This window comes from Nicotiana tabacum, chromosome 23 (assembly GCF_000715075.1).
Source record: "Nicotiana tabacum cultivar K326 chromosome 23, ASM71507v2, whole genome shotgun sequence".
Taxonomy (NCBI): Eukaryota; Viridiplantae; Streptophyta; class Magnoliopsida; order Solanales; family Solanaceae; genus Nicotiana; species Nicotiana tabacum.
Window position 1 is genome coordinate 59817383 of NC_134102.1, and position 72089 is coordinate 59889471.

The window sequence follows — 72089 nt, forward strand, 5'->3', positions numbered from 1 at the left end:
AATAATTGCATTTAATATATTATTTATGTCAAAATAGCATTTTTATATTTATATAACTCTGAGTTCTTCCGTAAACCCTAAGTCGTCGCCTCCTAATTTCTACTCAATTCTGACCTAAAAATTGAATCAATGCATGATCTACTTGCCTTATCGACACTCTCTCGCTACTGGTTGTCTGCTTATGGTGTTACTTAGGTACTTGCCTAACGTTGACAAGTACTATCTCCAAGAAACAGGTTGTGGTGACCCGAGTCTTTGGGATTTGGATGATATTCCATTCATATATATTCAACAGAGAATGATTTTGTCACGACCCAAACCGATGGGCCGCGACGGGAACCCGGTACTTTACTCAACCGAGTACCAACATAACGTATCTTTCTTATTACATCATCATAGATAAGCGGGCCAGAAGGGGCATCATGAGATAAACAGAGTAAACATGCGGGAATTACTCGACATAGAAAGACCCAACCTGATATAAAAACCAATACACGTGACATACGGGGCTATAAGGCCAACATGATCATTTATAAACTCAAAACATAGGCCGACAAGGCCATACAAATACCCGTACACATGACATCTATCTACAAGCCTCTAAGAATACATAATTATCATAAAGGTCGGGATAGAGCCCCGCCATACCAATCAATACATGTCCTAATGATACTGACCAAATAGCAACTCCAAAGCAAATGGAGCGCACCAACATCTTCCGCTGAGCTGATAGCCTACTTGGAGGGCTCTCAACCTGTCTATCGGGACCTGCGGGCATGAAACGCAGTGTCCCCAGGCAAAAGGGACATCAATACAAATAATGTACCGAGTATGTAAGGAATGAAGATCAGTAAATAATAGATATGAGAAACATGGAGTAAAAGACTCAACATGTAAGTCTGAATAACTCTGTGAATCAATAATATTTACAATGTCATGCATATGCATACAAATGTCATACCATGCATAGGTATATGCATACATAACATCATCAAGCCTCTGAGGGCATCCTATCATAACATCTCAGCCACTGTGGGCAAATCATCAACGTATACCAGCTGATCAGGTGGTGGTGCGTATATAACGTCGTAACCTTTTTCCATATCCCATATACATATTATATACATATATACGTGTATATAATGCCATCTGGTCATGGGTCAATGTAAATGAATGTAATGCATGAGAAGTGCATCAATAAAATCTCTTAGAACGTCATAAGACCATAATGCCTTTGATTAATATCATGAAATAAACTTTATCAACTTACGTATTTTCTGAGACCCATGAACAGACGATAAAATAATAAGACTTATGGGAAAACAAGAATATACACATCTCTAGCATTTTTACGAATAGAGTATGTTATGGATGTTGTGCATTTGCTCGTTTCGTTTGTGTCGTATAGATCATGCCAAAAAGAAAGAGGGGATAGCCTTAACATACCTGGAGTAGGGAAAACTCCATATGATATATTCTTGGGAAAGGTTGCATTGTACTCCCTTAGAATCACAAAACCTCACATTGCTTAAGACACAATCTCGTACGAATTGTTGGATAACGCACGTTACTATTACATAAGTTCTTATATGAACTTGCTAAAGCATCCTTCCTCACCTTTTAGAGATACAAAGTGAGTTTAGAAAGGTTTTTAAGCCTTTAGGTGTGGGCCCCACATGGCATGATAATTTGACCACTAAATTCTCTTAAAAAGTGCCACCTTGCTATGTAATATAAGAGTCATAATTTGGGTCTTGATCCTTGATCCAATTGCTGCCACATTGGCTTAATTAATCTTATCCAAACATTATAATTAATTAACCACTAATCTTTTGAGTAACTTAATAATCTCCCACTATCCAATAATTAACCAATTACCCACATAATTAAGAATTATCTCGAATTACTTAAAATACCACATACTTTTAACATACTTTATACACTCATATGGTACCTTGTATGGAACTAGTCCATAAATACCGGGTATTATAGCTTGGACCGTATTTTATCTCAAATTGCCAAACTTCGACGACACTCATCTTCTTCAATTTGCTTACCCTCTGACCTTCACAAATTTACTTATCACTTCTTTGAAATAACATAATACTTATAATCCCAAAATAATCACATTTCCGAACTTCTGTCGCTTAACTTATGATGAAATTTTAACGTACGGATGTAACATCTCATTTCCAAGCTTATATCAATTTACTTATGGCGTACTTCCACATACAAAAATATGGGGTGTAACATTATTCCCCCCTTTGGAACATTCGTCCTCGAATGTTGACTGATGCAATTATCATTTTCATAACTTATGTCTTCCGAATACTTTAGTACTTTCCTTGCCATCTAGGAAACTGCTTGACAAATAACTCCAAAGGCCAGGGCATTCCCCCCTTTAGTCCTCTTTCTCACACCACGACTTGTGGTCGGAATTCTTCCAATCTCGTAACTGTTGCTACCTTCTATCATGCAGCCTGTACCACTTTTTCCTTGTATGTGTGCCTATGCGACTCTTCCCTCCAGCTTTTTCCTCCAATTTTTAGCCAATCATTAGGCCTCACTTTGTAAACATATACAGAGCTTGGCAAGATGTCTCTCTGGGCATGTATAGGTATACTGAAGTTCTTCGCTCGATACTTTGTTGAACCTACGAATGTTGCTATATCTTATTTTATAGACACAGTTATCTATCCGTATGACTTTAATGCATCTAGATAGGGCATACTATACCATAACTCTTACTTCTATTTATCGTTACTGAGGTCTGCTACCAAACTCCAGGTTACTCTCGTTGCTTATCCTATATATCTATAAATCTAAGTCCTTTAACACTTCTTCATTATTGTTCATTTTAAGACTGATGGCCTAATCTTATCTCAGACTTTGTAACTTGTATCCATCCATTGTTGATTCACCTCAATGTTTATCTGCAATCTACCACTTGAAGACTTGAAACTTCTTACGTAATACATTGCCGCTAGGGGCCACGTCTCACCGGGGACCATCTGAAATGATTAGACTGATCCACCTAGGGCGATGCCATACTTCCATAACTGTATTTTATAGCGTCCCAATGTGACTCACCTTACATGGGTATTTTAATCCCGTACAATTCATGAAATCCCTTTATTTATCACAATTACACCCTTATTCTATTACCATGACAGCATTCCATCTCTTCTAAATGCTACTAGTCTTAGACTCCTTTGAGTTCATTTGGCTATACTAAGCTTTCTAAAACTTAGAGAAACCATCAGCTCTCGTGTTTACATGGGCTCAATCATGAGGACTTATCCATTCTCATCACCTTCTTACTTTCCCTTTATTATCCTTACTCATGTCCTCCTAAAACCTTGTCGCTTTTCCATACTTTAGCTTGCGACCTATACATATCTATTTATACTACTCGTAGCGCTCCTTCAACTTGCTTGCACCATAAATTTCCTTATGTTATTCTGGAACATCAAGCGAGATATTACATCGTCTCTAACTCTTCTTTACTCTTTTGGCTGGATCTTTCGGTACCTAGAAACCATAGGCTATAAGATATGCTACTCACGATGCCGCTATCATTCCTGGATACTGAATCCCCGTGCTTCTAGCCTTTTATCCGAAGTATGGACTATTCACAACCCTCAGTTTTTGAGTATCTTGTACGTTGTTCACCTTTACCTTACTTACCTTAAAGTCTATCATCACATCTTCTATCTCTTTCATGACCTCTCTTCCACATAGGTATAATTCACATCCACAACTTGAAGCTCTATTACAATACTTGCACCTCTGGTGCATACACAATCCAGTGGGGGCTTCATACTGACTTCTTATGGGGCTCATACTCTTATAACTGGATTTATCATAGAGCCGTTATAGAATATGGTTGTTGTGCTATCTCTCTTGTACTTCTGATATTAAGAGTGATTCTGCAATGTTCTCAATCATGATGTCTATAATTTTCTGGGTCAATTATCAGACTCGTGATTTACTTGGTTGACGTAACTCTTTAGTTTCCTCTTCCTTCTGATCAGCCTGTATGTAGGCTTAAGCTATCTTCCGATCTGTGGCTCCTGGTATTAGTGATTACTTTAGCCTTTCATGGGCGCTATGGAATATCCATGATACAATCCTTTAATAATTCAATCCTTTATCTATGACCCGAGCTCAATTCTTCCTTCTAACTTATACCGGAACCTTCTACGGCCATATGATTGTCAACATATATGCTGCATGGATAATACTCTGAAATATTAAGTGCGTTCAGAACATAACTAGCTCTAGATCATTGATCAAATAATTCCTTTCGTTCCATCTCAGCTTTCTTTAAACGTAGGCAATTACTTTTTCTGGTCTTTCTGCCCCCTTGTTCCATACATACTTAGCTTATCTTAGTTCCCACGCATGCCAAAATTTTTGTGCAACTCATATGGTCTCGAATATTACTTTTGATTTTTACTCCCCGTTCATTAGCCACAGTAGGTGCCACTTTCTTTTGGAGTGCATATAATTTTGTTGTGAGACTGTTGTTACATGACCATTTCCTTCTTACTTGTAATTATCCTTACTTACTTACCTTCATGCCCTTGTGCTCGTAGGGTTGCTTTTGAATTGATATTTTGATTGTCTTCCCAGTGGTACTCTTTTTTAATCTCCGTAACACTCATACGGTACCTTTAACTACCCCAACTCCTATATTAATATTTCTCACGGTTACAATATCATATCTGCGAGACTGAATTCCCCATGTTGGGGTTTACTATATTTATCTTGCGCGATATGTGGATTTGTCTGTATCTTCTTGTCTAACCATAACTAGGCTCTTCCTGAATCAACTATCAACTACTCGTCGGCCAATTTTATCATCAAACATTCCGCGTAATCTTTTTTGGGTTATTTCCTTTGTCTTAACTTACGTCTCGCACTAGCTCCTTATTTATCAATAACATCTTGGGAAGAAACCCTTACTTCCTCTCCTTGACGTCGTGCTTGCATAATGTTCTGGAATCATAGCATATCTGTAGGCTTTGAATAAGTGCAATCTCATTCCTTTTTAATTTTTTTTATTTCGCATTCTTCCTTTACCGTTCCATATTTACTAAAATCATTTAATTCTGACTTCATGCCACATCACTCCATATTCCCCACTTTAGGGGAGTACTAAGAGTTTGAGCTACGTCGATCTACCTATAGATGTTTTATCTCTTCATCTTTAGCATCTTTCCACATCATCGATGATCCTTACTCACCTTGCGATAATCCTTCTGTACCACGGATAATGAAATTCCTTACTCGCGAGGGTGACACTTAGTGTAACTGGCACATACAGTCCCGTAAGCTTAACTTTGCTCAGCTTGCTTGCTTTAGGGAAGCGTATTCCTGAATGACCTTCAAAGGGTATTCTTCTGTCGTCAATTCTATTATCGCCGGGACTCAATCTCTGAAATTCTCATGATGCCGATTATTACTCAGTCCCTAGTTCATGTTTAGTTTATCTTGTTCATCAGTCCATGCTGATTTCTTAAAGCTCTGGGGTCTAATTGTTTTTCCTTTTCGTAATCATATTGGAGTCACGGACATATTTCTCGAAAGGAGGATATGACTTTATGGCCTATACTCTTTTGTTGTCTCAAGGCCTGTCACCTCTCGTCTTTTCCTTCACTTGACTATAGACTCTGTAATACTGTTATCTTTTCGATCTACCATTGTCATCCATGTATCATATCTTACTCATAATGCTTCATTAACTCTCTTCTTATTTCCCGCTAACATTTATGTCTAACGCTTTATTCTGAAAACTTCAACAAGACATTCTTTTGCTTTTAGCTCCCCTTGCTACATCTACTGGCTCTTTGGGTTGCCTAACATTCTTTCTTTACTAGGGACGGGAGCCACACTAAGGTAATATTTATTCCTTCCAGGCTTCCAGTACCCATCTTTGTAGTACTTAAATCTAGCTGTTATATTTTAGAGTGCACCATCTGGGTATCTCACAAGGAGATATATTAGCATATTTGCACTATCCTTCGGAAATGTCAACTAACACAAATAATCCATTCACCATTTTGGGTTACTCTATCCCCAGCCGGATCCTGATATCCCGTCATTTTTTAAACTACTTTTGTTAACCCCATAGGGCTTAACTGGAATGGGTATGACCAATTGTACATGCCTCTGTTACTATTGAAGGTAACTTGAAATGCTTATATCTCTCTGCCTGAGTTGAAAATACCGATAATCTTCATTAACTAGTTACCTCGTACCCTTTTTCACCTTGCTTCTTTTACTTACTCGTCGAACTTATGTCTACTTTCTGATTCTCTTATTCCTTTTTACCGTAGGGGTGGATTGATATTCTTTCCTTAAGGCTCCTTATAAAGAGGCTTACATGTCTTAGTACACACATGATCTGCTGAAGGCCTCACATTTACTCATCATAAGTATGATGCAAAATCGAGTGCCTCTAGCTTAACTCTTCTACAGCCACATGCAATCTCTTACCAACTGTCTTTCTAATGTAGGCATCGTCGTATTATGAATAAGATAGAGTTTAGGAAATTGAGTTCTTATAACTGAGCTCTACCACACGATCTAGAGGGCATCCCATCATAACATCTCTGCTACTGTGAGCAAATCATTAACGTATACCAGTTGATCAGCTGGTATACGTTGATGATTTGCCCACAGTGGCTGAGATGTTATGATGATCAGTTGGTATACGTTAATGATTTGCCCACAGTGGCCGAGATGTAATGATGATCAGCTGGTATATGTTGATGATTTGCCCACAATGGTCGAGGTGTTATGATGGGATGCCCTTAGAGGCTTGATGATGTTATGTACGCATATACCTATGCATGGTATGACATTTGTATGCATATGCATGACATTGTAAATATTAGTGATTCACAGAGTTATTCAGACTTACATGTTGAGTTTTTTACTCCATGTTTCTCATGTCTATTATTTACTGATGTTCATTCCTTACATACTCGGTACATTATTTGTATTGACGTCCCTTTTGCCTGGGGACACTGCATTTCATGCCCGCAGGTCCCGATAGACAGGTTAAGAGCCCTCCAAGTAGGCTATCAGCTCAGCGAAAGATGTTGGTGCGCTCCATTTGCTCCGGAGTTGCTATTTGGTTAGTATCATTAGGATATGTATTGATTGGTATGGCGGGGCTCTGTCCCGACCTTTATGACAATTATGTATTCTTAGAGGCTTGTAGACAGATGTCATGTGTACGGGTATTTGTATGGCCTTGTCGGCCTATGTTTTGAGTTTATAAATGATCATGTTAGCCTTATAGGCCCGTATGTCACGTGTATGGGTTTTTATATCAGGTTGGGTCATTCTATGTCGGGCACTTCCCTCATGTTTACTCTGTTTATCTCATGACGCCCCTTCTGGCCCACTTACCTATAATGATGTAATAAGAAATATATGTTATGTTGGTACTCGGTTGAGTAAAGTACTGGGTGCCCGTCGCGGCCCATCGGTTTGGGTCGTGACAGATTTACACCTTTAGTTCGATTTTCAGACGTTTGGATCCAACTAGGATTTGAGATTTTCTGTACCACTCCATAAATTTGAATTAGTTGTGGATGCATTAAATGAGTATTAATGTGACCTTTTAACATGTGAAGTCCTATCGGGACGAGTATGGGTGGAAACAGTTGTTTTGGAATCAGGACCGACAGTGAGGTGCATAAAATTTGATAGAATCAACTAAGTTTATGGGAGGTCCATCTTATAGCCTTAGACAGTGCAAGGTCATGAAAATTCACAGCCTTAGATAGTGCAAGGCCATGAAAACTCACGGCCATAGACAGTGCAAGGTACTGTCCAGCGCATTAACCTCACCGCCCCTGACAGTTCAAGGCACTGTCCAAGGCATTAACCTTAGTGCCCCTGACAGTGCAAGGAACCTCTGATGGCGCCTTGCACAGTTATTTTGGTGCCCCTGACGATTTATGTAACGATTTTCATGTTGACGATTCAGAGCTCTAGGATTCTCATACCAGTTAATTGGTAAGCCCCAGTTCTTTCGGGGCATTATTATTACTTTACAGTCTTCCAGTATTTATAGATAGTTGGTGTTTTTTGTATTTCATTAGAGGCTTCATAGACTAGAGTAATAGTTAGATAGAGTCACGAGCTTTTCATGTTAAACATTGTTGGCTTTAGATGTTTTTCAGACTTATATTAGTGTTTTCACACTTTAATGTATATCATTCAGACTTTCAGTATATCAGAATGTGTTAGTTTATCTTCCGCATTCAATATGTTATTATATCACATGTTGATTCTGCTAGCAAGTTGGTTCGCTCGGTCACATGTTGTCAGGCACCAGGTGCCGTGTTACATCCAGACCCAGGTTCAGAGTGTGACAAAGCTTGGTATCAGAGCTAGGTTCTAGTGTCCTAGGGAGTCTACGAAGTCGTGTCCAGTGGAGTTTCCTTTATTTGTGTGTGCCGACCATGTATATAAAAGGTTAACTTCCAAGACATTCAGGATAGTCTCATTTCTTTCTACTCTAGATCGTGCCATGAAACTTAAAGGAATTCCTATCAAATTCCAGACATATCGAATGCCTAAGCGACAGGCGGGAAAAACCCAAGGTCCTAAAGAGGATGATTGAGGTATAATTATGGAGTACATGTTGGTAACAAATGAGACTTGAGAGGATGTTGAAGGTGGGATACAATGGATAGTATTACATATAAGAGCATAACCTTATCAGAAAGTATGAAAGTAGTTATCATATTTTATGGTTATCAGTTTACCTCAGTTACTAGTTATGCAGTCTTTCAGTTAGCAGGTTTATAGTTATTGAGTATGCCGGTATCAGTTATTCAGTTACTAGAACCCAATTTTCAGTGTATCCAAATTCGGGTGATGCCTATGGGTGCTAAATAAAAATGTATGTGACAATGATTATAACAAAATCTTTGCATGTTTTAGGTATGGATTAAGACCCAAGACTCACCAGATGGTGTGAGAAGTGATTTATCAGATGATGGTATACTCTGAAGGAAAATCTTGATGTATGTTAGCGTATCCATATGTGTTTTAACCCCTCAAAACAATTTCATTTTAATTCTTGAAAATTGAGCCATAGATTGGATGATGATAGTTCGGATGTTAGACCCCACGGTGTAACAGGTTAAGAATTTAACTGCAATGGGCATAGAATTAATCACTATAATTTTGTACAGAAAAGAGCCCAAGGGCAAAATAAATTAGAAACGTTTGTTATTACCAAAGATGTGTCTTTCGTACGACTCATGCATATAACTAAGAAGATATGATGTACGAAATGAGAATCAAGAGCAGCCGACTTGAATTTCAAGGAATGATTTTAAGTTGTTCCGATTTATTCAAATCAGAACGATAAAGTACCATGATAGTAAGTTAGTATGAAAGGCAGGTATGTGAGATAAAAGATATGACAGTTCCCCCTTAGGTTATGTGACTAAGTGTTTACCCCGGATGTTTATAGTCTGGTATGATTTTGAAGTGTATAGAAATATTATGATTAGATATTCCAATTTCGTTTAAGAGAAATGAAATTTCCCTAAGTGTGATCCATGTATGTAGTTTTAAGAAAAAAGAGTAGGCAACCATAGAATAGGGTCGGATGGTGAGGGAAGTAAGGAATAACCTTATGCTTCACTTTAGTTATTCAAAGCAGAATAAGAAAATATTATGCTAGCAGGTGGTTGGTAAAAGGATAGTAAGTAAGTTTTGAGTAAATACAATGAATTAGCAATTGCAGCAGAGCTAGTAGAGGTATGATTTGATTTACATAGCCAGGTTAACACCATTGAGTGGAAATAGTATGAAACACCGAACGCGTGTTACAACCCAAAGAGTTTAAGTTAAACCCGAAGTACAGTGGCAGTGGAAGAAAAAAAATCAGTTATGTAGTAAGAGAACAAACTACAGAAGAATAACCTTTAAGAGTTATCATAAAAAATGGTTTCTCCTATATTGACAGTGTGAGCAGAGGTAAATCATTTAAGATTGTGTATAATAATTGTGAATACATTAGCTTTCCATTTATGTAAGTAATTTAATTTTTTTCCTAGTAAGAAAGATTTCTCACAAGTAATTCGGAAGATGAGTCGTCATTGATGTAAAGTACAAAGAATTGTAGAAGATAAGGAATGTTATTTGGATCCCAACAAAGAAGAAGAATTCACAAGTACAAGACCTTAACATTTGGTCTAAGGGGGGAGTTATGAAAATCATTAGTAAGTCTAGTTGGAGATCTGAAACACGAAAAGATAGCATGGGATACGAAAAATGATATAATTACCACAAGGAATGTGCCTAGCATGTGTAAGACACACGAAGTTAGTAGAATGATCATGAGACTCTAATCTTCGGTGTACTGGTCAAAGACTTAGCTCACATGAATACTATAAGTGTTTTCAGGCATTACATTAAAAAGATAATCAAGTATGGGATGTATGGCTCATGATTGAGGCAGACAAGAGAACTCTGGTGAAAGACGTTCACCGCTTAGTCAAGCTAGGAGTTCGACTTTCGAACTCCGAAGATAATGGAGTTGTTGTCCATAACAGGACTTGCTTCTCCTTAGTAGCCGAAGTGAAAGAGAAACAGTTTGATGATCCCTATTTGTTGTAGCTGAAAGAGAGATTCACAAGCATAAGATGATGGCTTTTGAACAAAGGGGGAGATGATAATACTTTAAGGTACCAAGATGGATTGTGTGTCTAGACATAGATGGACATAGAGAAGAAGGATCATGTTAGAAGACCATAATTCCAGGTGTTATATCTATCCAGGTTTCCCAGAAATGTATCATGATCTCAAGGAGATTGATTGGTGGAACGACATAAAAAAGAATGTTGCAGAATTTGTGGGAAAGTATCTGAATTGTCTGCAAGTGAAAGTTGAGCAGCAAACAATCAAGTGATTATCTCAGAATACATATAGTGTTTAATGTAGATGGTAAATATGGAGTTTATAATAGGATTATCTCACCCATTTTGAAAGCATGATTTGATTGGATGAATGTAGATTGACTTACCAAGTTAGTGCACTTCTTGCCAGTAAAGACCACAGATTTAGCAGGAGAATATGCTAAGTTGTAAATTCAAGAGAACGTCCAATTGCACGGGACTCCGTTGTCCATCATTTCAGATTGTGGTGCTCAATTTTAAAACAAACTTTTAGAAGTCCTTTCAGAAAGGATTAGGCACAAGAGTAACAGATTTTCATCTTCAAATAGATGGCAAGGAAGAGCGCACTATTCAGAAAACTTGAGGATATATCCTTGATTTTAAAGGTATTTGGGATGATCACATGCCTCTTATTGAGTTTGCTAATAATAGCAACTACCATTGTAGTATCAAAAATGGCACCGCACGAAGCTCTGTATGGGCGAAGGAGTAGATCGCCAATTGGTATGTTCGAAGTTGGCGAAGAAGAGTTGTTGGGACCAGATTTGGTCTATCAGGCTATGGAGGAAGTCAAGTTGATTCAAGAGCATTTGAAGACTACTTAAAGTCGCCAAAAGTCCTATTCGGCTTATACCTGCTAAGATGATGATTGGGTGTTTCTGAAAGCTTGGCCTATGAAAGGAGTTATAAGATTTGGGAAGAAAGGAAAGCTGAGTCCCAGATACATCAGCCCGTATAGGATCCTACAATGATCGGGCAAGTAGCTTATGAGGTAATGTTGCCACCAGAATTGGCGGATGTACACCCAGTATTTCACGTGTCATAATATAACCTTCAAGTTCCAGCATTTTGGATCTTATGTTATAATCACCATGTCAGTTCAGTACTTAGATACTCATGTCAATCCAATACTCAGATATTTTGGCAGCTTAATGCTCAAATATTGATATCAGTTTAGTGCTCATACATTCGTGCCAGTTTGGTATTCATATATCCATGTTAGTTCAGCACTTACGTATCCATGACAAACTAGTATCCACATATATGTTTCATGTTATGCGTATTATGATGCAATATGAGACTTGCGTTATGCTCTGTTAGTTGGCAGGTGTTTTGGAGAAATATTAAAGGTAACTAACCTTCTCATTCAGACCTTATATTAAAATCTCCATGTCTTTCAGTATTCAGTCAGTTTAGTAGCCATTCAGTTTAGTACCTATTCAGTTCAGTATCTCAACAGTTTAGTAAACATGTATTCATTCAGTTTATTAAACATGTGTTCATGACAGTTCAACTTTCACATGTTTTCATTAGTCTGGTTTAAGGTCTAGAGTTAACCGTAGTTACAATCAAGACAATCATTCGAGGATGATGATCCCAAGGGGGAGATAATGTAACACCACGTAAATCTAAACTAGTTGAGGATGCATTAAATGAGTATTAATGTGACCTTTTAACATGTGAAGTTCTATCGGGATTGAGGTGCATAAAATTCGATAGAATCGACTAAGTTTATGGGAGAAAAACGTTTCTATGCTCTATATTAAGACGGTCAAGCTAAAATTGCTAATAAAATGACTAGTTGGCCTTGGAGTTGGCAACTAAACATTGAAGAACCCTATTAAAGAATGATAGAAAGCATAAAGGTACGTTAAGTGGTAAATATTAGGACTTAATTTCAGGTTAGTACGAGGTTAAGTTTCAATAGATCTCATTTCTTTTGGGACAATTAGGGTTAATGCAACTTCTTACATCTGTACGGGATGATTCAGAAAATAGAAAGTTTAATTTGGTTACTTCAGGTGGGTATAGAAATAGATATATGTTGTTTTCATATTTCCTAATGCATTTATTCAGGTGCCTAATGAGAAGAAGCTATTGAAAGGAATACGGGAGGCCGTTTGCTATGAATGTTTATTATCTCTGAGAATTCTTTAAACAAAAATATAGAAAAAAATTCCTTAATCTCATAACTGGTGTTGTCTTTTCTAATTTTTGTCTCAAAGTCATTGAACTGATGGCTCATTGGGTAACTATGACTCCCATTCTTGTTTCATGTATGTGTTTAGAGAGTTAGAAATTTTTCGAGTTATCAAATTGTTCATTCAATTTTGAGCAGGTTCAAAATTTTGAGCATAATGATGCTTGTGTATTGTATACTGATGTTTTGAGCAGGTTGAAAATTTTGAGATAGTCGTATTTACAAAGGAAACTCTACCGAAAATTTTAAGAATTTAGAGAGTTAAAATTTTTTCGAGCTATCAAATAGGTCATTCAATTACTTTGTCATTCAATTATCTTAAAAAAATTTATTTAATTATTTCTGATTATCTTTTGCAACTGCAGCGATTGCGGATGAAAGTAGTGACGAAGACCTTACTTGAGTGTTGTTGATCGTTGTTAGACTTTCTATTATCATGTTCAAGGATATTTTAGTTTAGAACATTTTGTATGCGAACTCATCTATTTTGACTTTTAAATTGTTGATCAAACAATGTATTCGTATTTTATTTTTGTTTATGGATAATGCTAGTTGGATATTTTAATTTAATTTTGTGGTTTATATAAGTTATGGTTTATATAAGTTGTTGTAATAGTAAATATAACTTTTCCAATAGACCTAGAAAATAATAACAGCAACCTCTAATAACCATTGCAATATGTTGCAACATCCGTTGCAATATGATTCTGATAATTGTACCAATATATCACAAACCCGTTGCAATATATCGTGAAAACCTTTGCAATAGAGTTCAAAGAATAGCTGGTGTAATCATACCACAGCGGTTTATAACCATTCCAATAGAACGGAAAACTATTCCCATAGATGGAACAATGGTAGCAGTTTCATAACCGTTATAATATCCCTATATGGGGATGGCTTGAAACCGTTAAAAAAACCCGTTCCAATTGACCGATTGTAATGCTGAATCTTGGAACGCGTCCCATTCCGTCCCATTAGCTCTACAGGGACGGTTAGTATATCTATTGCCACGGTTTTGGAAGGGTTGCCATAGGCGTAATAGAGATGCTCGATATAATATTGATTTGATTGTTGATTCTATCCTTCCAAAACAAACAGCATATTGCATTAATCCAAAAGTCCATAAAATTTTACAACCACAAGAGGAAGGGTTGGTTAAAAAAGAGTCTATAATGGAGGATTTGATTTTAGATTTTGTTCCAAATTTTTTAGTACCTCCAAATGATGAATACTTTCAAGCATATGTAGGAAAAGGAGATCTTAACACAAATTTAATCACTGAATATGATCTAATTAAATATGAGTGTGGGAACGTTGTTGTTGATGAATTATTAAGAAAATATATTTTGATCTCCACGCTTGATCCAAAGGTACTTGAATTTGATTCTTTTAAAGGTTCAGGTGGTACTAACTTGACTTTTTTGTGTGTATCCCATAAGCACCACATGAACATTGAGAGGTTCAAGATTCTTTCGGATCAAAAGAAACTAATTTATGATTATGGATTAGTATTTAAAAATCTATTTAGGAGGATTTATTGCAAAAATATTGGTAAAAAGATGATATTGAAAAAGTAAAATATAGTTCGGCCACGTTCAGCTTTCTTATAACACGATGAAGCTCTTTGACAAGTTAGAAAAATACAACTTAGAGCCTGGTGAATATCGTTCAACCAAATCATGGAAGTTGCCAATCTTTTGTCATTTGTGGATCCTTTAGACTCGAGGATGAGTCCTTCTCAACCAGAGGAGAATGATGTAAAAGAAAAATCTATGTTAAATTTTACTAATTTTGGCCAAGATCATGTTTTAGAGCTCAAGTCCAAACATATGGACTTATTTTCAAGAAGTTGTAAGAAGTCCAAGAAGGTCAAGATTGGTTTCAAGAAGCCAAGATTCTTTCCTTCTTAAAATATGATTTATTTTATTCCTTTCAAAATAAGGATTTTTCTTTTAGTAGGATTCTAGTTTCTCTTCCTTGTAGAATAGGGATTTTACTTTCCTTGTCTTTCGTTATTTTATTTCGTTATTAGAATAGGAATTTGTAACGACCTGGCCGGTCGTTTTGAGTGTTGTATCCCCGTTCCCCCATTTACTGCTTATTCTATTCTCAATTGTTGTTACGTGACACTTCGGGGTGGTTGGTTTGGCTCTGGGACGTTTCGAAATGAATTGTGACACTTAGTCCAAAGGTTGGAAGCTTAAGTTGAAAGAGTTGACCGGATATTGACTCATATGTATATGACTCCGGAGTGGAGTTTTGATTATTCTGATAGCTCAGTATGGTGATTTTAGACTTAGGAGTGTGTCCGGATAGTGATTAGGAGGTCCGTAGGTTATTTTGGTTTGAAATGGCGAAAGTTGAAAATTTAGAAGTTTGGAGAGTTTAGAGGTTTGACCGAGGGTTGCCTTTGTTGTTTCCGAGCTCGGAGTTTGGTTCCGGAAGTTTGAGTAGGTGCGTTATGTCATTTATGACTTGTGTGCAATATTTGAGGTCGATCGGAGCTTATTTGATAGGTTTTTTCATCGATTGTAGAAGTTGGAATTTCTTAGTTTTTATAGGCTTGAATTCTGGTGCGATTCAACTTTTTGATGTTGTTTGATGTGATTTGAGGCCTCGAGTAAGTTTGTATCGTGTTTTAGAACATGTTGGTATATTTGGTTGAGGCCCCGGGAGCCTCGGGAATGATTCGGATGGGAATCAGATTGAATTGTGGACTTAGAGGTGCTGAAGCCGGAATTTTGCTGGTGTAACCGCACCTGCGAGGGATTTATCGTAGGTGCGAGCTATCAGAAGCGAGCAGGGGATTGCGGGTGCGGGCCTGAAGAGGTTGGCCAGTGGTCGCAGGTGCGAAGGAGTTTCTGCATCAACGAGCCCGGAGATGGGGAGGGTGAGCTAGAGTTGGAAGTCCGGAGAAGCGATTCTTGTTGTGCAAGAGTGAGTCCGCAGATGCGGGATTTGGACCGCAGAAGCACTGGGGCGGAGTTTATGTGACTTCCGAAAAAACGAAAATCCTGGGCAGTGTTTAAATTCAAGGGTTCCGAGATTTTAATCATTTTTGGACTTTACAAGCACAGATTGAGGCGATTTTTGAGAGGGGTTTCGAGTGATTTCTTTAGGTAAGTTACATTTTATCATTGTTATTCAATAATATTGATGACCCATTGAATTTCCCACCTAGATTGTGTGTTTTTAAGGTAGAATTTTGGGAGTGACAATTTGGTGTCGGAATTTGGTAAATTTTATATGGTTGGACTCATGGTTGAGTGAATGTTCAAATTTTGTAACTTTTGTTGGATTTCGAGGTGTGGGCCCGGGGTTGACTTCTTTACTTTTGATCAAGAATTTAGCATTTTCAAATAGAATTGATTCCAATAGCTTGAGTGGATTGTATCGAATGGCTTTTGGCTAGATTCAACGCGTTTGGAGGCCGATTCGCGAGGCAAGGGCTTGCTAGTGGAGTGATTCAATTTGCTTAGGGTAAGTATCATATTTAAACTCGGAAGAGACACTAGTTGCCTGGATTGTTGTGATAGATACGTGCTATTGTGTGCGCACATACGTGGGGCTGAGCGCATGTGCGGGCACTAGGATCATATATTTATGTTCGGGTTGTGCTCGAGTACTTATAAACCTAGAATTGACTGTTAAGCTTTAATGTATGATATCATACATATTCTAACTTTTTATGTGATCTATTTGTGCTGTGTTGAGGCTCCATAGAGTTTTAATCCCTGAACAAATTTGAAAAATGCTTTTCAGTGATGAAATTACCGATTTCAGCTACGATATCACACTTTGCACATGCCTACACTTTAGTATGTAATTTATGCCAGTCCAGGAGCATGAGAATCTTATTTTATTAATAATATACATGTATACTTGTTTAATTGCTTCGGTAAGATATGTTTGGACTGGAGGCCTGTGACTATGCCGGGCAAACTATGTTATTGGCATGTGAGTTATCTGTGCAACACCCGGGTTGTCCGTGCAGATCCTTATATTGATATTATTGGCACGTGAGTTGTCCGTGAAGCACATGAGTTGTCCGTGTCGATCTATATATTGATATTATTGACACGCACGTGAGTTGTCCGTGTCGCACGTGAATTGTCCGTGCAGGTTCTATTGTTAGCACGTGAATTGTTCATGCAGTACGTGAGTTGTCCATGCAGTTTGTGAAATTTGTATTTTCTTGATCATTTATCTGATTTACTTGTTTCCTTCCTCTACATGCCATAATATTGTCTGAGCAGGGTATTTGAGAAACTGTGCACATGCACACACGGATATTCTTCTCACAAATCTTGATGAGTTAGTTTTAACTATTGTTCTGTGCTGGTATAAAAAGGCAGGATTACACCGGAATAACTAGTATCCTCAATAATTTAAGATTATCTTACCTTCCCTTGTTTATTTACGTTACTTATTGAGTTGGTTGTACTCATACTACACTCTGCACCTCATGTACAGATCCAAGTATTTCCGGGCACGATGGTTGCTGATCTTGGAGTTTTTACCTATTCGGAGATTATCGAGGTAGCTGCTTTGGCGTCCGCAGACCTTGACTCTCCTCCCCTATCTTTTAGTTTTACTTATTCTATTCCACCTTCTTAGACAGTGTATGCAGATGAAAAGCATGAGTGAAGAAATGTCTTATGTTACAATTTTTGGTGGTAAAGAAGATGTTCTTATTCTTCTATTCCCCAAAACCACTTCAGCTTTCAAGATTGGGTTGGTATTCCGATAGGCGAGAGGTGTAAGCACCGCGAGGTGTGAAGTCATATCATACTAAATACAATGAAAAAGTTTAGAAAATGAGAGATTTAAAAAAAAACAAGTAAAAGCAGAATGAAAGACAGTCCGATATGGACAAGGACGAGCTTTTTCACGAATAAAGCTTCGCGCCAATTGCTTGTGTATCGACCGGAAAGAAGCAACTGCAAATGCTATCAGTGGTTCTTCCCTCCTATGCCATATGACTATGTTATTGTATAGATGCTCATGTACTCAGTGACACTCGGATTAGGGAAAGTTGCATTCGAGTCGCAGTTGTTCCTATCAGTTATTTAAGAGAGTTATTGCTGTTAAACTTGCTTCATCTTATTTTTAAATCAAAATGCCCGATTTTATTTTGAATGTCGGCTTGCCTAGTTCTGTGATAGGTGTCACGACCCAAACGGATGAGCCGCGACGGGCACCCGGTACCTTACTCAACCGAGTACCAACATAACGTATCTTTCGTATCATGCTATCATAGGTAAATGAGGCGGAAGGGCTTCCGTAGGATAGCTAGAACAAAACATGTAACACCAACTTATACATAAGACATACGGGCCTATAAGATCAAAATGATCACTCGTACACTAAACATAGGCCGAAAAGGCCATATAATCTTTTACGTACATGACATATGTCTACAAGCCTCTAAGAGTAGATAAATACCATAAAGGTCACGATAGGGCTTCGCCATACTAAACAATACACGCCCAAATCATACTGACCAAATAAGCTACTCCGGAGCAAACGGAGCGCATGAACATCTTCCGCTGAGCTGATATCCTACTTGGAGGACTCTCGACCTGTCTATCAGGACATGCGAGCATGAAACGCAGCGTCCCCAGGAAAAAGGGACGTCAGTACAAATAATGTACCGAGTATGTAAGGAATGAAAATTAGTAAACAATAGACATGAGAGAAACATGGAGTAAAAGACTCAACATGTATATCTGAATAGCTCTGTGAATTATTTAATATTATAATGTCATGCATATGCGTATAAATGTCATACCATGCATGGGTATATGCGTTCATAACATCATCAAGCCTCTGAGGGCATATTATCTCGGCCAATGTAGGCAAATTATCAACATATACCAGCTGATCAGGTAGTGGTGCGTATATAACGCCGTAACCTTTTTTCATATCCCATATACATATAATATACATATATACGCGTGTATAACGTCATCTGGTCATGGGTCAATGTAAATGAATGCAATGCATGAGAAGCACGTCAATAAAACTTTCGGAGTGTCATAAGTGTAACACCCCGGAAAAATTTGCAAATGAATTTGTAAGGCCCCATTAAAATTTTCTAATGATTTAATATTTTAAAGTGCAACAACGATATTCGGGAATAACGTATTCTAGAATTAAAGGAGAACCATAGGATAGAACCACATCATTTCAAAATGAAAATATATGTTTAAGGTGTGTTGGAACTGTAGCAACCCTACTTGTCGTTTTGAATATTTACGCTCCTTTCAATTATTTGAAGTCTTGAGTAGCTTCATATGATGTATTATGACCAAGTTTGAGTTTTCTTTTGTATTCGACCTCGAATCGGAGTTTTGATGATTCCGTTAGGTTCGGATGGTGATTTTGGACTCGGGCAAATGCCCAGAATTTAATTTGGATATTTCTAGGATGTTTTGACGTCGCTTCTTCGAGTATACGTGGAATCACATTAAGAAAACGAGCTCCAAATTCAGTTTTTATTGAAGCATTAGATCCGTATTGAAATTACGGAGCCATAGCAAAAAGAATCGTCGAATTCGAACATCGTATGAGAGCGTTATGCCCATTCCCATGACAGGAAATATCATTTCCCATCGCCAGCGCCCAGGGTAGCGTGGGGCGCTGTCCCTGGCGCTGGGATTTCTTTCAGCTACTGGAACCAGCCCCACAGGCAGCCCCCGGTGCCACTTGTGGCGCCGGAAGCGCTATATACTCATTTCGGGGTTCATTTTATTCCATTTCTCTTGGCCGAACTTTGGGGTTTTCCTCCATTCTCTCAAGACCTCCAACTCCCCCCATCTTCAAGGTGAGTAATCCCTACTAATTTTATGTTTCATTCTATCAATTCCACACTAAAACTAACTCAATCCTCCATAAAATACATAGATCTTAGAGAAAGTTCTTCAAGAACTCAAAAGAGGGTTTTGCAAGATTTCTTCCAAAAGGTAATCCTACACCCTTAGACTTACATGTATGGATATATTATGTGAATCTGAGTATGAATTAAGTATTGGAACTTATGGTATGGTGATTGGAAGCCATAAGTTTTCAATTTAAATACATATCCATTGTAGAGATTGAAAGGTGATTATCTGATGGAATTTTGTTGGTTGGGTGTGAATGGATGGATGGTCATGTATGTGATGTTGGAAGGTATGAATTGTTTAAGAATGATGGTGGGATAAATTATTGGAAAATTGTAGTAGTTAGATGAACTAATTCTATGGGTAATATATGTAAAGATTCATGCCTACTAGCTATTTGATAAAATGCCTAAATGGCCTAAATTATGGAATTTGTTACTCATATTGGTCCAATTGAATTATGTTGATGTAGATGGAAGTTGTAAGAGTAGTAGGTGGTTTTAGTAGCACTAAAGAGCTCCATCAATGTATGTTGGCTAAACTACTTTCTTAAGATTGAATTCAATGATGTATTCATAAGTTTCAAGTATGGTTGTCTCAAGTTCCTTATTCTATGTTCCGAGTTGTTCCCAATAAATTCGATTACCCCGAATACGCAAAGTGTCAAGAATTAATTATTCAAAACGTGTTCAGAATGTTCCTAACACATTATGTTATCCGTTGAAAATGTGTTCAAGAATGATACGTGTATTAAAATGCTATGTCTTTGAGTTGTGTTTCAAATGAAAGTTATGATTCCAAATTGTGTGAGAAAACTCAATATGCTTAAGACTCTCAATTGCTCATATGTGTACCTAAAGCCTTGATTGGAAATGTCTTACTGTTGATAACCTATAAAGATGTGAAAGAAGTATGAAATGCGATGATTGATATAAGTGAAAGTTATACTTGTGGCCAATGGAGCCAATGAAATGAAATGATGTGAGAAAGGTTATGAAATAAGCCTTGATTCAACTATTCCGAATTAACTTCGAAAATAGAATTGCCTAAAAGCCTATAAACTCAAGTCATGCTCATATGTGGCTGTTTTAATAGACGTTATGATTTGTGAGTATTTTCAATGTGTTTTGTATTCTTACATATTCGTGAGTGGAAATTGTGTATTGCCCTTTGTGGGGGGAAATGTGTCAGGAATAAATGGTGTGTTATTTGCTGATGATTTAAACTTGCGCATCAATTGCCAATCATTTTACTCCACTCCTCGGAAAGAAATCTATGGTGCTTAAATTGGTCATTTCTAATGAACTTAAAGTTGTGATTTTCGGAATGTTATATGTATGTTTATATTTATGATGATGATACATAGAGGGAAGAAATAAAAGTGTGAAATAACAAATATGGCCACCGTGCCTTGAATAAAGAATCTTGTGAATGGCCAAAAGAGCCAAGGGAATATTGTTGTTATTATTGGTTGAAAATACTAGTGGAGATTTATACAATGTGGAAGATGATAAGGTAAATACATTTGCACCTATGTTTTTTTTATGAATTATTCCCCTTATTTGGGATGAGATTGATGTGATAAAATTATTCCTCTTAATTGGGATAAGATTGACTGATATAAAAGGGTTGATGTCTCGAATAAGACAACCTAGCCGATCGGGTCGTTATCGGACACCATGTCGCACACATGGTGGTGATTGTTCTGAAAATTGTAATTGAAATTGAGATTTTGGTTGATGTCTTCAAATAAGACAGCCCAGCCGATCGGGTCGTGATCGGACTCCGTGCTAAAATTACGGTGTTATTGGTATTGATAATAATTGTAGTTGATTCTCTAATGAGATAGCCTAGCCGATCGGGTCGTGATCGGACTCCGTGATAAAATTATGGTGGTATTGGTGTTGATAGTAATTGTAGTTGATTCTCTAATGAGATAGCCTAGTCGATCGGGTCGTGATCGGACTCCGTGCTAAAAGTACGATGGCATCGGTATTATGAACATCGGTATTGTGAACATTGGTGCTAATGATCTCCCAATTCGTATTTTGAAAATTATTATGTTTTAACTGGACATTTGGATATTGTTGATTGTGACTTGTTGTTTCTATGTGTTGCCTTTTCTTATATGGGTATTCAATTTTGAAAGAGGACTTTTAGCTATGCATACTAGTGCTATTCGACGGTACTAACATCCCTTTTGCCGGGGGCGTTGCATCTTTAATGAAGGCAGGTGATTCTACAGCATGCAGCATTGATCAGTGATAGCGGTACACTCTCTTCAGTTGGCTTGGTGAGCCCCACTCCATTTTGGGGCCATGTATCTTTTGTTTCTCATGTACTTTGTGGTTGAGGTATAGCCGGGGCCTTTTTACTGGCTTTTCCATATTTCTCTTCTATTGTACTTAGAGGCTCCGTAGACAGGTTGTGGGTGGTGTTTAATGTGGGAAATTGAACTAGAAATGTTGGTATTTGGCAAACACGTTTTTATTATATCTATAAACTTGTAATACTTTGGAAATTATGAATGAAGTTGCTAATGGATATGAAACGGGAGTTGTTAATAAAATATTTTAAATGTTTGATAAATAGAGTACATCTCCTCCTTATTGATGGATGCGTTTGGGTAGAAGGAAATCTAACAGGCTTGCTCGGCCGGGTTCACTCGGTTGAGCGCAGGTCGCGCTCCTCGATTTCGGGGCGTGTCAATAAGATCATTATGCCTTTGATTAATATCATGAAATAAACTTTATCAACTTACGTATTTTCTAAGACCCATGAACAGATGATAGAATAATATGACACATGGGGAATCAAGAACATAAGCATCTCTAGTATTTCTATAAATATAGTCATTTATGGAAATTATGAATTTGCTCGTTTTGTTTGTGTCGTATAGATCATGCCAAAAGAAATAAGGGATAGCCTTAACATACTGTCATGCCCCAAAACCGCGGAGCGCGACCGGCGCTCAACCGAGTGAACCTGACTGAGCAAGCCTGTTATATTTCATTCTACCTAGATTCATCCATGAATAAAGAGGAGATGTACTCCGTTAATCAAATACTGAAGAGATTTCATTGACCGCTTCCATTTCATTTCTATTAAGAACATCATTCAATATTTCCAAAATAGTACGAGTTTATAGATTTTATGAAAAATATGTTGCCAAATACCAACAGTTCTAATCCAATTCCCAGATTCAAATACCACCCATAACCTGTCTACGGAGCCTCTAAGTACAACTGAAGAGTAATAGGGGAATGCCGGTAACAAGGCTCCGGCTATACCTCAACCACAAAGTACATGAAAAACAAAAGATACATGACCCCGAAATGAAGTGGGACTCACCGAATCGGCTGAAAGGAGTGTACTGCTATCACTGATCAATGCCACCTGCTGTAGAACCACCTGCATCCATTAAAGATGCAGCGCCCCCGGCAAAAGGGACGTTAGTACTGTCGAATAGCACTAGTATGTATAGCTAGATATCCTCTTGCAAAATAGAATGCCCATATGATCTATACGTGGAACACATAATATAATGTAATTGAAACAACCTGTACAAACAAGGACAACGAAAGGGGCACATATTGTCTGCATTAATAATGTGTCTCATTAGACCGTCCTTGGTGTTCACATATCATATTATACACTTATGCATTTCATACACCGTGCACAGTGTGTATTCCTACCATACATCCATACCTCTTATACACAATGCACCTATGTGTTTCATAGATCGTCCACAGGATTTCGTATCACAATGGATTTCATAATACAATGTACCTATGCGTTTCATAGACCGTCCACAGGATTTCATATCACAATGGATTTCATAACACAATGTACCTATGCGTTTCATAGACCGTCCACAGGATTTCATAACACAATATACCTATGCGTTTCATAGATCGTCCATAGGGTTTCATAACACAATATACCTATGCATTTCATAGACCGTCCATAGGGTTTCATAACACAATATACCTATGCGTTTCATAGACCGTCCATAGGGTTTCATAACACAATGTACCTATGCGTTTCATAGACCGTCCACAGGATTTCATAACACAATGTACCTATGCGTTTCATAGACCGTACATAGGGTTTCATAACACAATATACCTATGCGTTTCATAGACCGTCCACAGGGTTTCATAACACAATGTACCTATGCGTTTCATAGACCGTACATAGGGTTTCATAACACAATATACCTATGCGTTTCATAGACCGTCCATAGAGTTTCATCACACAATGTACCTATGCGTTTCATAGACCGTCCATAGGGTTTCATAACACAATATACCTATGCATTTCATAGACCGTCCATAGGGTTTCATAACACATTGGAAACAAAAGTACAAATACGTACATCTCATAACCTTTCACATCATATATCACCTAATCCGTACTTTCAACCACTTACAACATTATTATTTCATTGGCTCTCTTTGCCATACGTATGATTCTTTATTCATGGCGCAATGGTCGTATTTTATATTCTACACTTTGATTTCTTCCCTTTCATAGATCATCATCATAATTATCAACAAGTAGAATATTTCGGAAATCACAACTTTAAGTTCATTAGTAATGAAGGCTTTAAACATAATCGATTTCTTTCCAATAAATGGAGTAAAATGATTAGAAATCGAAGCACACATTAAAATCATACACAATTTCCACTCACGAGTATGTAAGAATGCAAAGCACATTTAAAAATACTTACAAAGCATAGCATTAGCTAAAACAGCCACATATGGGCATCACTTGAGTTCATAAACTGTTAGCCGATTATATTGTCGAAGTCAATTTTGGAATAGTTGAGTCAAAGCTCATTTCATAATCTTTCTCACATTATTTCATTACATCGGCACCATTGGCCACAAGTATACCTTTCACTATTGGCACGTTGGCCACACTTTATATCCTTAATTCATTGATTTTACTTCCAACCATCTTTATAGGTTATCAACAATAAGACATTCCCAATCAAGACTTCAGGTACACATATGAGCAATTAAGAGTCTTAAGAATATTGAGATTTTCTCACACAATTTGGCATACTAGCTTTCTTTTGAAATACAATTCAAGCCACAATATTTTAATATGCAACCCGTACTTTGAAACTCACGAAAACATTATGGAATTCAATTTCAAGAGAGAAAGTTTAGCCAACATACCTCAATTGAGCTTTTCTTAAATTACTACAATGTTCCGGAAATTCTAGCAATCCCAATCTATTTGAGACATAAAAAAATTGAACCATAATTAGGAAGATATTCATAGTCTCAGCTCATTTGAGCATTTTATCAAACACTAGGTGTGCAAATTTAACCACAAGGTTCTTCTACAATATTTCCTTCACTCCACAACCCAATCCTTACTTAGTTAAGTTCAACAATCTTCCCACAATTCTTATTGGTATATGCATGTATAAATAATACTCTCATACCGATGAATCATACTCCTTATCAACCATCTTCTACCCAAATTCGAAATTGAAAATTAGGGTATGGAACCTTACCTCTTAGATGAAGAACTTGTGGGTTTTCCTTGTTAATTTTCCAAGATTTGAGCAAGACTTGATGAATAATTAGCCTAAGATTTTCTCTCTTTCTAAAAAACTCTCCCTTCTCTCTAAAAAACTCTCCCTTCTCTCTAAAACATCAGAATATTTGCTCAAAAATGACCCTTTGCGTGTATTTAACGAACTAGGGTCGGGTTTTAAAAGTCCAAAAATGAAGCACCGAAATAGGTTCTGCGGTCGCATATGCGACCGCATGATGGTTATGCGGACCGCATATCGGTCGCATAATTGGTGTCCAAAATGACCAAAAATCTGCCTGAATCTGCGGTCACTATGCGGTCCCCATAACAGTTATGCGGTCGCATAGTACACCGCATAACTGTTATGCAGTCGCATAGTATACCACATAATTGCTTCCAACTGACCCAATTAACTGCCTCACTCTGCGGCCATTATGCGATCCGCAGAGTGATTTTGCGGTCTCATAATGGACCGCATAAATGCACTTTTCCGCCAAAACTTTTCCTTTACTTTTCCGTGCATTGTTCAACCCAAATATTTCTATAATCCTCAAACACGTAAGCCTAGTCCGGTACCATAAAATATTATTTTCTTTGCAAATTTTACCGGGCTTTACACTCAAGTTCTTCAAAATTTTCCGAGGTATTACACATACCTGAGCCGGTTCTCTGGACAATCCCTCTAACACACAACAATCATGACAAAACATGTGTTGGCAAGACCGGAGTAGAGAAAAATCCATATGATATTCTTGAGAAAGATTACACCGTACTCTCTTAAAATTTGCAAAATCTAACGTTGCTAAAATGCTTAAGAAATCTCGTTTGTTTTTGAGATAATCATGTTGCTAAGATGCTAATATGCCAATCTTGAATACCCGTAGCTTACCATTTTTGATTTAAGCACATTTCTTGAATTTAGAGGGGTATTAGGCTTTAATGGGTGTGGGGCCCATATTTAAATGTACCACCTTCCAATCTTCTTTAAGAGTCATTAAAGGGTAAGGGGTGCTGGCCCGTTGTGGGGGGGGGGGCTGAGTTTATCCAAAGTCTTCAATTAATCACCCACTAATCCTTAATTAACTTGTTAATTCCCCCATTAATTAATTTTTTACATAATTAAGAATTATCTCAAATTACTTAAAATACTACTCACTTTTAACATACCTTATACACCTTACTATCATGACCATGTGGTACCTTGTATGGAACTAGTCCATAAATACCGTGTATTTTAGCTCGGGTCGTATTTTTATCCCAAAATGTCAAACTTCGACGAAATTCATCTTCTTCGATTTGCTTACCCTCTCAACTTCACGAATTTATTTATCACTTGTTTGAAATAGAGTAATACTTATTATCCCAAAATAATCTTATTCCCGAACTTACGTCAACTAACTTTCGACGAAACTTTAACATACGAACATTCGGGCTGTAACATCGCATTTCCGAGCTTTCATCAATTTATTTATGGCGTACTTTCACGTACAAAAATTTGGGGCGTAACATCATTCCTCCCTTTGGAACATTCGTCCTCGAATGTTGACTGATGTGCTCATCATTCTCATAACCTATAGCTCTTGCGAATACTTTAGTACTCCTCTTGCAATCTAGGCAATTGTTCTGTGAATGAATTCCAAAGGCCAGGGCATTCCCCCCTTTAGGCCTCTTTCTCATACCACGACTCGTGGTCAGAATTCTTCCAGTCTTGTAACCGTCGCTATCTTTTATCATGTAGCTTGTACAACTCTGACTTTGTAAGTGCACCTATGCGACTCTTCTCTCCTTTTTCCTCCAGCTTTTAACCAATCTCTAGGCCTCACTTTGTAAACATTATACAAAGCTTAATAAGATGTCCCTCTGGGCATCTATACTGAAGTTCTTCGCTCGGTACTTTGTCGAACTTACGAATATTATTATATCTTATTTTATAGACCTGGTTATTCATCCGTATGACTTTACTACATCTAGGTAGGTCATAATGTACCATAACGCTTACCTTGGTTTTATTATTATCGAGGTCTGCTACCCAATTCCAAGTTACTCTCTCGCTTCTTATCATAGATGTATAAATCCAAGTCCTTCAATGCTTCCTTATTATTGTTCATCTAAAGGATGAAATCCTTATCTCCTCTCATACGTTGGAGATTTATCCATCTATTGTCGATTCACATTAACGTTCATCCATAATCTACCACTGATAACTTGACCTCTTATGTAACACTTCCGCTAGGGCCCACGTCTTATCGGGGTCATCTAGAGTATTTAGACTGATCCACCTAGGGACAATACTATACTTCCATAACCGTATTTCATAGCATTCCAATGTGATTTACTTACGTGGGTATTTTAATCCTGTACAATTCTTGAACTCCCTTTATTACTATTTTTTTTCCTCACATCGTTACTCAATCGAAGGCCCAAACGTCATCCTTTATTTGTCACAATTACACCCTCTTTCTCTTACCAGGGCAGCATTCCCTCTCTTCTAGATGCTACTAGTCTGAGACTCCTTTGAGCTCATTCGGCTATACTGAGCTTTCTACAATTTAGAGAAACCATCAGCTCTCTTGTTTTCATGAGCTTAATCCTGAGGATTTATCCATTCTCATCACTTTCTCACTCGCCCTTTCTTATCCTTACTCATGTCTTCCTAAAACCTCGTCGTTTTGCTATACTTTAGCTTGCGACCTATAAGTATCTATTTATACTATTCATAACCTTCCTTCAGCTTGCTTGCACTATAGATTCCCTTATGTTATTTTGGAACATCAAGCGAGAGATCACGTCGTCTCTAACTTGTCTTTACTCTCTTGGCTAGATCTCTCGGTACCTAGAAACCATAGGCTAGAAGATATGCCACTAATGACACTGCTATCCTCCCTGGATACTGAATCCCAATGCTTTTAGCCCTTTATATGAAGTATGGATTATTCACAATCTTCTGCACCTGATTATCTCGTATGTTGTTCACCTTTACCTTACTTGCCTTAAAATCTTGCATCATATATTCAATCTCTTTCATGACCTCCCTTCCGCATAGGTATAATTCACGTCCATAACTTGAAGCTCTATTATAATACTTGCACCTCTGGTGTATACACAATCCGATGGAAGCTTCATACTGACTTCTTATGAGGTTGGTACTTTTCTAACTGGCTTTATCGTAGGGCCGTTATAGAATATGGCTACTGTACTATCTCTCTTGTACCTCTAATATTAAGAGTGATTCTGCAATGTTCTCAATCATGATGTCTATAACTTTCTGAATCCAATAGTCATATTCGTGATTTACTTTGTTGATGTAACTCTTTAGTTTTCTCCTCCTTCTGATCAGCCTTTATGTAAGCTTAAGCTATCTTCCGATCTGTGACTCATGGTATTTGTTATTACTTTAGCCTTTCATGGATGCTATGGAATATCTATGATACAATCTTCTCACAACTCAATCCTTTGTCTATGACCTGGGCTCAATTCTTTCTATTAACTTATACCGGAATCTTCTACGGCTGTATGATTGTCAACATATATGCTGGATGGATTGTACTCTGAAATCTTAAGTGGAGCTAACTTTAGATCATTGATCGAATAACTCCTTTCGTTCCTTCTCAACTTTCTTTAAATGTAAGCAATTACTTTTCCTGGTCTTTCTGCCCCCTTGTTGCATACATACTTAGCTTATCTTAGTTACCACGCATGCCGGAGTTTTTCATGCAACTCATATGATCTCGACTATTACTTTTGATTTTACTTCCCATTCATTAGCCACGATAGGTGCTACTTTCTTATGGAGTGCATACAATGTTGTTGTGAGGCTGTTGTTATAAGGCCATTACCTCTTTAGGTCACCGAGCTTAGGTAGAAGCCTTCTTCCTTACTTCCTCAACTAGTCTTTCATTGTATTACTTAGGGAGGACCCTCTGACTCTTGTAAAGCTATGAGCTTATTACATCGTATACTCGATGGAATTTTTTGGTACTCTTTCTTTGCCTATAATTATACGTAGTTATTTACTTCCATGCCCTTGTGCTTGTAGGATTGCTTCTGAACTGATATTTTGACTGTTTTCTCAGTGGCATTCTCTTTTATTTTCGTAATACTCACACGGTAACTTTAACTACCCCAACTCCTATCTGAATATTTCTCAAGGGTCACGATGTCATAACTGCGAGACTGAATTCCCCATATTGGGGTTTACTATGTTTATCTTGCACGATCTGTTAATTTGTCTACTCCGGTTGGTGAGTCTATTTTGGTCACGCTGGTTTATAGGGATTGTGTTGTCACGATGCGTGGTCGGGGCACCGTGGCCGATCTTATTGAATTGAGAATGGTCGATTTTGATGTGATAATGGGGATGTATTGTCTTTATTCATGTTTTGCCAAGCTTGTTTGCCGAACCAGAATTGTTAGGTTCAAATTTCCAAATGAGCCAGTTATTGAGTGGAAGGGTGATGATGTAGTGCCGGAGGGTAGGTTTATTTCTTACCTTAAGGCCACAAAGTTGATCAACAAGGGATGTATTTACCATTTGGTCCGGGTTACGGACACCGATGCCGAGGCACCTACACTTGAGTCCGTGCCTATTGTGAATGAATTTTCGGGAGTCTTTCCGAATGAACTCCCTAGGATCCCACCAGACAGGGAGATTGATTTTGGAATTGATGTGATGCCAGACACACATTCTATATCTATTCCACCCTACAGAATGGCACCGGCAGAATTGAAGGAGCTAAAGGAACAATTAAGAGATTTGTTAGAAAAGGGTTTCATCCGGCCGAGTGTGTCGCCTTGGGGCGCACCGGTCCTTTTTGTAAGAAAGAAAGATACTGAGAATTTGTATTGACTATTGACAGCTTAATAAGGTAACAATAAAAAATAAGTACCCACTGCCAAGGATAGATGACTTGTTTGAACAATTGCAAGGTGCTAGGTACTTCTCCAAAATTGATTTACGATCCGGTTATCACCAATCGAAGATCAGGGATCGGGATATTTCGAAAACAGCTTTTAGGACCCGGTATGGGCATTTTGAATTTCTGGTGATGTCTTTTGGGCTAACAAATGCCCCAGCAGCCTACATGGATCTTATGAATCGAGTTTTTAAGCCATTCCTCGACTCTTTTGTGATAGTGTTTATTGACGATATTCTTGTATATTCACAAAGTCGAGAAGACCATGCCGATCATCTCAGGGTAGTTCTGCAAACCCTAAAGCAGCACCAGTTATATGCAAAGTTTTCAAAGTCTGAATTTTGGCTTGAATCGGTTATATTCTTGGGTCATGTAGTCTCTATTGAGGGAATTAAGGTTGATCCTCAGAAAATTTCAGCTGTGAAAAATTGGCCGAGGCCTACAACTCCAACAGAGATACGTAGTTTCTTAGGCTTAGCTGGGTATTACAGAAAGTTTGTGGAGGGGTTTTCTACTCTTGCCGCTCCATTTACTAAATTGACGCAGAAGGCAATTAAGTTCCAATGGTTAGATGCTTGTGAAAAGAGTTTCCAAGAATTGAAAGCAAGATTGACTACGGCACCGGTGTTGACTCTACCAGAGGGTATAGATGGATTTGTGGTATATTGTGATGCTTCAAGAATCGGGCTTGGGTGTGTATTAGTGCAACATTGAAAGGTGATAGCTTATGCTTCTAGGCAACTAAAGAATCATGAAAAGAACTATCCAACACATGATTTAGAACTTGCGGCAATGGTATTTGCATTGAAAATTTGGTGTAATTATTTATATGGGGTCCATGTGGATATATTCATGGACCATAAGAGCCTTTAATATATTTTCAAACAGTAGGAATTGAATCTGAGGCAGAGGAGATGGCTTGAATTACTCAAGGATTATGACATTGATATTTTATACCATCCAGGGAAGGCTAATGTTGTGGCGGATGCTCTTAGCCAAAAATCTATGGGTAGCTTAGCACACTTGGAGGCATATCAAAGGTCATTGGCCAAAGAAGTTCACTGATTGGCTAGTTTAGGAGTTCGTTTTGCGGACTCTAGTGAAGGAGGGGTAATTGTGCAAAATAGGGCTGAATCATCACTTGTAGTGAAAGTCAAAGAAAAATAATACAACGACCCATTGTTGGTACAATTGAAAGAGGGGATTTATAAACATAAGACCATAGCCTTTTCTCTTGGCATGGATGGTGGTACACTAAGGTACCAAGGGTGACTATGTGTTCCAAATGTGGATGGTCTCCGTGAAAGAATTTTGACTAAAGCTCACACTTCTAGATATTCCGTGCACCCAGGTTCTACAAAAATGTATCATAATCTTAAGAAAGTGTATTGGTGGAATAATATGAAGAGGAATGTGGCGGACTTTGTGGAAAGATGTCCGAATTGTCAGCAAGTGAAGGCTGAACACCAAAGGCCCAGTGGTTTGGCACAGAACATAGAAATTCCAATGTGGAAGTGGGAAATGATTAATATGGATTTTGTGGTTGGATTGCCATGCACCCCACGTAAGTTTGACTCGATTTGGGTGATTGTGGATCGACTCACGAAATCAGCACACTTTTTGCCGGTTAAGACTACCGATACTGTGGAGTAGTATGCTCAGTTGTATATCAAAGAAATAGTCAGGTTGCATGGCACCTCAGTTTCCATCATTTCTGATCGGGGAACACAATTAACTGCTAACTTTTAGAAGAAATTTCAGCAAGGTTTCGGTACTCAAGTGTATCTTAGTACAGCCTTTCACCAGCGGACTGACGGGCAGGTAGAGTGGACTATTCAGATGCTTGAGCATATGTTGCGTGCTTATGTTCTAGACTTCAAAGGTAGCTGGGATGATCATTTAACACTCATAGAATTTGCATACAACAATAGCTATTATGCTAGCATTCAAATGGCACCGTTCGAGGCTTTATATGGTAGGAGATGTAGATCTCCCATTAGGTGGTTCGAAATTGGGGAAGCAGATTTGATAGGGCCAGACCTTGTGCATCAGGCTATGGAAAAATTTAAAATCATTAAGGAGCAGTTGAAGACTGCTCAGAGTCGTTAGAAATCCTATTCGGATGTTCGTTGTAGGGATTTGGAGTTCAAATAAGATGATTGGGTGTTCTTGAAAGTTTCCCCCATGAAGGGTGTAATGCGATTTGGTAAGAAAGGTAAATTGGGTCCGAGGTATGTCGGACCGTACAAAATCATTCAGAGGATCGGTGAGGTGGCGTACCAGCTTGAGCTACCACCTGAGATGTCATTAGTACACCCGGTGTTTCATGTATCTATGCTGAAGAAAGTAGTTGGAGATCCGACACTCATTCTCGGGAAGCCGAGGAATGATCCTAAGCGGGAGAGAATGTAACACCCCGGAAAATTTTGATGTACTTAAGTGTAAAGCCCAGTAAAATATGCAAAGAAAATAATGTTTCATGGTGCCAGACTAGGCTTACGTGTTTGAGGATTGTAGAAATTCTTCGCGGCTCGGACCTTTTGGGTTGAACAATGCACCGGAAAGTAAAAGAAAATATTTGGCGGAAAAGTGTATTTCTGTGGTCCATTATGCAACCGCAGAATCACTCTGCGGACCGCATAATGGCCGCAGAGTGAGGCAGTTAATTGGGTCAATTAGAAGAAATTATGTGGTGGACTATGCGACCGCATAAATGTTATGCGGTGCATTATGCGATCGCATAACAGTTATACGGACCGCATAGTGACCGCATACACAGACAATTTTTTTATCATTTTGTCAGCAATTATGCGGTCCGCATAACCACTATGCGGTCGCATATGCGACCGCAGAATCATTCCGGAGCTCCATTTTTGGATTTTTTAAAACCCAACCCTATTTCATTAAATACACCCTTTGGGCCATTTTTGAGACATAATCTGATATTTTAGAGTGAGAGAGAGTGCCCTAGAGTGAGAAGGTGTTCTTCAATAATTTTTTTCTTCAATTCTTGTTCAAGTTTTGGAAGATTAAGAAGGGAAGCTCACTAGGTCTTCATCCTAGAGGTAAGATTCTACACCCTAAACCCTAATCTCGAAATCACCTGAAAATGGGTAACTAGCAAGATAATTTTCGGGCATGAGAGTTGTTTATTTTACATGCATGTGTTATCAAAGGGTGTAGGAAGATTGTTGAGCTAAAAATGGTAAATATTGAGTTGTGGGATGATGGAATCCTTCATAAAAAGGACATTGAAACCTTATGCACACCTAGAGTTTGATAAAATGCTCAAGTGAGCTAGAACCATGATCATCTTCCTAATTTTTGTGCAGTTTGTTATATTTCTAAAATAGATTGAGGTTGCTAAGAATTCCGAAACATTTAGAGTGTAAGGAAGCTCAAATGAGGTATGCTGGCTAAACTCTTCTCTTATAATTGAATCCCACGATATTATGAAACTGGCTATTCCGAGTAAGAATGGGTTGAAAGATATATGTTCAACAAGCATCCCAAATGCTTTATTCATGTTATGTTACCAATTGAGGATGTGTTAAAATATGGGCTGTGCATTAATAATGTTTCGACTTTAAGTCAAGTTCAAATGAAGGCTATTATGCCAAATTTTGTAAAATATCTCTATGTGCCTTAGACTCTAAATTGCTCACATGTGAACTACACACCTTGATTTGAGTTGTATTTGTTGTTGATGATGATAATGATATTTGAAATTGATAAGGTGAGTATGAAATACTGAATATGGCCAACGTGCCAAGAATGATCTTATAATTATGGCCATTAGTGCCAATAAAATGAAAAGATGTGAAAGTAATGCGAAATGCGATAATTGATATAAAAAGGTTGATGTCTCAAATAAGACAACCTAGCCGGTCGGGTCGTGATCGGACATCATGCCGCACACATGGTGGTGATTGTGCTTGAAATTATAATTGAAATTGTGATTGTGGTCGATGTCCCTAATGGATAGCCTAGCCGATCGGGTCGTGATCGGACTCGTGTTAAAGACGGTGTATTGATATTGAGAGAAATTGTGGTTGATATCTCTAATGAGATGGCCTAGCCGATCGGGTCGTGATCGGACTCCGTGCTAAGAGTATGGTGGTACTGGTTTTGTGAATAATGGTATTGTGGACAATGGTATATCTATACTAAAAATCTCTCAATGTGAGATATGGAAATTAATTTGAACACTGTCTTGATCCTAAATTGAGGTTTGATGTTGATTAAGGCTTTTATTTATATTATGATAATCTTGTTTGTATTATTTGTCATTCTATTGAGAGGGTGTTTAGTTATACATACTAGTGCTATTTGACAGTACTAACGTCCCTTTTGTCGGGTGCGCTGCATCTTTAAATGGATGCAGGTGGTTCCACAGAAGGAGATATTGATCACTGATAGCAGTACACCTTCTTCCTAGCTGACTTGGTGAGCCCCACTTCATCCCGGGATCATGTATCTTTTGTACTTTGTGTATTCGGTTTGAGGTATAGCCGGGGCCTTGTTGCAGACATTATCACTGTACTCTTCTTTATCTATAGAGGCTCCGTAGACATAGTGTGGGTTGTGTATTGGTGCTGGGGAAAGACAAACTACGTTATGTTGTGGTTGTATTATTTGTCCATTTGAGACTTTAAAAATGATGAAACTATTGGAAATGAATTGGTATTGTAGACATGAACACATTTTCGTCTAATTAATGAAAATATGTATTATCTCTATTCGTGGATGAGTTTGGGTAGAATGAAATCTAACAGGCTTGCTCGGTCGGGTTCACTCGGTTGAGTGCCGATCGCGCTCCTCAGTTTTGGGGCGTGACATGTATGGAGGAAGAAGAGGATACAATGGCTAGGTTTTTAAATGGTTTAAATAAGGAAATAGCTGATGTAGTAGAATTACAACAATATGTAACAATAGATGAGTTAGTTGATTTGTCTGTAAAGGTAGAAAATCAAAAAAAAAAGCAAACTAGCTCGTGGAAAGGTCGGTCAAACACCATCTCCAAGAAGCCAAGGTCGAATCAAGAGATGAAGAGTTCTTCTAGACCTCAAGAAGACAAGGATAAAGGATGTTAATTGGCTATATGATAGCATCAAGGACACATAGAGTTTTGGAAGCTCCAAGAAAGCCATTTACGAGATCTCAAGCTAAAGAGTTGCATACTAAGGTTGCTGGACTTCAATGAAGCTTTTAATTGTAGAGGAAGAGCTCAAGCCCAAAGGAGATGAATTGTCCAAGTTTTACAGTTATTTGGTGGTCCATATTGAAGTCCAAGAGGAGGAAGATTGGGTCACTAAATCAGCCCTTGAAGTCCACCAAAAGGGCTCAAAATGAGCTTAAAATAGGCCCAAATGGGGGTGTTTCAAAAGGAGCCCAATTAGAGTCCAAAACAATGGCCCAAACTAGTAGTTTTAAGGTCCAAATTTGCCCAAAAGGAATTTGGCCGTCCCCACCTAATATTAATGACTTTTCTTATTTCTTAGCAACCACCCTACCTAATTTTGATGACTTTGTTACCCCTTAGCAGCCCCCTACCTAATTGTAATGACTTTTTATGCCTTAGTACTGCTATAAATAAGGAGTTCTTCTCATTCATTGAGACACTTCATTATTGATTAAGTATATCATACTTTGAGATTTCTTTTGAACCTTTGTTACTTGTGCTTTGAGATTTATCTTTCAACCTTTACTACTAGTTCATAGTTCAAGGTAGTAAGATTACTTCTCTATTGTAATATCTTTGATTTCTTTGTGGTATTCTTAGAAGGCGATTAATACTAGTTATTAATTGTTGTCTCAAGTTACTCGTAAAGCGGTCAAGATCCGAATCTATTGTTTTGATTTGCTTTTAAGTAAAGGCGTTTGATTTCTTCAATAAACCAAGACGTTGTTGCTTTAGTCTTGTCAAGGCTACAAAACTTGCGTTCTTGGAAGTTCTTGGAATTCTTTCCTTGAAATTTCCCATATCCTTTATTTTCTGCCCTTCAGTTCTAGTTGTATAATTCCTTATTGTTATTGCTTCCGCATTTACTTTTCAAATTCTTACTCTAGTTTGGATTCCCGACCTAGTCGTTATCAATGATGGTGCGCTCCATTTGCTCCGGAGTAGCTTATTTGGTCAGTATGATTTGGGCGTGTATTGTTTAGTATGGCGGGCCCTATCCCGACCTTTATGGTATTTATCTACCCTTAGAGGCTTGTAGACATATGTCATGTACGTAAAAGATTATATGGCCTTGTCGGCCTATGTTTAGTGTACGAGTGATCATTTTGATCTTATAGGCCTGTATGTCTTATTTATAAGTTGGTGTTACATATTTTGTTCTAGCTATCCTACGGAAGCCCTTCCGCCTCATTTACCTATGATAGCATGATACGAAAGATACGTTATGTTGATACTCGATTGAGTAAGGTACCGGGTGCCCATCGCGGCTCATTAGTATGGGTCGTGACAAAAGTGGTATCAGAGCAGTTCTGTCCTATAGAGTCTACAAGCCGTGTCTAGTAGAGTCTTGTTTATGGGTGTGTCATGAACCATACTTATAAGAAGGAGGCTACAGGGCATTTAGGACTGTCCCTCTTTCTTGTTACTCTAGATCGTGTGGTAGAGCTCAGTTGTAAGAACTCAACTTCCTAAACTTTATCTTATTCATAATACGACGATGCCTACATCCAGGAATACGGTTGGTAAGAGATATAGCCGTGGAAGAGTTGAGTCAGAGGAACTCAATTTTGCATCATGCTTATGACGGATAAATATGAGGTATTCAGCAGATCATGTGTATAATAAGATGTGTAAGCTTGTTGATAAGGATCCCTAAGGCAAGAATGCCTATTCACTCTTACGGTAAAAAAGAATAAGAGAATTTGAAGGTAGACACAAGTTTCAGCGAGTAAAAGAAGCAAGGTGAAGAAGGGTACGAGGTACCCATTTAATGAAGATTAACAGTAATTACAATTCAAGCAAAGAAATATAAGCATTTTGAGTTACCTTGAATTGTAACAGAGGTATGTACAATTGGCCACACCCATATCATTTATGCCCTATGGAAGCTAACAGAAGCAGTATAAGAGAAGGACGAATATCAGGATCCAGCTGGGGTTAGAGTTACCCAAAATAGTGGATGGATTGTCAGTGTTAGTTGATATTTCCGAAGGATAGTGCAAACGTGGTAATGGATCTCCTTGTGAGACACCCAAATAGTGCACTCTAAAATAGTACAACTAGATATGAGTACTACAAAGATAGACACTGGAAGCCTGGAAGGGATAAATATTACCTTAGTGTGGCTCCCGTCCCTAGTAGAGAAAGAATGTTAGGCAACCCGAAGAGCCAGTGGATGGAGCAAAGGGGAGGTAAAAGCAAAAGAATGTCTTGTTGAATTTTCAGAATAAGGTGAGAGACACAAATGTTAGCAGGGAAAAAGGAAGACAGTTAATGAAGCATTATGAGTAAGATGCGATACATGGATGACAACCAAAAAAATAAAAATAAAATAAAAAAAATAATAATGACAGTATTACAGAGTCTATAGCCAAGTGAAAGAAAAGACGAGAGGTGACAGGCCTTGAGACAACAAAAGAGTATAGACCATAAAGTCATATCCTCATTTCGAGAAATAAGTTCTTGACTCTAACGTGATTACCAGAAGGAAAAGTTAGACCCCAGAGTAATAGAAATCAGTATGGATTGGTGAGCAAGATAAATTAAACCTGAATTGGGGACTGAGTAATAGTTAGCATCATGAGAATTTCAGATTTGCGTTCCGGCAATAATAGAATGGACGACAGAAGAATAACCTTTAAAGGTCATTTAGGAGAACGCTTCCCTAAAGCAAGCAATGTGAGCAAAGTTAAGCTTAAGGGACTGTATGTGCCAGTTACACTAAGTGTCACCATCGCGAGTAAGGAAATTTCATTATCAAGGCGAGTAAGGATCATCGATGATGTGAAAAGACGAAAAAGATAAAGAGGTAAAACATCTATAGGTAGATCGTCGTAGCTCTAAATCTTAGTACTCCCCTAAAGGGGGGAATATGGAGTGATGTGGCATTAAGTCAGAATTAAGTGGTTTTAGTAGATATGGAATGGTAAAGGAAGAATGCAATAAAAATAAGAAAAGGATGAGATTGCACTTATTCAAAGCCTACAGATAGGCTACGATCCCAGAACATTATGCAAACACGACGTCAAGGAGAGGAAGTGAGGGGTTCCTGCTCGGGATGTTATGGATAAATAAGGAGCTAGTGCGAGAGGTAAGTTAAGACAAAGAAAATGACCCAAGAAAGAATATGCGGAATATAGATATGAGAATGGGCCAACGAGTAGTTAGTAGTTGATTCAGGAAGGGCCTAGTTATGGCTAGACAAGAAGATACAGACAAATCAACAGATCATGCAAGATAAACATAGTAAGTACTTATTTTTGATTGTTACCTTATTAAGATGTTGATAGTCAATACAAATTCTCAGTGACCCATCTTTCTTTCTTACAAAAAGGACCGGTGCGCCCCAAGGCGACACACTCGGCTGGATGAAACCCTTTTCTAACAAATCTCTTAATTGTTCCTTTAGCTCCTTCAATTCTGCCGGTGCCATTCTGTAGGGTGGAATGGATATAGTATGTGTGTCTGGCATCACATCAATCCCAAAATCAATCTCCCTGTCTGGTGGGATCCTAGGGAGTTCATCCAAAAAGACTCCCGGAAATTCATTCACAACAGGCACGGACTCAACTGTAGGTGCCTCGGCATCGGTGTCCATAACCCAGACCAAATGGTAAATACATCCCTTGTTGATCAACTTTGTAGCCTTAAGGTAAGAAATAAACCTACCCTTCGGCACTACATCATCACCCTTCCACTCAATAACTGGCTCATTTGGAAATTCGAACCTAACAGTTCTGGTTCGGCAAACAAGCTTCGCAAAACATGAATAAAGCCAGTCCATCCCCATTATCACATCAAAATCGACCATTCTCAATTCAATAAGATCAGCCACGGTGCCCCGACCATGCATCGTGACAACACAATCCCTATAAACTAGCGTGGCCAAAATAGACTCACCAACCAGAGTAGATACAGAGAATGGCTCATAAAGTTGTTTTGGTTATATCCCAAATTCCATAGCAACATAAGGTGTGACATATGACAAAGTGGAACCGGGATCAATAAGAGCATATGCATCATGAGATTGGACGGTTAATATACCTATGACAACATCTGGAGAAGCCTCTGAATTCTGGCAACCCCTCATAGCATAGAAACAGCCAGATCCTCCCGAACTCTGTGCTCCACCCCTAGCTGCACCACGCCGTGCGGGTGTTGGAGTGCCTCGAGCTGAAGGAGGAGCTACGGATGTAGTAGCTGTAGAATTGGCTAGCTGTGCCATGCCCCTAGCCGCACCCTTGCGGGACGAATGACAATCCCTCTGAATGTGACCCCTCAATCCGCAACCGTAGCATATGGGTAGGTCCATGTAGCATATTTCTAGGTGCATCTTTCCACACCTAGGGCATGGGGGCTTCCTCAGCTACTGGAATCTACCACCATGACGACCCTGCTGATTGGATCCCCTGTTGCCCTGACTGGGCCTGAAACGGCTCCACTGCTGCTGTTGACTAGGCCCTGATGGCGGTGCACTAGCCGAAGACTGAGCAAAGGACTGTGATGGCCCTGACGACCCTCCTCTGAAGACTGACCTGCTGCCAACAAAAGAACCACCAAAGTTGCCCGTAGAGCGGGCCTTATTACTACCCTCTCGCTCCATTTTGTTCCTTATTTTGCGGGTCTCTATGGCTTGAGCGAATGCCACCATCTTTCCATAGTTCATATCAGAATTCAAGGTAGCTGTGGCAGCCTCATTAATTACCAAAGGACTAAGGCCCTGTACAAATCGGCAAACTCTAGCCTCCATAGTGGGCAACATGTAAATAGCATATTTAGACAGGTACGTGAATCTCATATAGTAATCCCACACACTTAGGCTACCTTGCCTCAGGTTCTCAAACACAGCAGCACGGGCTGCCTTAGTCTCGGCAGGCAAGAAATGATCAATGAAGGCATCGGCAAACTCACCCCACCTCGCCGGAGAGCTCCCTTCTCCACGGGACTCCTCCCATAGTTCAAACCAAGAATATGCCACCTCTTTCAGGTGATAGGAGGCCAATTCCACCGCCTCTATCTCAGTAGCACGCATGACTCGGAGAGTCTTGTGCATCTTGATAACGACAAGGTCGGGAATCCAAACTAAAGTAAGAATTTGAAAAGTAAATGCGAAAGTAATAACAATAAGGAATTGAACAACTAGAACTAAAGGGCAGAAAATAAAGGATATGGGAAAATTCAAGGAAAGAATTCCAAGAACTTCCGAGAATGCAAGTTCTATAGTCTTGACAAGATCAAAGCAACAACCTCTTGATTTATTGAAGAAATCAAATGCCTTTACTTAAAAGCAAATCAAAACAATAGATTCGGATCTTGACCGCTTTACGAGTAACTTGAGACAACAATTAATAACTAGCATTAATCGCCTTCTAAGAATACCACAAAGAAATCAAAGATATCACAATAGAGAAGTAATCTTACTACCTTGAACTATGAACTAGTAGTAAAGGTTGAAAGATAAATCTCAAAGCACAAGTAACAAAGGTTTAAAAGAACTCTCACAGTATGATATACTTAATCAATAATGAAGTGTCTCAATGAATGAGAAGAACTCCTTATTTATAGCAGTACTAAGGCATAAAAAGTCATTACAATTAGGTAGGGGGCTGCTAAGGGGTAACAAAGTCATCAAAATTAGGTAGGGTGGTTGCTAAGAAATAAGAAAAGTCACAAAATTAGGTAGGGGCGGCCAAATCCCTTTGGGGCAGATTTGGGCCTTAAAACTACTAGTTTGGGTCATTGGTTTGGACTCCAATTGGGCTCCATTTCAAACACCCCCATTTGGACCTCTTTTAAGCTCATTTTGGGCTCTTCTGGGTGCCCTTTTGCTAGATTTCAAGGGCCGAGTTCGGGACTCAGTCTTCCTCCTCTTGGACTTCAATTTGGGCCACCAAATAATTGTAAAACTTGTATAATTTATCTCCTTTGGTCTTGAGCTCGTCCTCCACAATTAAAAGCTTCTTTATTTGCACTTGAAGTCTAATGGCCTTATTTTGCAACTCTTTAGCTTGACATATTGTTAAAGGCTATCTTTGAGATTCCAAAGCTTCATCCTTGTCCTTGAATAGAGTTGAGCTTCCTAGGATGCTATCATTCCCCTCTTCTTGAAGAAAATTCGTCCTCGAATTTCGACCTTGCAAGAAAAAGAAAACACGCCCTTGTAAATGGCATCCACTAATCTGGAAAACTTGTAGGAATAAAATAAGATAGTGACCATGTGTCCATTTAACCCAATTAATCCTAATAGGTGTAAATAAAGCATATGGATATCATCATCCCAATAAAATTTATACCTACCTAGATCAATACAATAAAAACCTCTTGTAGATGCGCCATGCAATGGAACTTGCAATTCGATCTTGTCGGTAAGGTAGTCCATAGGTATACATGACAAAGAAATTATAAAAGATTGACCACACGTCCATTTAATATAAGTATCTCTACCACATGTATCAAAGAAGATACTTTCATGATATAGCCAACTATCTACAATTACAAATCTCATGGATTCCTCTACATGAAAGAGTATTTGATCACAAGTGTTACAACAATCATGCATATCATCTTTACTAGTAACAAATACTTTTACAAACTCACAATGAATATGACTTGAAGAATGACTCCCCATCACACAACAAAAATCACATTCTAGCAATTTATCACATGAAAACTCATTAGCCACTTGAATAAGAGAAGAAGAAATATTTAACTCATTCACAAGCCTCTTCTCATAAATTTCATGCCTCTTTCCACCAAGTTGGAATACATAATCATCTATGTCATACACAATTTCAAAAGGAAGCAAATTACTCTTGCACTTTAACTTAGATATTACAGTTAATGACTTGATGTGCATCAAAATATCATCATCCACAAAATTTATAAAGTCACCAACATAAGAAATAAGAGTATAATTCATTACCTCCAAAAATACCTTAGGTGTTCTAGAAAGACCAAGAATGCAAATAAACCAATTATACATACCATACTTGGACTTATTTACCAATGGAACATCATCACCTTGTATTCTTTTATGCAATGGCTCCAACTTAGCAATGCTTTTAGGAAACTCCATGTCATAACACTGTAAATAAGAATGAAAATAGTCAAAAGGTTCAATAACAAAGAATTTAACCAAGCTTTTATCTTCCACCATCCATCAAGAATAGATATCGCCAAATTCATGTTGAAATACAATTGGATATTTTGCCACCATCTCATGCGCCTCACCACCCCTTTCAAAAGGTATTTCAACACGTGATTGCACAAAATCACAAGAACTAAAACAAGAAAGAGTTAATGGTTTAGGAAGTAAAGAAACTTTTTTCTTGCTTACACTCTCTTTGGCTTTTATCACAAGACTAACGTTTTCCTCACCCTTAGCCTCTTTTCTCTCACTAAAGAGTTTTTCTTTGCTTTCACTCAATCCCTCTTGCCTTTCTCTCTCTACCTCATAGACTTTGTTCATCTCATTACCTTCTCTCTTTTCTTTTCTTTCAATATCACTCTTTACCTCACTTGACATCCCACTCTTTTCACTCAAAACAACCTCTCCTTTTTCCTCTCTTGGAATGTCAACATGCACTCCCTTACTCCTCTCATTCTTTTCTCTCTCATATTTTTTCATATTCTCTTTAACAATCTTTTCATCTTCACAAATTTGTGAGGGAGTCAAAGGCCCAAGAATGAGTTTCTTCCCATTAATCTCAAAAGAGTATCTATTTTTTTCAATACTATATGAAGCACTTCTATAGACATACCATGGCCATCCCAACAAGATATGAAAACTATTCATCGGAATGACATCACACCAAATCACATCCTCATACCTTCCAATAGAGAATGGCAAGAACACTCTTTTATCTACTTTTACCCCTTTCAACATGTAGGGTTCAATATGTTCAACACAAGGCAAGTTCAATTTCTCAACCATATAAGTGCTAATTAAGTTATAGCCAAATGCTTTGTCAATTCTAAGGGCATAAATTGCAGACATCACTTTAGCTCTTGTTTGAAAAATAACTTTACCATTGTCTTCCTTCCATTCGGTATACTGTAAGTTCGACTTTTCAAGTTGTTGAGTCATAGCTTTCCTCCTTCCACTGTAACTACCTGTTTGAGACATCTTGACATAGATTAAGGGAAATATGTATCTCTCAAATTTGGCTTTTTCCCTATAATGCTCTCACTTTTCTTGCCTTTTTTTCCTCTCGAAATAACCTTTGAACAAAATACTTTGTAGATTTATAGTTAAACCCAACTCGTATGAAGTTCTTAGTAGTAAAATTCAGATGTTTTGGGGAACAAATGAAAGAAGAACCAAATCCTAGAACTATTAGGCTCGGTTGAAACAAGATACGAACAAAAAGGAAATAATTATATATTTAGATTAGAAAGAGTAAGAAAAATTGAATTTTTGTATTATCTTGGAAATCTGGGATCCCCTCTTCTTGTTTCCTTTGATAGTTTTTGAAAACAAATTAGATAGAAAAGAAAGTTCGTGGAGAGCAAACAATTATTTTTTTAAACTGTTTTTTCGTTTTTTTTATACTCTTAATAGTCAAGAAATCCCTAGAATTATCAAGAACGAAACCTTGATAAAACCGCTCTGATACCACTTGATAACGACAAGGTCGGGAATCCAAACTAGAGTAAGAATTTGAAAAGTAAATGCAGAAGCAATAACAATAAGGAATTGAACAACTAGAACTAAAGGGCAGAAAATAAAGGATATGGGAAAATTCAAGGAAAGAATTCCAAAAACTTCCGAGAACGCAAGTTCTATAGCCTTGACAAGATCAAAGCAATAACGTCTTGATTTATTGAAGAAATCAAACGCCTTTACTTAAAAGCAAATCAAAACAATAGATTCGGATCTTGACCACTTTACGAGTAACTTGAGACAACAATTAATAACTTATATTAATCGTCTTCTAAGAATACCACAAAGAAATCAAAGATATCACAATAGAGAAGTAATCTTACTACCTTGAACTATGAACTAGTAGTAAAGGTTGAAAGATAAATCTCAAAGCACAAGTAACAAAGGTTCAAAAGAACTCTCAAAGTATGATATACTTAATCAATAATGAAGTGTCTCAATGAATGAGAAGAACTCCTTATTTATAGCAGTACTAAGGCATAAAAAGTCATTACAATTAGGTAGGAGGCTGCTAAGGGGTAACAAAGTCATCAAAATTAGGTAGGGTGGTTGCTAAGAAATAAGAAAAGTCACAAAATTAGGTAGGGGCGGCCAAATCCCTTTGGAGCAGATTTGGGCCTTAAAACTACTAGTTTGGGTCATTGGTTTGGACTCCAATTGGGCTCCATTTCAAACACCCCCATTTGGACCTCTTTTAAGCTCATTTTGGGCTCTTCTGGGTGCCCTTTTGCTAGATTTCAAGGGCCGAGTTCGGGACTCAGTCTTCCTCCTCTTGGACTTCAATTTGGGCCACCAAATAATTGTAAAACTTGTATAATTTATCTCCTTTGGTCTTGAGCTTGTCCTCCACAATTAAAAGCTTCTTTATTTGCACTTGAAATCTAATGGCCTTATTTTGCAACTCTTTAGCTTGACATATTGTTAAAGGCTATCTTTGAGATTCCAAAGCTTCATCCTTGTCCTTGAATAGAGTTGAGCTTCCTGGGATGCTATCACATCTCATCGATGAAATCCTGGGGATCTTCCGTTGGGTTAGTACCCGTAAACCCTGGAGGATCCAACTAGAGAAACCTGTTCACCCTGGAACCAGTAGAATCCCCTGGCTGACTGGAAGAAGTGGGTGTAACATTTGACCTCTGGGTCTGGGAAGCCACTATTTGAGCCAACATTTGTATGGCTCCCCTAAGATCAACATCAGAAACACCAGAATCGGAAGCTGGAACTGGAGGTGGAACTGGTATATCAGTTGGAGGGACCATTGCACCCTCAGTGGGTGTAGGGACAGGTGCGGTCTGATCAGTTGTACTAGAGTCAGGCAGTGTAGTAGCTGGAGGAATATTCTCACTCCTCGGGTGCTCACCCGCATCATCAATTATAGGATCAACTGTCACTCCTGGGGTGACATTGGCTCATTGGCCAGTTCTTGCCTTCTTCTCAGGTGCCATATACTGAAAATTAGAGCAACTCAGGAGTTAAAGAAGGAAAAATCTTACAACCAGTTTTATCGCACGACTAAGGACATGAAAGAACGGTATTATTCCTAAATGCCCATGTAGCATCCTAATTATAGATGTGGTCGACAACACACCGATAATAAGGAATCTACTAGACACGGCTCCGAGACATCCTAGGACACTTTAAAACCTTAGGCTATGATACCAAGTATGTCACTCCCCAAAACTGAGGAGCGCGATCGGCGCTCAACCGAGTGAACCCGACCGAGCAAGCCTGTTAGATTTCATTCTACCCAAACTCATCCACGAATAGAGATAATACATATTTTCATTAATTAGACGAAAATGTGTTCATGTCTACAATACCAATTCATTTCCAATAGTTTCATCATTTTTAAAGTCTCAAATTGACAAGTAATACAACCACAACATAACATAGTTTGTCTTTCCCCATCACCAATACACAACCCACATATGTCTACGGAGCCTCTATAGATAAAGAAGAGTACAATGATAATGCCGGCAACAAGGCCCCGGCTATAACTCAAACCGAATACACAAAGTACAAAATATACATGACCCCGGGATGAAGTGGGGCTCATCAAGTCAGCTGGGAAGAAGGCGTACTGCTATCACTGATCAATATCTCCTGCTGTGGAACCACCTGCATCCATTTAAAGATGCAGCACCCCCGGCAAAAGGGATGTTAGTACCGTCGAATAGCACTAGTATGTATAACTAAACACCCTCTCAATAGAATGACAAATAATACAAACAAGATTATCATAATATCAATGAAAGCCTTAATCAACATCAAACCTCAATTTAGGATCAAGAAAGTGTTCAAATTAATTTCCATATCTCATATTGAGAGATTTTTAGTATCGATATACCATTGTCCACAATACCATTTTTCACAATACCATTATTCACAAAACCAGTACCACCGTACTCTTAGCACGGAGTTCGATCACGACCCGATCGGTTAGGCCATCTCATTATAGACATCAACCACAATTTCACTCAATATCAATACCACCATTTTTAACACGGAGTCCGATCACGACCCGATCACAATTTCTCCCAATATCTATAGGGTTTTCTTGATTTACAATGGGAGCAAGGGGTACATTTCTCCTAGCTTGGGGCCTAACATTATTTTCCCTACTAAGTTCAGCTATTGTATCATTTTGCTCAGCAATGGTGTCCCTCATCTCTTGGAGTTGCAAATTCCACCTTTCGAATTGTTGATGTATAGCTTGCAAGGTAATATCATTTCTTGCCTTGATTTCGGCTTCTTGAAGAACCCTTAATTCATTATCACTACTTGTATGTGACATCTTAAATAATTAAGCTGTATGAGACAAATTGAATTTTTTCTCAATTGTTCTCACACACACTTTGCCTTTTTTTCTCTCTCGAAATAACCTTTGAACAAAATACTTTGTAGATTAATAGTTAAACAAAACTCGTATAAAATTCTTAGTAGTAAAATATAGATTTTTGGGAAACAAATGAAAGAAGAACCAAATCCTAGAACTATTAGGCTCGGTTGAAACAAGACACGAACAAAAAGGAAATGACTATATATTTAGATTAGAAAGAGTAAGAAAAATTAAATTTTTATCTTATCTTTAAAATCTGGGATCCCCTCTTCTTGTTTCCTTTGATAGTTTTTGGAAACAAATTAGATACAAAAGAAAGTTCCTGGAGAGCAAGCAATTTTTTTTAAATTGATTTTCTTTTTTTTTTCTTTTTTTTAACTTGTTTTTTTTCGCTCTTAGTATTCAAGAAATCCCCAGAATTATCAAGAACGAAACCTTGATAGAACCGCTCTGATACCACTTGATAACGACTAGGTCGGGAATCCAAACTAGAGTATGAATTTGAAAAATTAAATGCTGAAGCAATAACAATAAGGAATTGAACAACTAGTACTAAAGGGAAGAAAATAAAGGATATGGGAAATTTCAAGGAAAGAATTCCAAGAACTTCCAAGAATGCAAGTTCTATAGCCTTGACAAGATTAAAGCAACAACGTCTTGATTTATTGAAGAAATCAAACGCCTTTACTTAAAAGCAAATCAAAATAATAGATTCGGATCTTGACCGCTTTACGAGTAACTTGAGACAACAATTAATAACTAGTATTAATCGCCTTCTAAGAATACCACAAATGAATCAAAGATATCACAATAGAGAAGTAATACTACTACCTTGAACTATGAACTAGTAAAGGTTGAAAGATAAATCTCAAAGCACAAGTAACAAAGGTTTAAATGAACTCTCAAAGTATGATATACTTAATCAATAACGAAGTATCTCAATGAATGAGAAGAACTCCTTATTTATAGGAGTACTAAGGCATAAAAAGTCCTTAAAATTAGGTAGGGTGGCTGCTAAGGCATCAAAAAGTCATTACAATTAGGTAGGGTGGTTGCTAAGGAGTAAGAAAAGTCATTAAAATTAGGTAGGGGCGGCCAAATCCCTTTGGGGCATATTTGGACCTTAAAACTACTAGTTTGGGCCATTGTTTTGGACTCCAATTGGGCTCCTTTTGAAACACCCCCTTTTGAACCTTTGTTACTTGTGCTTTGAGATTTATCTTTCAAACCTTTACTACTTCATAGTTCAAGGTAGTAAGATTACTTCTCTATTGTGATATCTTTGATTCCTTTGTGGTATTCTTAGAAGGCGATTAATACTAGTTATTAATTATTGTCTCAAGTTACTCGTAAAGCGGTCAAGATCTGAATCTATTGTTTTGATTTGCTTTTAAGTAAAGGCGTTTGATTTCTTCAATAAATCAAGACGTTGTTGCTTTGATCTTGTCAAGGCTATAGAACTTGAGTTCTTGGAAGTTCTTGGTATTCTTTCCTTGAATTTTCCCATATCCTTTATTTTCTTCCCTTTAGATCTAGTTGTTCAATTCCTTATTGTTATTGCTTCCGCATTTACTTTCCAAATTCTTACTCTAGTTTGGATTCCCGACCTAGTCGTTATCAAACATCTTTGGCTGAGCTGATAGCCTACTTGGAGGACTCTCAACCTGTCTATCTGGACCTGCGAGTATGAAACGCAGCGTTCCTAGGCAAAAGGGACGTAAGTACAAATAATGTACCGAGTATGTAAGGAATAAAAATCAGTAAACAATAGACATGAGAGAAACATAGAGTAAAAGACTCAACATGTATATCTGAATAGCTCTGTGAATCATTTAATATTATAATATCATGCATATGCGTATAAATGTCACACCATGCATGGGTATATGCGTTCATAACATCATCAAGCCTTTGAGGGCATCCCATCATATCATCTCGGTCACTGTGGGCAAATCATCAACACATACCAGCTGATCAGGTGGGGTGCGTATATAATGCCGTAACATTTTCCCATATCCCATATACATATAATATGTATATACGCATGTATAATGCCATCTGGTCATGGGTCAATGTAAATGAATGCAATGCATGAGAAGTATGTCAATAAAATCTTTCGGAGTGTCATAAGACAATTATACCTTTGATTAATATCATGAAATAAACTTTATCAACTTACGTATTTTCGGAGACCCATGAACAGATGATAGAATAATATGACATATGGGGAATCAAGAACATAAGCATCTATAGTATTTCTATGAATAGAGTCATATATGAAAATTGTGCATTTGCTCGTTTCGTTTATATCGTATAGATCATGCCAAAAGAAAGAAGAGATAGCCTTAGCATACCTGAGCCGGTTCTCTGGACAATCCCTCTAACACATGACAATCGCGACAAAACACGTGACGGCAAGACCGTAGTAGGGAAAACTCCGTATGATATTCTTGAGAAAGATTGCACCGCTCTCTTAAAATTTTCAAAATCTCACGTTGCTAAAATGCTTAAGAAATCTCGTTTGTTTTTTAGAGAATCATGTTACTTAGATGCTTAAGAAATCTCATTAGATGCATACTAAGATTTTGCAAAATCTCACGTTGCTAATATGCCAATCTTGAAAACCCGTAGCTTACCATTTTTGATTTAAGCACATTTCTTAAATTTTGAGCGGTCTTAGGCTTTAATGGGTGTGGGCCCCACATTTCAAGGCTTTGGTGTCACATAAGCCCTTTAAATGTGCCACCTTCCAATTTTCTTTAAGAGTCATTAAAGGGTAAAGGGGGTGCTGCCACGTTGGGGGGGAGGGGGGGGGCTTAGTTTATCCAAAGTCTTTAATTAATCACCGACTAATCCTTAATTAACTTGTTAATTCCCCCACTAATCAATTTTTCACATAATTAAGAATTATCTCAAATTACTTAAAATACTACTCACTTTTAATATACCTTAGACAACTTACTATCATGGCCATGTGGTACCTTGTATGGTACTAGTCCATAAATACCGGGTATTTTAGCTCGGGAGGTATTTTTATCCCAAAATATCAAACTTCGACGAAATTCATCTTCTTCGATTTGCTAACCATCTCACCTTCACGAATTTATTTATCACTTGTTTTAAATAGCGTAATACTATTATCCCAAAATAATCTTATTCCCGAACTTACGTCAACTAACTTACGATGAAACTTTAACATACGAAAATTCGGGATGTAACATCTCATTTCCGAGCTTTCATCAATTTATTTATGGTGTACTTTCACATACGACAATATGTGGTGTAACAATAGGCACCATCATGACACGTTGAGTTTTGGGGCGTGACAAGTTAGTATCAGAGCCTAGGTTACATAGTTCTCACGAGTCATGAGCAGGTTTAGTAGAGTCTTGCAGATCGGTATAGAGACGTCTGTACTTATCTTTGAGAGGCTGCCTAACCCTTAGGAACACTTCACATTCTTGTATTCTTGTCATTCGAATTGGGTGATTTTGAGAACTAACCTTCTATTATTCCATTCTCTCACAGATGGTGAGGACACGTGCTACCAGAACCCTTAGGTTAACTTGTTTTTTTTTCGCTCTTAGTATTCAAGAAATCCCTAGAATTATCAAGAACGAAACCTTGATAGAACCGCTCTGATACCACTTGATAACGACTAGGTCGGGAATCCAAACAAGAGTAAGAATTTGAAAAGTAAATGCGGAAGCAATAACAATAAGGAATTGAACAACTAGAACAAAAGGGCAGAAAATAAAGGATATGGGAAATTTCAAGGAAAGAATTACAAGAACTTCCAAGAACGCAAGTTCTATAGCCTAGACAAGATTAAAGCAACAACGTCTTGATTTATTAAAAAATCAAATGCCTTTACTTAAAAGCAAATCAAAATAATAGATTCGGATCTTGACCGCTTTACGAGTAACTTGAGACAACAATTAATAACTAGTATTAATCGCCTTCTAAGAATACCATAAAGGAATCAAAGATATCACAATAGAGAAGTAATACTACTACCTTGAACTATGAACTAGTAAAGGTTGAAAGATAAATCTCAAAGCACAAGTAACAAAGGTTTAAATGAACTCTCAAAGTATGATATACTTAATCAATAACGAAGTATCTCAATGAATGAGAAGAACTCCTTATTTATAGGAGTACTAAGGCATAAAAAGTCCTTAAAATTAGGTAGGGTGGCTGCTAAGGCATCAAAAAGTCATTACAATTAGGTAGGGTGGTTGCTAAGGAGTAAGAAAAGTCATTAAAATTAGGTGGGGGCGGCCAAATCCCTTTGGGGCATATTTGGACCTTAAACTACTACTAGTTTGGGCCATTGTTTTGGACTCCAATTGGGCTCCTTTTGAAACACCCCCTTTTGAACCTTTGTTACTTGTGCTTTGAGATTTATCTTTCAAACCTTTACTACTTCATAGTTCAAGGTAGTAAGATTACTTCTCTATTGTGATATCTTTGATTCCTTTGTGGTATTCTTAGAAGGCGATTAATACTAGTTATTAATTGTTGTTTCAAGCTACTTGTAAAGAGGTCAAGATCCGAATCTATTATTTTGATTTGCTTTTAAGTAAAGGCGTTTGATGTCTTCAATAAATCAAGACGTTGTAGCTTTGATCTTGTCAAGGCTATAGAACTTGCGTTCTTGAAATTTCTTGGAATTCTTTCCTTGAATTTTCCCATATCCTCTATCTTCTGCCCTTTAGTTCTAGTTGTTCAATTCCTTATTGTTATTGCTTCCGTATTTACTTTTCAAATTCTTACTCTAGTTTGGATTCCCGACCTAATCATTATCAAACATCTTCCGCTGAGCTGATAGCCTACGTGGAGGACTCTCGACCTGTATATTAAAACCTGCGGGCATGAAACGCAGCGTCCCCAGGCAAAAGGGATGTCAGTACAAATAATGTACCGAGTATGTAAGGAATGAAAATCAGTAAACAATAGACATGAGAGAAACATGGAGTAAAAGACTCAACATGTATATCTGAATAGCTTTGTGAATCATTTAATATTATAATCTCATACATATGCGTATAAATGTCATACCATGCATGGGTATATGCGTTCATAACATCATCAAGCCTCTTAGGGCATCCCATCATATCATCTCGGCCATTGTGGGCAAATCATCAACATATACTAACTGATCAGGTGGTGGTACATATATAACGCCGTAACATTTTCCCTTATCCCATATACATATAATATATATATATATGCGTGTATAACGCCATCTGGTCATGGGTCAATGTAAATGAATGCAATGCATGAGAAGTACGTTAATAAAATCTTTCGGAGTGTCATAAGACCATTATACCTTTGATTAATATCATGAAATAAACTTTATCAACTTACGTATTTTCTGAGACCCATGAACAGATGATAGAATAATATGACACGTGGGGAATCAAAAACATAAGCATCTCTAGTATTTCTATGAATAGAGTCATTTATGGAAATTGTGCATTTGCTCGTTTCGTTTGTGTCGTATAGATCATGCCAAAAGAAAGAAGGAATAGCCTTAACATACCTGAGACGGTTCTCTGGACAATCCCTCTAACACACAACAAACGCGACAAAACACGTGGCGACAAGACCGTAGTAGGGAAAAATCCGTATGATATTCTTGAGAAAGATTGCACCGTACTCTCTTAAAATTTGCAAAATCTCACGTTGCTAAAATGCTTAAGAAATCTCATTTGTTTTTGAGAGAATCATGTTACAAAGATGCTAATATGCCAATCTCCCGTAGCTTACCATTTTTGATTTAAGCACATTTCTTGAATTTAGAGGGGTCTTAGGTTTTAATGTGTGTGGGGCCCATATTTCAAGGCTTTGGTGTCACATAAGCCCTTTAAATGTGCCACCTTTCAATCTTCTTTAAGAGTCATTAAAGGGTAAAGGGGATGCTGCCACTATGGGGTGGCTAAGTTTATCCAAAGTCTTTAATTAATCACCCACTAATCCTTAATTAACTTGTTAATTCCTCCATAATCAATTTTCCACATAATTAAGAATTATCTCAAATTACATAAAAAACTACTCACTTTTAATATACCTTAGACAACTTACTATCATGGCCATGTGGTACCTTGTATGGTACTAGTCCATAAATACCGGGTATTTTAGCTCGGGCCGTATTTTTATCCCAATATGTCAAACTTTGATGAAATTCATCTTCTTCGATTTACTTACCCTCTCACCTTCATGAATTTATTTATCACTTGTTTGAAATAGCGTAATACTTATTATCTCAAAATAATCTTATTCCCGAACTTACGTCAACTAACTTACGACGAAACTTTAACATACGAAACTTTGGGATGTAACATCTCATTTCCGAGCTTTCATCAATTTATTTATAACATACTTTCACGTACGAAAATATGGGGTGTAACAATAGGCACCACCATGACACGTTGAGTTTTGGGTCGTAACAAGTTGGTATCAGAGCCTAGGTTACATAATTCTCACGAGTCATGAGCAGGTTTAGTAGAGTCTTGCGGATCGGTATAGAGACGTCTGTACTTATCTTTGAGAGGCTACCGAACCCTTAGGAATACTTCACATTCTTGTATTCTTGTCATTCAAATTTGTTGATTCCGAGAACTAACCTTCTATTATTCTATTCTCTCACAGATGGTGAGGACACGTGCTACCAGACCGGCAGACGGCCATCAGTACTACCAGTTAGGGCCACGAGAGGTCGGGGCCGCGGTAGAGGCCGAGGTGAAACTGGTACAGCAGCTAGAGCAACACCTGCAGATCCACTAGTTTCTCCAGCTCAGGAGCAGATTTTAGATGTGGTTGAGCCGGTGGGACCAGCTCAGGCACAAACTTTGCCCATTGTGATTCTAGGCCTTCAGGTGGCTCTGACCCAGATCTTCACTGTTTGCACTAGCCTTGCTCAGGCGATTTCAGTTCCGGCCGCAGCAACCACTTCTCAGGATGGGGGAGGTACTTAGACTCCCGCCACCCGTACTCCAGAGCAGGTAGTGCAGGGACTTCAGACACCAGGGGTACTACCAGCCCAACTGGTTGCAGTTGCTCAGGCTCAGGTGGGTCCCATTATGAGCGATGAGGAGCAGAAGAGACTAGAGAGGTTTGGGAGGCTCAAGCCTCCAACTTTTAGTGGGGCTGAGTCTGAGGATGCTCAGGACTTCTTGGATAGGTGCCAGCAGATTCTTCACACGGCGGGTATTTTTGAGACTAGTGGGGTCTCATTTACTACTTTCTAGCTGACGCGGGAAGCCTTTAGATGGTGGGAGGCCTATGAGAGGGGCATGCCAGTCGATGTTGCACCGCTTTCATGGCACAAATTCTCCATTCTATTCTTGGAGAAATTTGTGCCACTGACCTGCAAGGAGGAGTTGCGTAGGCAGTTTGGGCAGCTATGCTAGGAGGGCATGTGTCACGTCCCAAAACCGAGGAGCGCGACCGACGATCAACCGAGTTAACCCGACCGAGCAAGCCTGTTAGATTCCTTCTACCCAAACTCATTCATGAATAAAGAGAATATACGTTTTCCTTAATTAAACAATAATGTGATCATGTTGAAATACCAATTTCATACCATAAGTTTCACCATTTTTGATAACAACACGATAGGGGTCCAAGAATTACTAAAGAAAATCAAGAAAAGTGCGGAAGCTAAAAGAAAATAAGGAAACAAAAAAATAACGGAAAATTAAAGATAGATTGAATTCAAGAAAGAGTTTCTTGAATTCAAGAAGTATATTCTTGAAGTTGAATCCTAACAACAACAATTAGCCAACAAAGAACTAATCGCCTTTGGTAGGGAATTAAAAACAAGAGATAGATTGTGAAACCCGACCCTTTAGAATAACAAGAACAACAATAAGTCTAAACTTATCACCTTTCTTGAATACCTAGAAGTGATCTAAGATTTCAAAAGAGTTTAATCTTACCACCTTAAGTTGAGTCTTGAAGGTTGAAGAATAAATTCAAGAGTAGCCACACACAAGAGTGCAAGAAAATTCTCACAATTTTTATTGATAATAGTCTATAATCATCTAAAATCTAAAAACAAAGAAGACACCCCTTTATATAGAGAGGGGGTCACGACATTCCTACCTAAAAATAAGGAAATAAAGTCCTAAACTACTTTGGACAACAAGTCCAAATACCTTAGGAAAAGGAAAAACACTAGGAAACAAAAAGCAAGACAATCTTGGAAAGTAACTCCAACAATCTTAGGAAATGGAAAACATAACCTTAACTACCTAGGAAAGCAATAAATCTAGTACCAAAATATATGGAAATAAGTTAAAACCAATCTTGGATAGAATCTTGAAAGTCCCAAACCAATCATGAATAGGATCTTGGAAATCTTGAAGGCAACTTGCAAGCAACTTGGTACCAACTTGTACCCAACTTCTATCACGCCTATTGAACCTTTCTTGGGCAGCAAGTAAGTCCTTTTTATGTTATAAAAATGTGGCTTCATGTAGGACTTATTGGGCTTCAAGTTTGGACACATTTTTAGGTTCCAAATAGGTCCAATAGTAGCCTGATTTGGACCTTCTTCAGAGGATGTCTTTTGGGATCTAATCCACCTTTTCTTGGACATGAATTTGGATCATATAATAATTATAACACCTAGACAACTCATATCCTTTATCCTTGAGCTCTCCATCCCAATTAACAACTTCTTTATTTGTACTTGGAGTCTAATGACCTTGTTTTGCAACTTTTTAGCTTGACATCTTGTTAAAGGCCCTCTTTGAGATTCCAAAGCTTCATTCTTGTCCTTGAATAGATTTAAGCTTCCTAGAATGCTATCATTCCCCTCTTCTTGAAGAAAATTCGTCCTCGAATTTCGACCTTGTAAGAAAAAAAAGTCACGCACTAGTAAATGGCATCCACTAATATGAAAAAATGGTAGGAATAAAACAAGATAGTAACCATGTGTCCACTTAACCCAATTAAGCCTAATAGGTGTAAATACTCCTTTATAAAGCATATGGACATCATCATCCCAATAAAATTTATGCCTACTTAGAGTTGTCCAATAAAAACCTCTCTTAGATGCACTATGTAATGAAATTTGCAATTAGTCCAAAGATGTGCATGCCAAAGAAATTACAAAATATTGGTCATGCATCCATTTAACACAAGTATCTCTGTCACATGTATCAAATAAGACACTCTTATGATATAGCCAAGTATCAATTATAAATCCCATGGATTCTTCTACATGTAAGTTATTCAAAGAAGCACATAAATTCTCAGAAAGGTCAGAAGAACCCATAAATTTCAAAATATAAATTTCAATACATTCAAGCTCATGATTATAACTTTCCCCAATAATATTCGCAACATAAATGGATTCTACATGATTGCTCAAACTGTCACAGAAAGAGTCATAGATAGGTTCATGAAAGAGTATTTGATCACTAATGTCACAATAATTATGCATATCCTCTTTACTAGTAGCAAACACTTTTATAGGCTCACAATCAACATGACTAGAGGAATGACTTCCCATCAAACAACAAAACTCACATTCTAGAAATTTACATGAAAACTTATTAGACACTTGAATAAGAGAAGAAAGAACATTTAACTCATTAGCAAGCCTCTTCTCATAAATTTCATGCCTCTTTCCACCAAGTTGGAATGCATAATCATCTATGTCATACTCAATTTCAAATGGAAGCAAATTACTCTTGCACTTTAACTTAGATATTACAGTTAATGACTTGATATGCCTCAAAATATCATCAACCACAAAAATTATAAAGTCACCAACATAAGAAATAAGAGTATAGTTCATTACCTCCAAACATACTTTAGGTGTTCTAGAAAGGCCAAGAATGTGAATGAACCAATTATACATCTCATACTTGGACTTATTTACTAATGGAACAACATCACCTTGTATTCTTTTATGCAATGATTCCAGCTTAGCAATGGCTTTAGAAAAATCCATGTCATAAACCTGTAAGTAAGAATTAAAATAGTCAAAAGGTTCAATAACAAAGAATTTAACCAAGCTTTTATCTTCCACCATCCAACAAGAATTAATTTCGCCTAATTCATGTTGGAATCCAATTGGATCCTTTACCACCATTTCTCGCGCCTCACCTCTCCTTTCAAAAGGTCTTTCAACACGTGGCTGCACAAAATCACAAGAACTAAAACAAGAATGAGTTAATGGGTTAGGAAGTAAAGAAAATTTATTCTTGATTACACTCTCTTTGGCCTTTATCACGAAACTAACTTTTCCCTCACCCTTAGCCTCTTTTCTCTCACTAAAGTTTTTTTCTTCTTATTTACTGAAACCCTCTTGTTTTTCTCTCTCTACCTCAAAGACTTTTCTTATCTCATTGTCTTCTCTCTTTTCTTTTCCCTCAAGCTCACTCTTTTTCTCAATTGACATCCCATTCTCTCCACTCAATATAACCTCTCTTTTTTCCTCTCTTGGGATGTCAACATGCACTCCCTTACTCCTCTCATTCTTTTCTATCTCATATTTTTCCATATTCTCTTTAACAGTCTTTTCATCTTCATAAATTTGTGAGGGAGTCAAAGGTCCAAGAATAAGTTTCTTTCCGTTAACCTCAAAAGAGTATCTATTTTTTTCATGTTATATGAAGCTCTTCTATAAGTATACCATGGCTTTCCCAACAAGATATGATAATTATTCATGGGAATCACATCATACCAGATCGCATCCTCATACCTTCCAATAGAGAATAGTAATAACACTCTTTTATCTACCTTTACTCCTCTCAACATGTAGGATTCAATATGCTCAACACAAGGCAAGTTCAATTTTTCAACCATATAAGTGCTAATTGAGTTATAGCCAAACTCTTTGTCAATTCTAAGAGCACAAATCGCAGACATCACTTTAGCTCTTGTTTGAAAAATAATTTTACCATTGTCTTCCTTCCATTCGGTATATTGTAAGTTCGACTTTTCAAGTTGTTGAGTCATAGCTCGCCTCCTTTCACTATAACTACCTGTTTGAAACATCTTGAACAAAGATTAGAAGAATTATGTATCTCTCAAATTTGGCTTTTTCCTCTAATGTTCTCGCCTCTCTTGCCTTTTTTCACTCAAAGCAACTCTTGGTTGTTAATCTTTAGATTTATTAATAAACCTTACTAGTCACAACCCTTAGTGATAAGAATGTAGAGTTAGAAAAAGAAAAGGAAAGTGAAGGACTAAACCTTGGAAGAATAGGAATTGGTTATGTAGAAAAAAAATAAGGAAAGAATTTAGGAAACCCAAAACCCACAAGAATAAGGAAAGAAGTTACCTTAATCTTCAAGAATTAGGATCCCCTCTTCTTGTTTCCTTTCTTGACTTGGAAACCAAATAACACTTGAATTCTACAAATAATAATGATCCATAATGCTTTTGTTTAGGCAATTTTTTTTTTTTTTTGGGTTTTGTTTTTCTCAAGAACCTCCCAAGATTATCAAGATTGAAATTTTGATTAGCCTATACTCTGATACCACTTGATAAAAACACGATAGGGGTCCAAGAATTACTAAAAAAATCAAGAAACGTGCGGAAGCTAAAAGAAAATAAAGAAACAAAAAAATAACGGAAAATTAAAGATAGATTGAATTCAAGAAAGAGTTTCTTGAATTCAAGAAGTCTATTCTTGAAGTTGAATCCTAACAACAACAATTAGCTAACAAAGAATTAATCGCCTTTGGTAGAGAATTAAAAACAAGAGATAGATTGTGAAACCCGACCCTTTAGAATAACAAGAACAACAATAAGTCTAAACTTATCACCTTTCTTGAATACCTAGAAGTGATCTAAGATTTCAAAAGAGTTTAATCTTACCACCTTAAGTTGAGTCTTGAAGGTTGAAGAATAAATCCAAGAGTAGCCACACACAAGAGTGCAAGAAAAATCTCACAATTTTTATTGATAATAGTCTATAATCTAAAATCTAAAAACAAAGACGACACCCCTTTATATAGAAAGGGGGGTCACAAAATTCCTACCTAAAAACAAGGAAATAAAGTCCTAAACCTACTTTGGACAACAAGTCCAAATACCTTAGGAAAAGAAAAAACACTAGGAAACAAAAAGCAAGACAATCTTGGAAAGTAACTCCAACAATCTTAGGAAATGAAAACATAACCTTAACTACCTAGGAAAGCAATAAATCTAGTACCAAAATATATGGAAATAAGTTAAAACCAATCTTGGATAGAATCTTGAAAGTCCCAAACCAATCATGAATAGGATCTTGGAAATCTTGAAGGCAACTTGCAAGCAACTTGGCACCAACTTGTACCCAACTTCTATCACGCCGATTGAACCTTTCTTGGGCAGCAAGTAAGTCCTTTTTATGTTATAAAAATATGGCTTCATGTTGGACTTATTGGGCTTCAAGTTTGGACACATTTTTAGGTTCCAAATAGGTCCAATAGTGGCCTGATTTGGACCTTCTTCAGAGGATGTCTTTTGGGATCTAATCCACCTTTTCTTGGACATGAATTTGGACCATAAAATAATTATAACACCTAGACAACTCATATCCTTTATCCTTGAGCTCTCCATCCCAATTAACAACTTCTTTATTTGCACTTGGAGTTTAATGACCTTGTTTTGCAACTCTTTAGCTTGACATCTTGTTAAAGGCCCTCTTTGAGATTCCAAAGCTTCATTCTTGTCCTTGAATAGATTTGAGCTTCCTAGGATGCTATCAATTTTTAAAGTCTCAAATGGACAAGTAATACAACCACAACATAGCATAGTTTGTCTTTTCCAGCACCAATACACAACCCACACTATGTCTACGGAGCCTCTATAGATAAAGATGAAGTACAATGATAATGCCGGTAACAAGGCCCCGGCTATACCTCAAACAGAATACATAAAGAACAAAAGATACATGACCTCGGGATGAAGTGGGGCTCACCAAGTCAGCTGGGAAGAAGGTGTACTGCTATCACTGATCAATATCTACTGCTATGGAACCACCTGCATCCATTTAAAGATGCAGCGCCCCTCACAAAAGGGACGTTAGTACCGTCGAATAGGGAAAAATCCGTATGATATTCTTGAGAAAGATTGCACCGTACTCTCTTAAAATTTGCAAAATCTCACGTTGCTAAAATGCTTAAGAAATCGCGTTTGTTTTTGAGAGAATCATGTTAGTAAGATGCTAATATGCTAATCTCCCGTAACTTACCATTTTTTATTTAAGCACATATCTTGAATTTAGAGGGGTCTTAGGCTTTAATGTGTGTGGGCCCCATATTTCAAGGCTTTGGTGTCACATAAGCCCTTTAAATGTGCCACCGTCCAATCTTCTTTAAGATTCATTAAAGGGTAAAGGGGGTGCTGCCACGTTGGGGGGGGGGAGGGGGCTAAGTTTATCCAAAGTCTTTAATTAATCACCCACTAATCCTTAATTAACTTGTTAATTCCCCCATTAATTAATTTTCTACATAATTAAGAATTAACTCAAATGACTTAAAATACCACTCACTTTTAACATACCTTATACAACTTACTATCATGGCCATGTGGTACCTTGTATGGTATTAGTCCATAAATACCGGGTATTTTAGCTCGGGCCGTATTTTTATCCCAATATGTCAAACTTTGATGAAATTCATCTTCTTCGATTTACTTACCCTCTCACCTTCATGAATTTATTTATCACTTATTGTAAATAGCGTAATACTTATTATCTCAAAATAATCTTATTCCCGAACTTACGTCAACTAACTTACGACGAAACTTTAACATACGAAACTTTGGGATGTAACATCTCATTTCTGAGCTTTCATCAATTTATTTATAACGTACTCTCACGTACGAAAATATGGGGTGTAATAATAGGCACCACCACGACACGTTGAGTTTTGGGTCGTGACAAGTTGGTATCAGAGCCTAGGTTACATAATTCTCACGAGTCATGAGCAGGTTTAGTAGAGTCTTGCAGATCGGTATAGAGACGTCTGTACTTATCTTTGAGAGGCTGCTGAACCCTTAGGAAAACTTCACATTCTTGTATTCTTGTCATTCGAATTTGTTGATTCCGAGAACTAACCTTCTATTATTCTATTCTCTCACAGATAGTGAGGACACGTGCTACCAGACCGGCAGACGTCCATCAGTACTACCAGTTAGGGCCACGAGAGGCCGGGGCCGCGGTAGAGGCTGAGGTGAAACTGGTACAGCAGCTAGAGCAACACCTGCAGATCCACCAGTTGCTCCAGCTCAAGAGCATATTTCAGATGTGGTTGAGCCGGTGGGACCAGCTCAGGCACAAACTTTGTCCATTGTGATTTTAGGCCTTCAGGAAGCTCTGACCCAGATCTTCACTGTTTGCACTAGCCTTGCTCAGGCGGTTTCAGTTCCGGCCGCAGCAACCACTTCTCAGGACGGGGGAGGTACTTAGACTCCCGCCACCCGTACTCCAGAGCAGGTAGTGCGGGGACTTCATGCACCAGGGGTACTACCAGCCCAGCTGGTTGCAGTTGCTCAGGCCCAGGTGGGTCCCATTATGAGCGATGAGGAGCAGAAGAGACTAGAGAGGTTTGGGAGGCTCAAGCCTCCAACTTTCAGTGGGGCTGAGTCTGAGGATGCTCAGGACTTCTTGGATAGGTGCCAGCGGATTCTTCACACGGCGGGTATTTTAGAGACTAGTGGGGTCTCATTTACTACTTTCTAGCTGACGCGGGAAGCCTTTAGATTGTGGGAGGCCTATGAGAGGGGCAGGCCAGTCGATGCTGCACCACTTTCATGGCACGAATTCTCCGTTCTATTCTTGGAGAAATTTGTGCCACTGACCCACAAGGAGGAGTTGCGTAGGCAGTTTGAGCAGCTATGCTAGGAGGGCATGTGTCACGCCCCAAAACTGAGGCGCGCGACCGGTGCTCAACTGAGTGAACCTGACTGAGCAAGCCTGTTAGATTCCTTCTACCCAAACTCATTCATGAATATAGAGAATATATGTTTTCCTTTATTAAACAATAAAGTGATCATGCTGCAATACCAATTTCTTACCATAAGTTTCACCATTTTTAAAGTCTCAAATGGACAAGTAATAAAACCACAACATAGCATAGTTTGTCTTTCCCAGCGCCAATACACAACCCACACTATGTCTACGGAGCCTCTATAGATAAAGATGAGTACAATGATAATCCCGGCAACAAGGCTCCGGCTATATCTCAAACAGAATACATAAAGAACAAAAGATACATGACCTCAGGATGAAGTGGGGCTCACCAAGTCAGCTGGGAAGAAGGTGTACTGCTATCAGTGATCAATATCTCCTGCTGTGGAACCACCTGCATCCATTTAAAGATGCAACTCCCCCGGCAAAAGGGACGTTAGTACCATCGAATAGTAATAGTATGAAAACTAAACACCAATTTAAGAATTCAGAAATACAAGATGAATATGATGAACCAATGCGGCAATAGTATAATATAGATAACCATTTAAAACAGAGCAAGCTTATTAAGATCTATCAATAACATTTATAGGTTTTAAGATGAGATCCTCTGTAACCATCTTCATACAAAGCGGCCCCGCCGCCTCACCCGATGTATGCAGGTGGAGGTGTAAGTACAATACCACAACTCTACTCAAGCGGCCCTACCGCCTCACCCCAATGTATGCGGGTGGATGTATAACCACAGCACCAAGAACCTACATAAGCGGCTATGCCGCCTCACCCCAATGTTTGTAGGTGGAAATGCATCAACGACACCAATACCAACACAACGCGGTCGTACCGCCTCACCCCAATGTATGCGGGTGGAGGTGCAGTCCCACAATACCATAATATCTACACAAAGCGGTCATGCCGCCTCACCCCAATATATGCGTGTGGAGGTGTATCAAAATCTCAATCTCTACACAACTTGGCATAATAACTTTCACATAAATCACGACTTGAAATTATAACATGTGGATACACAATCCACAGCCTCAAATTTATAATGCAATATGATAAGAGCATTTGAAACAAAAATTGAACACATATCTTTATCACAAAACTTATCGGAATACTTGGTTTTTAATCAACATCTTGGAACTTACAGGGATAATGGGAATTCCAATTCTTAACGAAGAGTTTAGCCAACATACTTCAATTGAGCTTCTTTAAACTCTAAAACGTTCCGGAATTCATAGCAACTTCAATCTATTATAGAAATATCACAAATTGAACCAAAATTAGAAAGATGATTATGGTTCTAGCTCATTTGAGCATTTTATCAAATACTAGGTGTGCATTAAGGTTTCAAAGTCCTTTTATAGACGATTGCAACATCCCAAAACCCAATCTTTACCATGCTTAGTTCAACAATCGTCCTACACCCCTTGATATCACATGCATGTAAAAATAAACAACACTCGTGCCCAAAACGTATCTTGCTAATTACCCATTTTCAGATAATTTCGAAATTAGGGTTTAGGGTGTAGAATCTTACTTCTATTATGAAGACCTAATGAGCTTCCCTTCTTAATCTTCCAAAACATTGATACCAAGTTTGTCATGCTCCAAAACCGAGGAGCGCGACCGGCGCTCAACCGAGTGAACCCGACCGAGCAAGTCTGTTAGATTCCTTCTACCCAAACTCTTTCATGAATAAAGAGAATCTATGTTTTCCTTAATTAAACAATAAAGTGATAATGTTGCAATACCAATTTCTTACCATAAGTTTCACCATTTTTAAAGTGTCAAACGGACAAGTAATACAACCACAACATATCATAGTTTATCTTTCCCAGCACCAATACACAACCCACACTATGTCTACGGAGCCTCTATAGATAAAGATTAGTACAATTATAATGCCGGCAACAAGGCCCCGGATATACCTCACACAGCATACACAAAGAACAAAAGATACATGACCCCGGGATGAAGTGGGGCTCACCAAGTCAGCTGGGAAGAAGGTGTACTGCTATCAGTGATCAATATCTCCTGCTGTGGAACCACATGCATCCATTTAAAGATGCAGCGCCCCCGGTAAAAGGGACGTTAGTACCATCGAATAGTACTAGTATGAAAACTAAACACCGATTTAAGAATATAGAAATACAAGATGAATATCGTGAACCAATGCGGCAACAATATAATATAGATAACCATTTAAACCAGAGAAAGCTTATTAAGAGATATCAATAACATTTATAGGATTTAAGATGAGATCCTCTGTAACCATCTTGACACAAAGCGGCCCCACCGCCTCACCCGATGTATGTAGGTGGAGGTGTAATTACAATATCACAATTCTACTCAAGTGGCCCTGCCGCCTCACCCCAATGTGCGGGTGGATGTATAACCACAGTACGAAGAACCTACACAAGCGGCTATGCCGCCTCACCCCAATGTTTGTAGGTAGAAATGCATCAACGACACCAATACCAACACAAAGCAGTCGTACCGCCTCACCCCAATGTATGCGGGTGGAGGTGCAGTCCCACAATACCATAATCTTTACACAAAGCGGTCATGCCACCTCACCCCCAATATATGCGGGTGGAGGTGTATCAAAATCCCAATATCTACACAACTTGGCATAATAACTTTCACATAAATCACGATTTGAAATTATAACATGTGGATACACAATCCATAGTTGGAAACACATCCTCAACTTTATAATGCAATATGATAAGAGCATTTGAAACACAAATTGAACACATATCTTTATCACAAAACTTATCGGAATACTCGGTTTGTAATCAACATCTTGGAACTTACAAGGATAATGGGAATTCCAATTCTTAAAGAAGAGTTTAGCCAACATACCTCAATTGAGCTTCCTTAAACTCTAAAACATTTTGGAATTCTTAGCAACTTCAATCTATTTTAGAAATATCACAAATTGAACCAAAATTAGGAAGATGATTATGGTTCTAGCTCATTTGAGCATTTTATCAAATACTAGGTGTGCATTTCGGTTTCAAAGTCTTTTTATGGAGGATTCCATCATCCCACAACCTAATCTTTACCATGCTTAGTTCAACAATCGTCCTACACCCCTTGATATCACATGCATGTAAAATAAACAACTCTCATGCCCAAAACTTATCTTGCTAATTACCCATTTTTAGATAATTTTGAAATTAGCGTTTAAGTTGTAGAATCTTACCTCTAGGATGAAGACCTAGTGAGCTTCCCTTCTTAATCTTCCAAAACTTGAGGAAGAATTGAAGAACAATTATTGAAGAACACCTTCTCACTCTAGGGCACTCTCTCTCACTCTAAAAAGTCAGATTATAGTTCAAAAATGACCCAAAGAGTGCATTTAACAAAGTAGGGTCGGGTTTTAAAAACCCAAAAATAAGCTTCGGAACAAGTTCTGCGGTCGCATATGTGACCGCATAATGGTCGCATACTTTTTGACAAAACTGATCAAAAATCTGTCTGTGTATGCGGTCACTATGCGGTCGCATAATGCACCGCATAATAGTTATGCGGTCGCATAATCGACCACATAGCTGCTGCTAGATTTGGCCCTCTCCTGCTCACTTCTGCGACCATTATGCGGCCTACTGAGTGATTATGCGGTCGCATAATAGACCGTATAAACGTGCTTTTCTGCCAAAAATTTTCCATTACTTTCCGGTGCATTGTTCAACCCAAAATGTCTGAACCGCGGAGAATTTCTATAGTCCTCAACATGTAAAAACCATTAGGCACCAAGAAACATTATTTGGCTCGCCACGAGATGAGATTTTCATAGTTGGCTCATCACGCTATCTGGTTGATTCCCATATAGAGGGAGAGGATACGGAGGTTCGTTGATGGCATCAGCTATCAGTTACATTTTGTTATGACTCGAGATAATGCATCCGGTGCTAGGTTCGACGAGGTGGTTGATATTGGTCGGCGCCTAGAGATGGTCCGTAGATAGGAGGGTGAGGAGAGGAAGTCCAAGAGGCCTCATGGTTCAGGTGGTTTCAGTGCTGTTTCTTCTGGGGGTCAGTCCCACCACAGCAGGAGTCATCCTTATAGGCCCTCTCAGACAGCTCGTCCAGTTCAGCGTGGTGCATCAGTTAGCCACGGTCCTTACAGTGCTCGTTCGGGTCAGTCATCATTCAGTGCATTACCATCGGAAAGTTCTTACCAAACCTTGCCTGATCATGTTTCTACAAGAAGTTCCTCGAGTTATCAGGAGAAGCAGCTCCATTAGAGGAAGGGTAGTTTCGAGTGCGGAGACTTGAGTCATCTCAAGAGGGATTGCCCTAGACTGTTGAGTGGGGTTCCACAGCAGAGTTCTCGGCCGATGATACCAGCACCAGCTACTACACCACACGCTCAGCCACCTTGGGCTGGGGCCCAGGCAGCTAGAGGTCGCCCAAGAGGGGGAGGCCAATCAGGTGGCGGTCATGCTCGATTCTATGCTATTCCTGCCAGGCTAGAGGCCATTGCTTCAGATGCAGTGATCACATGTATTGTTTTAGTGTTCTACAGAGATGATTCCACATTATTTGACCCTGGTTCTACTTATTCCTATGTATCATCTTGTTTTACTCGTTATTTAGATATGCCCCATAAGTCCTTAGTTTCACCTGTTCATGTATCTATGCCAGTGGGCCATACCATTGTCATAGACTGTGTGTATCGGTCATGTGTGGTGACTATTGGGGGATTGGAGACTAGAGTTGATCTCTTATTTCTCAGTATGGTTGTCTCCATATCATGCTATTATGGATTGTCACGCTAAGACCGTGACGTTTGAAGGCCCAATGGATGGTTAGGAAGGGGTGTCTGTCATATTTGGCCTTTGTGAGGGATGTTAGTGTTGATACTCCTACTATTGATTCTGTCTCGGTAGTGTGAGACTTTCCAGATGTGTTTCCTGCTGACCTGCCGGGTATGTCACCCGACAAGGATATTGATTTTGGTATTGACTTGGTGTCGGGCATTCAGACCATTTCTATTGCTCCTTATCGTATGGCACCAGCAAAGTTAAAGGAATTGAAGGAGAAGCTTCAATAACTCCTTGATAAGGGGTTTATTCGGCCTAGTGTTTTGCCTTGGGGTGTACCAGTTCTGTTTGTGAAGAAGAAGGATGGTACTATGCGGATGTGCATCGACTATAGGCAGTTGAACAAAGTTACAATCAAGAACACGTATCCTTTACCGCGCATTGATGATCTATTTGACAAGCTTTAGGGAATGAGGGTGTTCTCTAAGATATATTTGAGGTATGGGTATCACCAGTTGAAGATTCGGGACTCAGAAATTCTAAAGACGACATTCATGACCCGCTATGGTGACTATGAGTTCCTCGTGATGTATTTTGGGGTGAACAACGCCCCAGCATTATTCATGCATATGATGAATAGTATATTCCAGCCATATCTCGATTCGTTTGTCATAGTATTCATTGATGATATCCTGGTGTACTCACGTAGCCAGGAGGAGCGTGGCCAATATTTGAGGATTGTACTATAGATTTATGCCAAGTTCTACAAGTGTGAGTTTTGGCTAAGTTCGGTGGATTAAAGTGGATCCAAAGAAGATAGAGGCGGTTCAGAGCTGGCCCACACCATCTTCAGTTACTAAGATTCAGAGTTTTCTCGGCTTGGCCGGATATTATCGTCGCTTTATGGAGGATTTCTCATCCATTGCAACGCCTTTGACCAAATTGACCAAGAAGGGTGCTCCTTTTACGTGGTCGGATGAATGTGAGGAGAGCATTCAAAAGCTCAAGACTGCCTTGACCACAGCTCCATTTCTAGTTTTGCCTTCAGCATCGGGTTCTTATACAGTGTATTGTGATGCTTCTCGGGTTGGTATTGGGTGTGTCTTGATGCAGGAAGGTAGAGTTATTGCTTATGCTTTGTGCCAGTTGAAGGCCTATGAGAAGAACTACCCTATCCATGATTTGGAGTTGGCAGCCATCATTCATGCATTGTAGATTTGGAGGCATTATCTCTACGGTCTGTCTTGCGAGGTATTTCAGATCATCGGAGTCTCCAGCACTTGTTCAAACTAAAGGATCTAAATTTGAGGCAGCGTAGATGGTTGGAGCTGCTAAAGGACAATGATATTACCATTCTTTATCATCTCGGTAAGGGCAATGTGGTGGTCGATGACTTAAGTAGAAAGGCGGTGAGTATGAGAATCCTTGCATTTATTTCGATAGGTGAGAGACCGCTTGCATTAGATGTTCAGGCCTTGGCCAACCAGTTTGTGAGATTAGATGTTTTGTAGCCCAGTCGGGTTCTAGCTTGTGTGGTTTCTCGGTCTTCCTTATATGACCACATCGGAGAGTGTCAGTATGATGATCCCCATTTGCTTGTCCTTAAGGACACAGTTCAGAACGATGATGCCAAGGAGTTTACTATCGGGGATGATGGGGTGTTGAGGATGTATGGTCGTATTTGTGTACATAATGTGGATGTGCTACGTGAGTTGATTCTTGAGGAGGACCACAGTTCGCGGTATTCCATTCATCCATGTGCCGCAAAGATGTATCAAGACTTGATGCAGCACTATTGGTGGAGAAGGAAGAAGAAAAACATAGTGGGGTTTGTAGCCCGGTGCCTAAATTGTCAGCAGATGAAATATGAGCATTAGAGACTGGGCGGATTGCTTCAGGGTCTTGAGATTCTGGAGTGGAAATAGGAGCGTATCACCATGGATTTCGTAGTTGGGCTCCCATGGAATTCGAGGAAGTTTGATGCTATTTGGGTGATTATGGATCGGTTGACCAAGTCCGTGCATTTTATTCTAGCTAGAACTACTTATTCTTCGGAGCGGTTGGCTGAGATCTACATCCGCGAGATTGTTCGCCTTCACGGTGTGCCGGTGTCCATCATATTAGATCGGGGCACGCAGTTTACATTGCAGTTTTGGAGATCAGTACCGCGAGAGTTAGGCACACAGGTTGATTTGAGTACAACATTCCACCCTCAGATGGATGGACAGTCCGAGTGCACTATTCAAATATTGGAGGATATGCTACGTTCTTGTGTCATAGCTTTCGGGGGTTCTTGGGATTAGTTTCTACCGCTTGCCGAGTTTGCCTACAATAACTAATAATCGAGCATTCAGATGGCTCCGTATGAGGCTTTGTATGGGAGAGGATGTCGGTCTCCGGTGGGTTGATTTGAGCCGGGTGAGGCTAGGCTATTGGGTACTGACTTGGTTCAGGATGCTTTGGACAAGGTTAAATTGATTCAGGATCGGCTTCGCACGGCGCAGTCTAGACAGAAGAGTTATGCCAATCGAAAGGTTCGTGATGTTGCTTACATGGTGGGGGAGAATGTACTACTCAAGGTTTCACCCATGAAGGGTGTTATGAGGTTCGGGAAGAAGGGCAGGTTGAGCCCTCGGTACATCGGTCCGTTTGAGGTGCTTGAATGGATTGGAGAGTGGCTTACAAGCTTGCATTACCGCCAAGTCTGTCAAGTGTTCACCCAGTGTTTCATGTTTTTATGATCTGGATATATGTCGGCGATCCGTCTCATGTCTTAGATTTAAGCACGATTCAGTTGGATGGTGATTTGACTTATGATGTGGAGCCGGTGGCCATTTTGGACCGACAGGTTCGAAAGTTCATGACAAAGAGCATAGCTTCAGTGAAGGTGCAATGGAGAGGTCAGCCAGTCAAGGAAGCTACTTGGGAGACCGAGCGGGAGATGCAGAGAAGATATCCACACCTATTTGAGACTCCAGGTATGATTTTAGATCCAGTCGTTTTGAGTGTTATAGCCTCGTTCTCCCATTTATTTCTTATTCTATGCTAAATTAATGTTACGTGACTTTTGGGGGTGGTTGGTTGGGCTCCGGGGACGTTTCAGAATGGATTGGGACACTTAGTCCTGAGGTTGGAAGATAAAGTTGAAAGAGTTGACCGGATGTTGACTTATATGTAAATGACTCCGGAATGGAGTTTTGATAGTTCTGATAGCTCCGTATGGTGATTTTAGACTTATGAGTGTGTCCAGATAGTGATTTGGAGGTCTGTAGGTGAGTTTGGCTTGAAATGGCAAAAGTTGGAAAATTAGAAGCTTGGAGAGTTGAGAGGTTTGACCGGGGATTGACTTTTTGGTTTTCGGGCTCGGATTTTGGTTCTGAAAGTTGGAGTAGGTCCATTATGTAATTTATGACTTATGTGCAAAATTTGAGGTCGATCGTAGTTGATTTGATAGGTTTCGACATCGATTGTAGAAGTTGGAATTCCCTAGTTTTTATTAGGCTTGAATTGGGGTGCGATTCGTGTTTTTGATGTTATTTGAGGCCTCGACTAATTCGTTTCGTGTTTTAGGTCCTGTTGGTATGTTTGGTTGAGGTCCCAAGGGCCTCAGTAATGATTCGGATGGGAATAAGATTGAATCACGGGTGCGGACCTGAAGAGGTTGGCCAGTTGTCACAGGTGCGAAGGATTTTCTGCATCTTCGAGCCCGCAGATGCGTGTTTGGTTCCGCAGAGGCGGAGGGTGAGCTGGAGTTGGAAGTCCGCAGAAGTGATTCTTGTTGCACAGGAGCGAGTCCGTGGATGCGGGATTTGGACCGCAGAATCGGTGGGGTGGATTTTAAGTGACTTCCGCATATGCAGAATTTTGACCGCAGAAGCAAAGAAATAGCTCACATAAGCGAAAAGCCTGGGCAGTGTATAAATTCAAGGGTTCCGAGATTTTAATCATTTTTTGACTTTACAAGCTCGGATTGAGGCGTTTTTTGAGAGGGATTTCGAGTGATTTCTTCAGGTATGTCACTTTTGATCATTTTTATTCAATAATATTGATGACCCATTGAATTTCCCACCTAGATTGTGTGTTTTTATGGTGGAATTTTGGGAGTTTTGGGCTAGGGATTAGAGAGTAAAATTTGGGGATTGAGTGACGATTTGGTATCGAAATTTGGTATATTTGGTATGGTTGAACTCGTGGTTGAGTTGGTGTTTGGATTTTGTAACTTTTGTTGGATTTCGAGGCGTGGGCTTGAATTTTGAGTTGACTTTTGATTAAGAATTTTGCATTTTCATATGGAATTGATTGGAATGACTTGAGTTGATTGTATCGAATTGTTTTTGGCTAGATTCGAGGCGTTCGGAGGCCGATTCGCGAGGCAAGGGCTTGCTAGCGGAGTGATTCAATTTGCATGCGGTAAGTATCGTATTTAAACTCAGATGAGGCACCAGTTGCCTGAATAGTTGTGATAGCTACGTTCTATTGGGTGCACACATGCATGGGGCTAAGCCCATGTGTGGGCACCAGGGTCATATATTCATGTTCGGGATGTGCTCAGGCTCTTATAAACCTAGAATTGACTGTTATGCTTTAAGCTATGATATCTCACATGTTGTAACATCTTATGTGATCTATTTGAGCTATGCTGAGGCTACATATAGGTTTTATCCCTGAACAAATTTGATAAATGCTTTTCAATGATGAAATTGCTGATTTGAGCTACGATAGCACACTTTGCACATGCCTACACTTTAGCATGTCATTTATACCAGTCCAGGAGCATGGGAATCTTATTTCATTCATTATATACATGTATACTTATTTAATTGCTTCGGTATGATATGTTTGGACTGGAGGCCTGTGACTATGTTGGGCGGACTATGTTATTGGCATGTGAGTTGTCCGCGCAGCACGTGAGTTGCCCGTGCAGATCCATATATTGATATTATTGGCACGTGAGTTGTCTGTGCAATACGTGAGTTGTCCGTGCGGATTCATATATTGATGTTATTGACACGTGAGTTGTCCGTGTAGGTTCTATTGTTAGCACGTGAGTTGTCCCTGTAGCACGCGAGTTGTCCGTGCAGTGTGTGGAATTTGTATTTTCTTGATCATTTATCTGATTTACTTGTTTCCTTCCTCTACATGCCATAATACTATATGAACAGGGTATTTGATGATTTAGTTTTAAATATTGTTCTGTGTTGGTTTAAAAAGGCAGTATTACACCGGAATAATTAATATCCTCAACAATTTAAGCTTCTCTTACCTTTCCTTGTTTATTTACGATAATTATTGAATTGGTTGTACTCACACTACACTCTACACCTCGTGTGCAGATCCAAGTATGTAACACCCTGGAAAAATTTCGAAGTGTTTTAAGACCATTAAGAAGATTGGCAGGTACTAATTATATTAATTCGGATATTAACAAGACTAATAAT